The sequence below is a fragment of the Choloepus didactylus genome, chromosome 3, assembly GCF_015220235.1.
Source record: "Choloepus didactylus isolate mChoDid1 chromosome 3, mChoDid1.pri, whole genome shotgun sequence".
Taxonomy (NCBI): Eukaryota; Metazoa; Chordata; class Mammalia; order Pilosa; family Megalonychidae; genus Choloepus; species Choloepus didactylus.
In genome coordinates, this window is record NC_051309.1 from 215,916,552 (window position 1) to 215,988,640 (window position 72,089).

Here is a 72,089-nt window from a genome sequence, read left to right on the forward strand (position 1 = left end):
CAAAATACCTTAATTGTGTTACGTTTTCTTTATTAATGTTTAAAATTTGTCAATATTCAAGTTTATTAATCTTTTTCTTAGGGCTTCTGGATTTTGTATTTTGCTTAGGAAGGCCTTTTCTACTCCAATATATCTATGTGTCGGTATGTACTGAGTGTGTGTGTGTATATATATACACGTTTTCATTTCAATCTTGGACCATCCTATACTGATTGTAAGAAATATCCAATTTCCCATCTCAAATTATGCCCTGCTGCATTTTTGAATATAGTGCACCGGAAAGTGTGCAAGGAGCACAGGTTTTCAGAAAGCGTACTGGGCAGCAGCATGGAGAATGGATTGGAAGGATGCAGGCGGGACGAGAAAGGGGACAGAGAAATCCATTAAGCCTGCAGTGACCATATCGACAGAGAAGGAAAGAGAGACTGGAAACCCATTCAAGTGGTGCCCGGGCCGGGGATCAGTGGCCGTTGGATGCAAGCGCCGTGGGCCGGGGGTTTCAGAGCCCGGAATATGCCCACCACGGTGGGGTCACCATTCACGGAGACCGCGAACACCAGCGAAGAAGCACGTTTGAGGGGAAAGATAGTTTGGGAGATTGCAGTTGTGCGTGCTTGAAAGCCTTGGGAAATGGATCGAGTGAGAAAAGGATTGTTTGGGCAGGCCCAGCGGTTGCATAGACAGGCGTCCGCTGAGACCCCCGGTGGGTGGAGACGTCAGGAGGGAGGGGGCATTCAGGGCAGGGAGGTTGCATGCTGAGCACTGCTCTTCTCCCAACCTGCACCCTGCCCCTTAAACCCCACTCTCTATCTGCCTGTTATTTTCCTCTCCACTAAGAAAGTTAAAGGAAACACAGTATAAGATTAAAGTAACTGTTTGCCAGAAATCGTTTCTTGTTTTGGAGGAGAAAGTTGTAATTAGCAGGGACTACGTGAAACTGATGAAAAGCAGTCTTTTCTATAATCGCCTGAAGAGTGCTGTATACGTTACGTGTCGCTGCAATTTCTACGTTAGCCGCTGGGTGGCGGGCTCAGGTCACAGAAACAAACCGCTGGGCCACAAGTTTCTTTTTTCTAACGTAGTTAACAAAATGAGGAAACAGAGAAGCCACGATCAGCTTCTTTGTAAAGGTAAGAAGATAGAAACTTTAAAAAATTACTCTTTTATTGAATAATCAGTTTGGGCATTTTCTGCTTGACATGTGTCTTACAAAAGCTTATTGCCTGTTCTTCCCGGACAACTTGATTTGAAATTGCAATTAATAAAGATCAATTTAGCAACCAGGTGCCAAATAACCACAAGGATCAAATTCTGCTCCTTAACTAGACAAATTGCTTCTCCCTGCCAGGTCCTAGGAATCTAACATATCCTTTCATTCTGGAGTGAGAAGAGAGGCAGGGTGAGGCAGGACGGTGGGAGTGGGGAGGGTGGTGGAGGGGGGGGTGGAGGGTGGAGGGGGGTGGAGGGAGGGGGAGTTGGGGAGTGGTAGGACCTGGGCTCAAACCAGACTTTGGACCCCAGGTCAAACCAGCAGTTCCCTCGGGCAACTGATACACACTTTCTGAGTCTCAGGTTCTTCTATAAAATGAGGCTACTAATAATTAGGTTTCACTGTTGTCTGAGGATTAAAGACTGCGTGCAAAAAAAGCTATTGGCTCTCAGTAACTGTAAGCAAGGAGGAAGATGATGGTAGTGATGGTGGAGAAATAGAAGGGGAAACAGAAGAAACAGAAGGAGCCACTGTTCAGCAGTTGCTGAGAAAGCCTGTCATTTCTCTGTTTAGAAAACATACTGAAAGTTGCACCAGTATAGAAAACAGTGTATCCTAAAGTTGGGGTACTGTGTTCAAGGGCAGAACAACAAGATTTTGTTTGATTTAACATTTCAGGATTATATCAATACTAAATACTGTGGAGTTGAGGAAGCCCTAAAACAGAAGAATAGCACAATATTTTCCTCATTATTCCCAACTGCCTCCCCCCAAAAAAGAAAAAAAAAACAACAAACCCTCACAACCAATAAAACTACTACTTCTGTTGTATATACATATTAAAAATTTTATTTAGGCAATTATCAGATATCTAATTGCACAGAGCTGGAGAAAAGAGAGTAGACAATCTATGGTAAAACTTCTAGAGTCCTTCCCACCAATTCTTCCCTAACATTGCCTAAATTTCTTAACTGGGGGAAAGGCCGTTTATTCTGCAATTTGAAATAAGGCTTAAAAGTACATATCCTCAGGAAGTTAACGTATTGTTGAATCCACCATAAGATGTAGAAGTTGGATTCTTTTATATGTAAACATGTCAGAGAAATAGTGGGGGTAATAGAGAAAAGGGGAAAGGCGAGGGAGGAGGGGAACAGAAGACAAACTATTCCTCTTGTAATTAGCAAGGTCAGAACTGTTTAGTGGCCTGCAAATTTTGCTGCTGTTGTTTTTTGCTCATTTACAAAAGGGATATACTAAAACGTGAAAAGAATCCAGGCTTTGACCTTAGATGGAACAGAATTTGAGTTCCAGTTCTGGCACATATATACGCCTTTGGGCAAGGTGCTTTCTGTTCTTGTTTCTTCACCTGTGAAATAGAGTGAATGCCCACTCATGGAGATGTTAGGAGGCAAGAAAGGAGAATGTATGCAAAGCCTCCAGCCTTGTGTGGCACATAGGTTGTGCTTGGGATTATTTGGTGAGGATTTGGCATCATAGTTAAGAGTGTGGCCTTTGGGGGCAGACAAAATTGGCCATCTAAGTTACAGCTTGGCAACTCATTAGCTGGGCCATTTGGGCAACTTGCTTGACCTCTCTGATCCTTGATTTCCTTATCTGTAAGATGAAGGTCATCATATTATCTCCAGTTATTATTGTGTGGCTAAGGCAGAATGTAGCAATCTCTGTGTATAATGCTGTGTATTTAATGGAACCTCAATAATCAGTAGCTGCTTTTATCACCCTTTAAGTTCTGGATGCTGTACTTGATATGAGGGCATGAAATAGTACTTGCTCAGCCCTCTGTACTTGCTATTACAGAGTCCTGCTCTTCCTTAGACTTGATTATGCATTCATGTATTTATACATAAATATCTAACACAGGGTGCATCAGTTTTACAAAACTCGTCACTCCTTTGGAGAAACATTAAAAAAAAAAAGTCTTCACATTCCTCCAGATTTTGATACTCTGCCCCACCCCCACTGCCATTGCCTAAAGTAGAATCTCCCAGCCCTTTGCAAAGGCACTTTTGTGCCTCCAGTGGACTTTTGCAGGTGGCAGGAAAAAGATCCCCTCAGCAAAATCTTTGAGCAGCTGGATGGGGTCTGGAGCAGCTGGAGTAGCTTTCTCAGTTCTATCATTAAAATATGATCATTTTCTATGTTTGCCATGATTTGAAAGAAAAGTTGGGAGCACTGGTCTAAAGGAGAAAGTCCAAACTTCTTAGCCTAAAGGTAAAGTCCCTCACAAGGTGGATTTGATTAAAATTTCCAGCCTTGTTTCTTTCCACTCATCACAGCACACTGTTATTTTTTATCCATCCTGAACTCTGCCGTTTCATCAGTAACAGAGCCTCATTCTTTTCTACCTTCCAGTGTTTGTATTTGCTGCTCTCTCCATCCATAATCCTTTGTCTGTCTTATTTGTGAGAAGTCTCATATTCATCCTATAAATTCCTTTTCAATAATCCATTCCTAGGAAATCTTTCCTAACCATGTTGCTTGTGGTAGGTAGAATTCTAATATGACCCCTAATGAACCATGCTCTTGTGTAAACCACTGAATCTCCTTCAGCATGGGCAAACCTGTGAATATGAGGAGACACCACTCCTGTGACTATGTTACATTATATGGCAAAGGAGAAGGGATTTTGCAGATGTAATTAAAGTTCCTAATCAGGTGACTTTGAGTTCATCAAAAGGGAGATTATCCTGGTGAGCCTGACCTAATCAGGTGAGCTTTCCTGGGCTCAAAGAGATGCTTTCTTGCTAGCCTTGTAGAAACAAGCTAACATGAGTTCTACAATTGTACAGTTGTCCACTCATTCATTCCCTGATTCAATTACTCTTGTTAAGACCCACCGTGTGCCTGACAAAAGGCTAATTGAAGTGACACAATTCTTGTCCTCAAACTACTATCTAATGGGGGAGACAGACAAGTAACCAGAGCAATACGATACAATATACAATGTAGTATATCCCATGGGAGGTATACTAGGAGGCAGAGCCAAGTCAGACTGCAAGAGTTAAACAAGGCTTCCTGGAAGAGGTGACCATTGAAGCTGAATCCTGACAGATGAGTAGGAGTTAGGAGACAGGGAGAATAAAATAAACACATAAAAGGTCTGAAGCATTCTGGAAGTTGCAAACAGTTATGTGTGGCTGGATAATATACAGTATTAGCTAAAATATTGATGATGGGATGAAAAATGTTTGCATAGAAGGAGGGAGATTGATGGGCGATCAGACTGGAGGAAAGGGTGTATCTGTTTATGAAGGCTCCTGACCCCCACCTGGGAGTTTGGATTTTTCCAGGAGATGTGAGGAATTACTAAAGGACATTAAGAAACAATGTTCTATGATACAATTTTTAAAAATCTCTAAATTTTACATTTGAGAAAGATACATTTAGTAGCAATTTGGAGAACTCATTGGTGAGGTATATGCTTGGAGGCAAAGGATTGGAAGATGTTGAAATGAAAAAAAAAGTGGGGAAGGAGAGAAGAAAAATGGATTTAAGAGACAAAAAGGAGGTAGACTCCTCAGAACCTGGAGACTGATTTATGGTGGGTGGGAGCAGCTGTGAAAAGAGGGGAGTTTTGACTATCAGTCTCCAGTTTCTGTTTTAGTCAGTGGATAGTATAAAAGGAGGGAATTCCCTGGAGGGAGTAGCAGGTTTGGTGGAGAAGGGGTTTTAATTTTGGACATGTTGAGACTGAAGCATGTTTAAATGGAGAAATCAAACAGGCAGTTAGATGTATGAGTCTTGAGCTGGAAAGAAGGATCTTTGATGGAGATGTGTGTCTGGGGGGCAAAATAGCTGAATAGGAAAAAAGCTGAATAGGATAATAGCTGGATAGGAAGGTGGGTGAAATGACAAGAATGAGTGTGTAACATAAGGGAAAAGAGCCTAGGCTGGAGCATTGGGACTGACTACCTAACATTTAAGGAAAAGGGACGGGTGAAGAAGTAGCCAGAGAAGTGGAAAGAAAATCCAGAGAGAGGAATGTGCAGTGTTTTAAGGAGAGGGAAACCAACTCCGGCAAAGAAATTCCCATTTTATCACAGAGCAAACAGGTGGTCGGGACATTTCAGTGGAAGTGTGGACCAGATTGCAATGACGTAAGTAGTAAATAAAAGATGATGAGGTGATAGGGAAATGCAAGCAGGTCTTTCAAGAAGTTGCATGAGGGAAGGAGAATAAAAGTCAACAGTTAGACGGGACTTAGGACCACAGAATGGTTTCTCGTAATGGGAAACAGTCGAGAAATTCAGATGCTCCTGGGAAGCCCTAAACAGAGAGAGAAAAAGTGAAAGGAGTATACTTATGAGATGAGGTTCCCTAGGAAGTAATCTTGAGCAAAGATGGAGCAGTTTTCCCTGTACAGAACAGGCTAGTTCTGCTGTCTTGGAAAGGATGGTGTTTTGAATTAATTAGTTGGGTTTTAAGTTTGGGTCCTGGTGGAAGTCAGGTGCAACAAAAGGGGAAATCAAGGCCATAATGCATGAGAAAAGGCAGTGTGTTACTCATGGGTTCCAGAGACAGAGGGTGCCTTGATGGGTCAATGAAGCGCAGTCAGCTCGAGGGGCTCAACCAGCAGGCAGGGAGCACACAGGCAGAGCGAGGGGGACCCATGGGCTTGTACCTCCTTTGTGGTGCATGAGTGGAGGGTGGTTGATTTCCCACAGGAGTGAAGGATTGGTTAGTTTAAAGCAAACGTGTGTGAAAAGGGAAAGGGATGACGGGGATGGTGAGCTTGTCATTTGGGGCCAGCTGTGGGTTTTGGGTGAGGGGTGTGGATGATGGCCACAGATGGGGGTTTGAGCTCTGGGGGCGTTTATGCCCCATGGCAGGAAAGCTGCTTATTAACAAGGCCAAAGGTCGGTGTTGAGGCAAGTGGCTTAGCCGAAGTGAGACGTGAAAGTTATGATAGTAATAACAGATGGTCAGGCTAGGTTCAGATGCAGATGAGTTTGGGAGGGAGAGTAATTGGTCAGGTAGAGCAGGAAGTAGAAGAATTCTTATTTGATGGCCTCTGTTTTCTTTGCAAAGTAGCACCTAAAGTCATCCACTCATAATGAAATGGTGTTCAGGCAGGGTTTACAGAGAGTGGAGAAATTGTTTTTTTTTAAATAAACTTTGAAATCAAATGATAAACTTGTGGAAAAGTGTGTAAATCATGACCAACTCATCAATAAATTATTACAATATGAATCCACCCATAGAACCATCACCCAAATAAATAGAACATTACCAGCATCCCAGAAGCTCTGCTCATGCCTCCACCAACTTGCTAAAGCTCCCTAAAGTAACCACAACCCTGAATTCTAACACCATAGATTAATTTTTTTTATTGTTGGTACTTTGAACGGAATCATACAGTATTTATTATTTAATTCCTGGCTATCCATGTGTGGAGGTATAGAAATAATTCATTAATTTGCATTGCTATGTAGTATTCCATCTATGATTATACTACATTTTTTTTGTCTTTTCTTTTGTTAATCAGCATTTGGGTTGCTTCCAGTTTGACCTACCACAAATAGGGATGCTATAGAAAGACATGCTACATGTGTTTCTATAGCATCTAATGCATCGAAAGCTGCATATGTTCAGCTTTCATTAAATATTGCCTGGGAAGGAAGAACTTGGCAGCAGTTTTGCAATCTTTTTTCTTCCTCTGTTGGGGGTTGCCTGGGAAAGAAAGAAAAATGACCCAGCTAAACCTCTTCTAATCATGCAGTGGTATTTGGTAGTGGAAGAGTCCTTATTTGTAGAATGCTTTTTAGCAGGATGTACTTGAACAGATTATGTTGCTTTTTTGTAAATAATCCTGGACTGTATGTCTTTATGGGGCATGGCTCCCAAGAAAATGTCATCTGAGCTGTGTAATTATCAGGATATAAAATGTAGATGTTTTATGACTGAAATAGCTCCTTTTGTCCCATATGTACTGCTTACAGGCCTCCTAATGAAGCAAGAAAACCTGGCAAGTGGTGTTGGTGATTGTTAAACTCTCCATGCTATCCTGTGCCTCACAACTATCTGTATCCTTGTATTTATTTGTTGATATGGGGTAAGATCTCTGAATTTTCTGAGTCTGATTTGACAATATGATTCTTTGTGTTATCCTACAACCAAGCAATCTTCCACAATAGTTTATATTCCTAACAGCAGTATACAAGTTACAGTTGCTCTTATCCTTGCCAAAATTTGGCAATTACCAGTCTTTTTATTTCAGACATTGTGGAGTATATGTAGGTCCTTTGACTTTGTTTTTCTTCTTCAAAATTGCCTTGAATATTCATAGGTTTTTTCATTTCCATATTACTTTCAGAATCAGCTTGTCAATTTCCACAAAAAAACTTGCCTCAATTTTGACTGAGATAACATTAAATCTATATGCATGTGGTAGTAATGCCATCTTTACAATACTTAGTCTTTATCCACAAACATGGCATATCCCTAGATTTATTTAGGTCCTCTTTAACTTCTCAAAATACTAATTTATGGCTTTCTGTGTAGAGATCTTGCAAATCTCTGTTAAAGTATTCCTAGGTACTTTTTTTTAATGTCATTGTAATGATGCCATGTAATGGTTCTAAAATTTTATTTTCTAAATGGTTGTTGCAGTTATATAGAATATGTATATACAATATACATATGCATGTGTATATATATTGTATGTAAATTGATTTTTATTTTGACCTTGTATCTAATGGCTTTGATAAATGTATTGATTGATTATTTTTAATTTGTCGACTCTTTTGATGTTCTGTGTTCATAATCATGTCACCTTTAAATGCTGCCAGTTTTCATTTTTACTTTCTGATCTTTATAAATTTGATTTCTTCTTGCCTTATTTTTCTGGATGGAGCTAGAATGTTGAATAGAAGTGGTGGTAGAAGACATCCTTGTCTTTCTAGTCTCAGAGAGAAAGCATTTAAGATTTCACTATTAAGTGTCATTCTTGATGTAGCTTATTTTTAGATACTCTTTATCATAAAGAAGTTTTTCTCCTTTCCTAGTTATCTAAGACTTTTAAAAAATAATGAAGCAGTGTTGAATTTAAATTGATATTTTTCCTTGATCCTTTGAGATGAGTATACAATTTTTCTCTTTATTATGTTCATATGGTAAATGAGAGTGATTGATTTCTGAATGTTTACCAATGTTACATTCCAAGAATAAACCTGCCTTGACTGTGATATCCTTTATATTTATAAATTTAGCAATTTATAAATTGCTGGAATTGATTTGGTAATTAATTAAGGATTTTTGCATTTATGTTCATGAAAGAAGCTGGATTGTAATTTTTTATTTTTGTAATTTCTTTGTTAGGATTTGGTATCAAGGTTACATTACCCTCATTAAAAAAGTTAGGAAGTTTCCTGGAAGATTTTTACACAATTGTTTCAGTTCTTCTTTAAATACTTGGAAAAATCTACCAGTAAAGCCAGCTGGGCCTGGAGTTTTCCGTACAACATGAAATTTTTAATTACAGATTTAATTTCTTGGATATAGGACTTTTCAGATTTTTGTGTTAGTTTTGGTGAGTTATTTCTTTGAGTTTGTCCCATTTTATATACATTTTCATATCTAGTGGCATAAATTTGTTCACAGTATTATCCTATGACCTTTCTAACATATTTTGTTTTGCAGTGATTGTCCCCCTTTTATTTCTGTTATTAGTCATTTGTTTTCTTTTCCTTGTATTTGATCTGGCTTTCCTGAAGTTTATTAGTTTTATTAGGCTTTTCAAAGAACCAGCTTTCAGGTTTGCTGATTTTCTCGGTTGTATGTTTGCTATTACATTAATTTCTGTGCTCATGTTTACTGTTTTCTTTCTCCTGTTTTATTTGGGTTTAATGTGATGCTCCTTTACTAAAAATTTTTTGGTGCTGGATGCTTAGATAATTGACTTTCAGTCTATTTTTCCCTATATTTTCATTTAATGCTGTAAATTCTCTTCCAAGTACTTCATACTTTTTGACATATTACACCTTCATTTTCATTCAGCTAAAACTATTTTCTAATTTTTGATTATCATTTCTTCTTTGACCCATGGATATTTTGAAGTGTATTGTTTAATTTGAAAAATGTGGGTAATTTGTGCTTGTATTTCTGTTATTGAGTTCTTGTTTAATTTCATTGTGGTCACAGAACATATTCTGAATGATGTCAGTCCTTTAAAATTTATTGAAACTTGCTCTATTGTCCAACATGTGGTCAGTCTTGGTAAGTATTCCATGGAAAATAATGTGTCTTCTGCCGTTGGTAGAGTCAGTGTTCTGTATAAATTAAAATATAATTAATTGTATTGTTCAAATTTTCTTTAACTGATTTATTTTGTTGTGTTTGCTTGTTCTACCAACTATTCAGAAAGGTATGTTAACACTTCAGTATTACTGTGAATTTGTTTATTTCTTTTAAAGGTCTGTTAATATTTCCTTTATTTGTTTTTAGGTTATATTATTAGGTGTGTACACATTTAGAATTGTCATCACTTCCTGCTAAAATGGATCTTTTATCATTGTGATATGTCTTCCTTCATCTGTAATATTGCTTCTTGCCCAAAAGTCTATTTTATCTGCTATGATATAGCTACTCTCTTTTGTAAGCATTTGCATAGTACATCTTTTCCCAACCTTTACTTTAGGCCTTTCTGTGTCTTTATATTTAAGGCATGTTTCTTATAAGAAGTATAGAGTTGTGTTTATTTTATTTTTCAAATCTGATAATTTTGGAATCTTAGTTGGAGTATTTAGTCTGGCCAAATGTCATGTAATTACTTCAGTGTTTGTGTTTAAATCTAAAGTATTATTATTTGTTTTATAGTTTTCAAACCCATCCTAAGATCTTTTCTTCATCTTTTGCACTCTCTTTTATTTTTCTGTGTGTCTGCTGTTGATGAATTCTCAGTTTTTGTTTGTTTGAAACGTGTTTCTTGAATTTCCTCTTCGAAAAGGTATTTTCACTGTCTATAGATTTTTAGATTTAAGCATTTTGAAGATATTGTTCCTTCATCTTTTGGCTCCTAATATTTCTTTTGAAAAGTTAGCTGAAGTCTTATTGTTTATCTTTCAAAAGTAATCTTTTTGACTTTGGTTACTTAAAAAGTTTTGTCTTTGTCTTTGGTTTTCAGCAGTTTTACTCAGATGTATCTAGAAATGATTTTCTTTATATTTATCCTGCATGGGGTTTGTAGTGTCTTTTGAATCAGTGGATTCATGGTTTTCATTATTTTTGGAAAATTCTTAGCATCATCATTTCAAATACTGCTTCATTCCCATTCTCTTTTCTTTTTGGCCAATTACATGTCAAACATTTTAATCATATTCTTTAGGTCTCTAACACTTCTTGTTTTCCATTTGTTTCCTTTTTATAACTCATTCTGGATATTTTCTTTTGAATTATCTCATTGTTAATTCTATATTCAGCTGATTTATCAATGATTGTGGATTTCAGTTCCGGAATTACCATTAGATTTATAAAATAGTTTCAGTTCTCAAAATTTCCATCTTGTCTTTTTAAATTGAACACACCAGCCACAGTTTTTTTAAAAGTTTGTCTGATCTGGTGCTAATGTTTAATATAGGTTTTTCATTTTTTTTTATTTACAAATATACCTGCTCCCCAGAGGCAAGGATTAATTTAGTCTATATGGACTGTTGACCCCTCTTGAGATTGCAACATACTGCTAAATCTGTGTGTTTAGACTTTCAAGTATATGTCACATTTGAACATCTGATATGTTTATAAACCTCTGGAGTTCTAGCAACGTATTATGGAAAACACCTGCTATTACATAAAAACACTTCACTAGTTGTACTCACCGCCGGCTATTGCTGGCATTCTGTCACTAGAGAATTACACAACAATATCTGGTATGTTGCTAGCTTTCAAGATGGCCTGAATTTTTAAAACTTGGTCCATTAGTTGTATCTGATGGATGTAAATTGGCCTGCTAGTTCACTTTGTGTCAAGAGTTAAAACTGTGAACCTTAACTTTCTCCTATTGGTGGGTAATAACAGAAAATAAATGAAGGTTTCTTTTCATGCTCAAAAAAAAAAAAGTTTGTGTCTGATAAGTTCAATATCTGGATTTCCTGTGGGTCTGTTTCTACTGTCTGTTTTTTTCCCTGATTTTCAGACAATTCTTGTCTCTTTGGTTCCTGGCAATTTTAGATTGAATACTCTACATGGAATGTGAAAAATTACAACGAGAAGTTGAGGACCCAGGCAATGTTATCTTTCTCCTTTTGCTTCTGGAAGGCAGTTAGTTCAGGGGCTGATAACCTCAATCCTTGCAGATACTGGTAGGTTTCAAAGATTAGATTCAATCTTTGTGAGGACTGGTTTGTAATGATTGTCTCAGAAGAGTGAAGCATCTTCTTTCATGCATGGTGAAGTTCCTCTCAAGACTCAAGGGCAACTGAGGGGCAAATGCTCTTTTCTGAATCAGTCCCTTTGGCCTGAGGAACACCATGTACACAGAACCTCAGGTCTGATTTACCTTAAACAATCAGCTGTGGCAAGGGAAAGGGACAGACTGCCATGAAGAGTTTGCAACAATCAGGGCCTGTTCCAGGAAGTGGGTTTAATCCACTTCTCCAGTAACTGCAGGGCAGCTACATAATACTGAGCAGGTGGAAGCAATTCTGGGAGGGAACTACAATGTCCCCTACAAATGCTGACTGGTAATAACGTTAAACCAAGACTCAGTAAGTCTGTTCTGGGTCTGACTTCACCACTGCAGTCAATATATAGCCCTGGACAAGGCACATCCTGTCTCTAACTTAAAAGTCTCAGAAAAGTGAGGGAGTAGGATTAAATCAGTGACTTTTAGACCATGTTCCATACAGATGTGCCTCTATATTTACTGTGGACCAAATGGGACCCCATTTCACTTCAACAAAATAGCTGATCATTATTTGAGGTTCTGTGTAAGATTTCATTTGACTAAAGGATTACACTGCTAAAGAAATACCTGAACAATAGTGGACTAAATGATTTTAAACACCTTCAGTTTTACTGTTCTATTTATGGGAATTAATGATCCAAGAATATTATTCTGCTTATTTAGCTGAAGCTGTGGAACTGTAACCCATTACATCCTTTGAAATTTGCTAACTACTTGTTAAATCATTCTTTGAAAGTTATCACTGTTACGTATATATGTTAAAGTTCACAATAAAAAAATGCATTAAAAAGTAAGGACATTGGCCACAAATTTGCTTTTTTAGGGGAAAGACGTGATTGGAGACTTTGTAATGGAACAATGTAATATGTCCAGATTTGCCACAGATATGACATAAATAAAAGGAAAATTATGAGCAAAGAATTCTCTTTATGTCATACAATTATGAACTTTCAGGCTTAGCTGATTTGGGGGATGTAGTAGGCAGAATTCTAAGATAGCCCCTAAGATTTCTGGCCCCTGGTGTGTATATATTCCCCCTCAATTATTCTACCAAATATTAATCTAGGTACAGCAGTAAAGTGGCTTTGCAGATGGAATTACTTTTCCAAATCAGTTGACCTTAAAATGAGGAGGTTATCCAGGTGGGCCTCACCTAATCACACAAGCCCTTTCAATCTGGGTCTAGAGGTCAGAGTCTGAAGACGGTGGAGATTCAAAGCAGGAGAGAGGTTTGATATTTCTGGCTTGATGATGGAGGGACCCACAGGGCAAGGAACGTGGCAGCTCAGAGGAGCTGAGAGCAGCCCCTGGCTGACAGCCAGAAGGAAACAGAGACCTGTGTCTTGCAACCACAAGGAACTGAATTCCACCACAACCATGTGAGCTTGAAAGAGGCCCCAAACTCTAGATTAGAAATGTAGCCCCTGCTGACACCTTGATTTCAGCCTATGGAGACTCTGAGCAGAGAATCCAGCCATGCAGAGCCTGGACTTATAGAAACTGTTAATAAATTTGTGTTTTCTTAAACTGCTAAGTTTAAGCAATTTGTTATGTAGCCATAGAAAGTTAAGACAGGGTACCTTAGAAATTCTAGGCTAATCTCATTTTGTTCATAAAGAAAATCATGCCCAAAGAAGTACAAAGAATAAAGGGTTCCTGTCCTACTTCTAAAGGCCTCTGAAGACAGAGACCCAGTAATTTCCATCACCTTCTGTTCCAGTTTGCTAATGCTGCCAGAATGCAAAACACCAGAAATGGATTGGCTTTTATAAAGAGGGTTTATTTGGTTACAAAGTTACAGTCTCAAGGCCATAAAGTGTCCAAGGTAACACATCAGCAATTGAGAACCTTCACTGGAGGATGGCCAATGGCATCCGGAAAACCTCTGATAGCTGGGAAGGCACGTGGCTGGCATCTGCTTGCTCCCAGGTTGCATTTCAAATGGTGCTCTCCAAAATGTCTGCATCAGCTTCCAAAGGCCGTCTTCAAAATGTCTGCCTCAGCGACAGCTACTCTTTCATCTTCTGTGCATTCTTCATAGTGTCCCTCTTGGCTGTAGCAACTTGCTCCTTCTGTCTGAGCTTTTATAGGGCTCCAGTGAACTAACCAAGGCTCATGCTGAATGGGTGGGGCTGTACCTCCATGGAAATTATCCAATCAGAGTTATCACCCACAGTTGGGTGGGTCACATCTCCATGGAAACAACCTAATCCAAAGGTTCCAACTTAATCAACATTAATATGTCTGCCCCCACAAGATTGCATTAAACAATATGGCTTTTTCTAGGGGACATAATATATACAAACCGGCACACCTTCTCACTCCAGAGCTTTAACACCCAACTTCTAGGAAGTTTTTTCTTCGGGTTCACTTATATTCAGGGTCAGACAACCTCTGTTTGAATCATTTATGGTGCTTGTTAAAATGAAAATTCTTGAGCCCCACCTGGAGGGGTTCTGACTCAGTAGGTGATACTAAGGCACATTAAAGTTGCAGAAACACAATTACAGGCTTTCTGCTGCAGTGTGTGCCCTTTCCTTCTTGTTGGCTCCCTAGAGGAGAGTGGAAACATCTGTTCATCATTCTATGCATAATAGGCCACAGCATAATTTTGATTACCTCATTCCCACAGGACTCAAGTGAGATGGGTTTATCTTATCATCATTGGAAAGTGTCCAATTTAGGAACCTTCTATTCTTATCTCAGCACTTTACCTATTTTTCCTAGGGGGCCACCAACTCATCTTTTCCTTTGTTCTGCTTGCTCCAGCAAACCCATTATTACCAAAGAAGAAGGGTTATTAGAAAACCTATGTGACCTTCAGCAGTTAATACTCTCCTATTGACAATTTGGAGGTTATGTATAAAGATTTTGATTGTTTTTTGAATGCTGGTAATAACAAGGGAGTTACGTTTTAGACCACAGTCTAGGTTTTGGACTTAGTCTCTTTCTTGGATGTTGGGGTCACAAAAACACATACTTTCTGAAAAATAAGGGATAACCACCATTTTCTCCTGTCAAAGTTAGGGAGATGTTGCTCAGTTCCCAGTTTGAATGAGGAAAGTCTGTTCTCCTTTCTTTATTTGGTTCTCTGGTCATCTAGATGGAATTGCTGTTAATATTTATATTCCCAATAGATTGCCAAGGTGCTTGCTGTCTGTTTGGGCACATGGTCATGCACTGTTCATTGGTCCATTCTACATTTGATACAACATAGGAATCTTGGAGATCTAAGTACCATAATATGCTTTGGGTCCACTGGCAGCCTTCCTGTGTGCAGGAAAATTATTCTACTATGTACTATTCTCTCATGAAGTCGTACATGTTTAAAATGGAAAAGTCCTTACAAAACACATTTTAATATTGAATGGTAAGGTGGAAGACAAATTTGGGGAAACTTTAAAAAATATCTAATCTGGAAGCCAGCATTATGGATGTATCTTAGTTTATTTCAGTTTATTATGACATTTAAAAGTGGATATTCTGGACTGGCTAAAAAGTTATCAGTTCTCCTTTTTAACCCTTGGCATGGCTTTCCCAGAGTCTGTTCTCATGTGTGGCCTTTAGCGATTAGGGCTCTAAGAAGAATTGGATGGATGCAAGTGTTTGAAATTTGATAGGTGATGTTTTGCAGCCCCGGAAAATAAAAAAATATACTCCAGGTTCTTGTTTGCTCAGTGATGTGAATTTACTGGAGCCTGAACCTCTGCCAACTCACATCTGTTATCCCACAGGCAATTGAAAGAGCTTTCACCAGGGGAGACTGGCTAGCTTAGGTGGGATCCTGTCCATTGAGTATAACAAAGGGGAGAGGGCAGTCTACTCCTGAAAAGGTACTACTGTAGCACCAGTGTTGCAAGAGCTAAGAGTTTGCAAGAGAACTCACTGATGCAGTTTAATTGAGATACATATTAATTTTACCTCTTGCAAGAAGTTCAAGTGTTTGAAAACATCCTGTGTGCCAGTCAAAAGACATCTGTGGGCAGGCTTTGGATTTTTAGGTTGCCTGTGTTCAATCCAGATACCCTAGTTTCTTCATGAAGTTAAAGCTTAAGATAGTAGCCAGAAAAAAATGTCCTGGTGTGGGAGTCGTTTAATGATTACTTAGAGAGTATGTACCTAATCTCCTGAGTTCATCTATTTTTATTAACTCTATGGAATAGTCTTCAGCTGATTTGAACTAGAATGTGGTTATCAATCCACTATTCTCCCACACTCCCAAAACTGTAGATCTTTTAGTTTTTTGATCATTCCTATTCAAATGTATGCTACTGTGGTAGATGCTGTGTGTACCACCCAGTTCCCCCCTCCAGGATGGAGGCCCCCATCCCACCCCTGCAGGAGTGTTGGCTGGTCACCACTCACGGCTGCAGCTCTCTTTGGAAGTTGTGGGCTGAAGGGAAGATTTTTTACCAAAAAGTTATGCCTTCTCCTGGAGGACAGTCTGCATTCAGTGAGTGTTCAGTGCAGGGGTACAAAAGTCTGGCTCACTTCCCTCTTATTAAGCATGACCCTGAAGGTGTATCTCAGGTCCAGAGCTCCTCACAGGACTGGCTGAGCCTCCTTTTGGAAAGGTTGGTAGGTCATCATTGGTGGAAGGAGATGCTGGAACAGAACTGTGCTTCTTGATAGATAAAGGCCAGTAGCACTGCCTTAACCATCAGAAACAAGACGGGTACTATTATTGTAATGGGTAGCAAGGTTGGGATGGTATCTGGGGTGGCCTAAACTTCAGAGAGCTATGCAGGGGATTAGGGGCACACAGTGTTACTAGGGTTAAGGTAGATGGCAGCCAACAGAGTATTGTTTAATTTATACAATCAAACGAAGTTAACAATGAATGATCAGGAGGCTGAAGCCAGACAACCCAATAAAATATTCACGGTCCTTGCCAAATTTTTGGACTCAGCTACTGCTACTGCTCAGGCACAAAACCCATTGACTGTAAAAGAAGGTGTGCAAACATTAAGGATTTTTCCCAGTTCTTTCCCAAGGGACCATGACCGTTTACTCAGATAATCTGACATGGGGAAATGGGAATACCTCAACATTTTGAAGACTCTTGGACACAGAGTCCAAGCTGACATTGATATCTGGGAACTGAAAGCATTGTCATGCTTCCCAGTTAATATGGTGGTATTTGAGATCCAGATAATAAATGGGGTCCTGCTGCGTCTAGTTCACAGTGGTCATTTCCCCATGTGCCAAGTATTGTATTAGAATGGTTACCCTTTTAGGTAATTCATGAATCAAAAACAAGGAAAACTAAGAAATATTTCAAATTGAATGATAATGAAAATACAACATATCAAAATTTCATGACACAACTAAAACAATGCTTAGAGGGAACTTTATAGCTTTAAATGTTTATAATAGAAAAGAAGAAAGGTCTTATTGGAATGGATATAATTGGGAGTTGGTGGCATTCACACCTTGGCTTCTTGGTTTATGGGTCAAGAGCTGTCATAGTGGGGGAAGTCAAATGGAAACCTCTGAAACTGTCCTTCATCCTGGCCAAGATAGTCAATAAAAACGCGAAATTACAATCTGAGTTTATGACAGAGATTAGTGACCATCCCCTCCCAAGACAGGAGTGGGGGTCCCCATTATATCCCCATTTAATTCACCATTTTGTAGCATTTTGATGCTACCAAAATCAGACGGTGTTTTACAGATGATGGTAGATCACCATAAATACACCACAAATACAATCAAGTAGGAGGTAGCCTCAGTTGTGATCACTATGGCAGATAAGGTATTTTTGCTAGAGCAGATTAACACAGCCTCAAATAAATGATATGCAGCCATGATATGGTGAATGTGTTATTTTCATTTTTATCAAAAAGGAGGATAAGAATGCTAACTTTCATTCTGTCATAATATAGTCCGAAGAGATTTCATATTGATTAATTGTATTGATGACATACTTTAATTAGACTGAATGAGAAATAAATGGCAAACACATAGTGAGATAAATGTTTTCCACAGATGGAGATAAACCCTATGAGGATTCAAGGGCCTGCTACATCAGTGAAATTTTTAGGTATCAAGTGGTCTGGGATATACTGGGACATTCCCTTAAAGGAAAAAACAAATTATGGCATCTTTCATCTTCTACCACTAAGAGGGAAGCATAATTTTTGAGGAACTATTTTAAGCTCTGGAGTCATCATATTCCACATTTGGGAGTATTGTCATTGTTGGTTGACAAGGAAGAATTCCAGCTCTGAGTGGGGCCCAGAACGTGACAGAGATCTGTAACTGGTCCAGGCTGTGGTGCAAAGTACCCTTGCCGCTTGGCCATAAGAACTGACAGACCCTATGGTACTATGGTTTTGCTGAATGTGATAGAAAGATGTGGCTATTGATTGTCACTGACTGAGATAATTACAGTTTTTATTTCAAGTCTGCTTTACCAGCTCCCTTCTTCTGTTTATTTTGGAGGATTCCACTCTGACCTCAAGTTGTCCTGGTGTGAAAGTCAATTAAGGAGCCCCTTATCGAAGATAAGAAAAACTCATTTCTTAGATTCCTAGGGCTGATGCAAGAAAGTATTGCAAATTGGGAGACTTAAAGCAACAGAAATTTGTTCTCTCACAGCTCTGGAAGTCTGAAATCAAAGTGTCAGCAGGGCCATGCTCTCTCGAAGTCTCTTGGGAAGAATCCATTCCATGACTCTGTCCTGGCTTCTGGTGGTTTGCATCTGCAGCACCTCACTCACTGCCTCTGTCTTCAAATGGCCTGTCCCCATCTTATTAGGACACCAGTATTATTGTACCAGGGGCCCACTCTACTCCAGTAGGACCTCATTGTAACTAATTGCATCTGCGATAACCCTATTTCCAAATAAGGTCACTTTCTGAGGTACTGGGGCTTAGGACTTCACCATATATTTGAGGGGCACACAACTGAACCCATAGAAGCCCATGACTTTGAGTAGTCAGAGTTTCCCACCCTCTCTATCCACAGTGATTGGTCCCAGGAGTGGTATGTGATCCAAGTTGAGACAAACATAATCTTTCCAACAGATTTGCTATATAAATCTGGGAGGCAGCTGATCTCTTCAGGTTTTGAGCTGTAAAAAATGGAGGCTTGAGGTTACCAATGGCTATTTTTCATCCCAAGGAGTGAAACTGCATGCAGCAGGAGAGAAGGAAGCCAGAAAAGAAGAGGAAAGAAAAGAAGAGAGAAGAGAAACAGAAAAGTAGAACCAAAAGGAAGAATGAGAAGGCAGATGAAGAGGAGGGAGGTGGAGGGAGACTTTGAGCATTTCATGTCTGTTCTTGGCCTTTCCAATAACGTGAGTCAATAAATGCTCCTTTTGTCTTAAGCCGGATTGAGTTGTAACATGTAATCATCGATGCTCATTGACAGCCTGCACAGATGAATTCATTCTCATAGTGTTAAAATAGGGACATAGTCTTCTCTATGATGTATGTGTCATGGAGACATTACACCATTTTTGAAAGAGGCGGACTCATGTCCCCTTCTCTTCTCCCCACCCTGTTACAGAGAAGAGAAAATTAAGCATTCTCTTTATGTAGATTGCATATTTTACTATCACAGACTATGGGAAATCTCAGTAGACAAGTGGCTCTATTCTCTATTGGCAAAAATTATGATTTACAACTATCTAACTAATGATAATTATTTTAATATTACTCTGTATTTAAAAATTTATAGCTTAAAAATTGAGTAAATCAACATAATTACCTATTTTACAGGGTTTACTAGAAAGATTCATTTCTTAAAGTTAGATGCATTCTGAGTAATTTACAGAGATTTCTTACCTTTTTTGCAAGAATGAACTGTTGATAATACTTAAAAATTTTTTTTCTAGCAAAAATTATTGTGTCTGATCTGTATGGCAATAACCAGTTTGCAGTTACTATGGGAAAAAAAGGATTCTATTCATGACAGTAACAAAAAAGAGAAAATGTCTATGAATAACACTAAATTGAAATGTGGGTCTCTGGAGAAAATTACAAAGCTCCACGAAGAGAGAAAAAAGAACTTGAATAATGTAGACACATAAAATGTTCCTGAAGAGAATCATGATTAATTTGAAAATACCAATTCTTTCTAAATTTAATGTAATTACAATAAACATTCCAACAGAATTTTTTCTTTTGGAAATTCCAAAATCTTTTTTAACATTCACTTGGAAGAATAAACACATGAGATTCACTAAGAAAATGCTGAAAAAGAAATATTAGGTTGAAACAACCTTGCTGCACTCTTTTAAAAATATTTATATCATTTATTATAAAGCTATAGAAATTGTGTCAGCACTGGTAGATAAGTTGGGGTATAGATAATTCAGGGGAATAATTTAATATAAATAAGATTTAATACCTGATTAAAAGAGGTAACACAAATAAGTAAAAAAGGGTAGAATTATTTAATATTACTTTTAGAATGATTAGAAAATCATCAGTTTTGAACTCTTTCTTTTATTAATGTCTGTATAATTTCTGCCAGATGAAAACATGAAATTGTTAAAAACAACAGCAACAACAAAAACATAAAAATGATAGAGGGAAATTTAGGTGGATATTCATTGGCTCCAGAGAGAGGGAAGGATTTTATTTTTAGCCTAAAGACAATAAAAGAGAAAACTAATAGATTTGACTTCTTGCCTCAAAATAAGTTTTTTAAAAACTTTTCTCTACTTAAAGAAAATACAAAGTAAAAAACATGTAATACATTGGGAAAGTATTTGTAACAGACATCTAAAGTAATATTACCTATAGTATATAAAGAAATCATGCAAGTCAATGAAAAATATATTAGGATCCAAATTCAGTAAAAGAGGAAACGATGTGAACATCCAGAGAATGTCCTAATAAACATTAAAAAAGGTTTACTCCCAAGAACAATTAAATGAATATAAAATAAAACAATAAGATACTCATTAATCTAAATAGTTATAAAAACGCAGAAATGTCTAATGCTTGAGCACTCTTGTTTGGAGTTTAAATTCTAATTACATGTTTATATTGCATTTTTGGACTTTTTTTTATTAGAGAAGTTTAGAGGAAAATCAAGGAGAAAATGCAGAGTTCCCATATAACCCCCATTTACTAACACCTTGCAGTATGTTATATTTGTTATAATTAATGAAATAATATTATAACTATACTATTAACTGTAGTCCATGGTTTATATTAGTTTGTGTTGTATAGTCCTATTTTTAAAAAATTATTCCAGTAACATATACATACAACTTAAAAGTTCCTCTTTTAACCACATTCAAATATGTAATTCATTGATATTAATTACTTTCACAATGTTGTGCTATCATCACCACCATCCATTACCAAAACTTTACAATCAACCCAAGTAGAAACTGTCCAATTTAAGCATTAACACCCTGTTCTGGTTTGCTAAAGCTGCCTTTATGCAAAATATCAGAAAAGGATTGGCTCTTATAAAGGGATTTATTAGGTTACAAAGTTACAGTTCTAAGGCCATAAACGTGTTCAAACTAAGGCATCAACAAAAAGATACCTTCACTGAGGAGCTGCTGATGCCGTCCGGAGCACCTCTGTCAGCTTGGAAGGCACGTGACTGGTATCTGCTGATCCTTTGCTCCTGGGTTGTGTTTCAAAATGGCTTTCTCTAAAATGTCTCTGGGCTTCTGTCTTCACTACTCTTTGTCAGCTCCTGTGTGTCCTTGCTTCTTTCTCCCAGGGCATTTCTCTCTAAGCATCTGGGGAACCTCTCTTACCTTCTCCAGAGCAAACTCTGGGCTTCACCTCTTAGCTTAGCATCTCCAAACGTCCTTCTGTCTGCATCTCCAAGCATCTCCAAGCATCAGCATCTGTGTTGGCTCTTGAGCTCTCTTAAGTACTCCAGTGAACTAATCAAGACCCACCCTGAATGGGTGGGTTCCACACTTTCATGAAAATAATTCAATCAGAGTTCTCACCCACAGTTGAGTGGGTCATATCTCCATGGAAACATTCAATCAAACATTTCAACCCAACAAGATTGGGTCAAAAGCTCATGGCTCTTCTGGGGTACATAAGAGCTCCAAACTGGCACACTCCCCATTCTTCACATGTTTTCCAATACTTGAAATATTCCATGTTTTAAAATTAGTGCCGTTCTAGTGCGTGTGCAATGGTAACTCATTGTGGTTTTGATTTGCTTTTCCCTAATAGCCAATGATATTGTACATCTTTTAATGTGCCTTTTGGCTATTTGTGTATCTTCATAACAGAAATGCCTATTCAAATCTTTTGCCCATTTTTAAAATGGATTGTTTGTCTTTTTGTTATTGAGTTGTAGGTTTGGTTTTTTTAGGATATTCTGAGTATTAAATCCTTATTTGATACGTAGTTCCCAAATCTTTTGTGTAGGTGGCCCTTTTACTTTCATGATAAACTCCTTTGATGCACAGAAATTTTTGATTGTGATGAGGTCCCATTTATCTATTTATTCTTTTATTGCTCATGCTTTGGGTGTAAAGTCAAAGAAACCATTGCCTAACACAAGGACCTGTAGATGCTTCCCTATGTTTTCTTCAGGAGTTTTATAGTTCTAATTCTATTATTTAGTTCTTTGATCCATTTTGAGTTGATTTTAGCATATATTGTGACATAGGGGTCCACCTTCATTCTTTTGCATATGGACATCAAATTTTCCCAGCACCATTTGTTGAAGAGACCATTCATTCTCAGTTTAGCAGACTTGGCAACCTTCATAAAAATCAGTCATACCTGTGAGGATTGATTTCTGAACTCTCAATTCAATTCTAGTGGTCTATATGTCTGCCCTTGTGCCAGTCCCAGGCTGTTTTGATTACTGTGGCTTTGTAATACATTTAATGGTCAGGAATTGTGAGTCCTCCAAATTCATTCTTATTTTGTTTCAAGGTGGTGTTGGCTGTTTGGGTTCCCTGCCCCTTCCATATAAACTTGATGATTGGCTTTTCCATTTCTGCAAAGAAGGCTGTTGGACTTTTGAATGGGATTGCATTGAATCTGCAAATCATTTTGGGTAGAATTGACATTTAATAACATTTAGGCTTCCAATCCCTGAATACAGAATGTTCCTCCATTTATTTATGTCTTCTTTGATTTCTTTTAGCAGTGGTCCTATAGTATTCTGAGTACAAGTCCTTTACATCCATGGTTAGGTTTATTCCTAGATATTTGATTCCTTTAGTTGCTTTTCTTCATTTCTTCTTCCAATTGTTTGATACTGCAGTATTGTTGGCATATAGTTCATAGTATCCACTTATGATCCTTTCTATTTCTGTGGTGTCAGTAGTGATGCCCCCCCCTTTCATTTCCGATTTTATTCATGTCTTCTTTTCTTCTTTGTCAGTCTATATAAGTGAATTTTATTGACCTTTTCAAAAAACAAACTTCTGGTTTTGTTAATGCTGTATTTTAAAAATTCTCCATTTCATTTCTTTCTGCTCTAACCTTTGCTATGTCTTTCCTTTCTCCTGCATTGGGTTCAGTTTTCTATTCTTTTTCTAGTTCCTCCCAGTGTGCAGTTAGGTCTTTGATTTTAGCTCTTTCTTCTTTTTAAATATACATATTTAGGGTTGTAAGTTTCCCTCTTAGCACTGCCTTCACTGCATCCTATAAGCTTTGGTATTTTGTTTTCTCATTTTCATTTGTATCAAGATATTTACTGATTTCCCTTGTAATTTCTTGATTCACTGACTGTTTAAGAGATTGTTATTTAACTTCCATATATTTTTGAATTTTCCAGTTCTTTGCCTGTTATTGATTTCCTTCTTCATTCCATTATGGTCAGAGAAGATGTTTTGTATAAATTTCAGTCTTTTTAAATTTATTGAGCCTTGTTTTGTGACCAAACATGTGATCCTTCCTGGAGAATGATCCATTGGCACTTGAGAAGAATGTATATTCTGCTGTTTTGGGGTGCAGTGTTCTGTATAGATCTGTAAGTCTAGTTCATTTATCATGTTATTCAAATTCTCTTTCCTTGATCTTCCATTCACATTGTTCTATTTATAAGAGTAGTGTATTGAGGTATCCAACTATTATTGTAAAGATATTATTTCTTCCTTCAGTTTTGCCTGTATTTACCTCATGTACTTTGGGGCACTGTGGTTAGGTGCATAAATATTTATGGTTGTTATTTTTTTTGGTGGATTGCCCCTTTTATTAATATTCAGTGCCCTTCTTTGTCTTTTGACTTAAAATATTTTTTGCCTGATATTAATATAGCTACCCCAATTCTTTAGTTGTTGTTTGCATGAAATATCTTTTTCTATCCCTTTACTTATTTGTGCCTTTGAGTCTAAGGTAAGTTTCTTGTAAACAACATATGGTTGGATAGTGCTGTTTGTATCCATTCTGTCAATCTGTGTCTTTTGATTGGGGGGTTTAAGCCATTAAAATTCAATGTTGTTTCTGTAAAGGCAGCACTTACTTCAGCCATTTTGTCCTTTGGTTTTTATATGTCATACTCTGTTTTTGGTCTATCTTTTTCTTTTATTGCAACATCCTATTATGTATAATTGAGTTTTGTGATGTATCAGACTAATTCCTTTCTCATTTCTGTTGTTTCTGTATATTTTTCAAATAGTTTCTTTGTGGCTTCCCTGGGGTCTGTATTATGTAACCTACATCTATAACCTACTAATTTAGCTTCAGTAGCATACACTTCTCTCATATCCCTCTGTTTCCTCTCTTTATATTTTTGTCCTGTGTTGCGTCTTTATATTTTGCATGTCTGTTATCAGGAAACATGCTGTTTTCTTATTCAATTGTCTTCTGACTCTTACAGGAATTAAATAGTGGAGTTGTATATTGAGGATATAGTGCTATTGGATTTTGAATTTACCCTTTCAGACACCTTCACTTCATTTCTTCATACAACCCAAGCCACTCTCTCCTGTATTTTCCTTTCAACCTGAAGAACTCCGTTTAGTAATTCTTATAGGGAAGGTCTTCTGGTGATGAACTCTCTCAATTTCTCTTTATCTGTGACTGTTTTAAACTTTCCCTCATTTTTGAAGGATATTTTTGCCAGATGAAGAATTTTTGGCTGGCAGTTTTTCTCTTTCAGTACCTTAAGTAAATCATACCACTCATTATCTTTCTTGCCTCCATGGTTTCTGATGGGAAATTGGCGCTCATTCTTATTGAGGATCCCTTGTATAATGCATCACTTTTCTATTGCTGCTTTCAGAATTCTCTTTTTATCTTTGGCATTTGACATTCTTATTAGTATGTGTCTTGGACAAAGTCTATTAGGGTTTATTCTGTTTGCAGTACATTGCACTTCTTCGGCATGTATTTTTGTGTCTTTCATAAGAGTTGGGGAATTTTTAGCCCCATTATTTCCTCAAATATTCTTTCTGCCCCCTTTCCCTTCTCTTCCTCTTTGGGATACACATGATGTGTATGTGTTCTTCATGCTGTTTCTGAAATCCCTGAGGCACTGTTCAGTTTTTTTTTTCCTATTCTTTTCTCTCTGTTCCTCTGATACTATGATATTGGTTGTCCTGTCTTATAATTCACTGATTCTTTCTTGTGCACATTCAAATCTGCTGTTGTATCCCTCTAGTGTATTTTTTATCTCCATTATTGTGTATTTCATCCACATAATTTTTGTTATATTTCTTTTTCAACTTTCTAATTTTTCTTTATGCTCACACATTGTCTTCTTAATGTGCTTTAGCTCTATATCCATATTGTCCTTCATCTCCTTAACTGATTTAAGAGATTTGTTTGAACTTCTTTGATTAGTTGTTCCAAATTCTTTGACTTCTCTGAAGTTTCAATATTTTTCCCTTGACTGAACCATATCTTGTTGTTTGTTATTATGGATTGTAATTTTTTTTTGCTGGTTTCTGGGTATCTGATTATTTTGATGTGTTAATTCTGAAGGTCAGTTTATTCCTCTTGTCCCAGGGTTTTATTGTTGATTGGCTTTGTGTTAAGGCTCTTCTTTGATGCTTGGTTCAGCTTATTCTGGATCTTTAGAGTAGCCTGTGTTTAACTGTTCTGATTTTCTCAGCTCTTCTTCATCTGATTCTTGCCCTGTTTATGTGGTACAATTTTTAAAATTGTACTTCTTGTGTGTATTTATTTCACATCCAGGAGAAAGCTTCCTTTTCTCTGTTCCTTCTCTCAGAATCTTAATCTATTCTGTTTGCTTTTGTGCACAGTTTTCTCCCCAACTCCTGGATTTGTTTTAACTCTGTCCCTCACTCAGTGCCCCCTTTTCTTTACACTTTTCAGTTCTGGGACCCATCCTGTCTTACAACTATTCAGTCCCCTGCTCCCCCTTTTTTTGTGAGGCTTTTCTGCCTGTGGTTTCTTTCCTTTTTAGGGAAACTCACCCTGGTGAACCAGATGGGGTCAATCCAGAGAGGTGGGTTAATTCAGAAAGATCTGTTTTGTGTAGGTTGTACAGCAAAGAGAGACTGGATTGAGTATGTGTACCTCTTGCCAAGAGATTTGCCATGTTCTCTCTCTCTCCTTTCACCTGTGGGCCCTTTTTTATGTGGAATTCCTCAGCCACTTTTACTGTGCCCTTGGTCTCTGGGTACTTAGGTTTCTTTACCTTGATATGCCTGGGGATCTAACTTGATGTCCTGAGTGGCTCTGTAGTTTGCATCCATTGCAGGAGGGACCCAGGCTTTGCTGCCTCTGTGCCACTCCCAAGCTGTGCAGGAACTGAGTGGGAGGGGTCCTGAGTGGTAGGTCTGGAGATTATTTTTCATTTTCTTTGATTCAGCATTTGTGGAGTTCTTCTCCAGTCCCTGTCATCCTCCAGAGTTCCAAGCAACTGAGGTTTGCCCTTTAATTCATCCATTCTGAGGGGAGACTTTTCCAAGGGATATCTTAGATCCTTGTGTTGATGAAATCACTTCTAGATGTTCTATCCGTTTTTGAAAGTTGTGTATTGAAATCTCCCACTTTAATGCAGAACCATCTATTTCTCCCTTCAATTATGTCAGTATTTGCTTCATATATTTTGGGGCTCTGCTGTTATGTGCATATATGTTTATAATTGTCATTTCTTCTTTTGACTTGTTCCCTTTATCAGTATATAATGGCCATCTTTGTCCCTCATAACAGTTTTTTATTTAAAAGTCTATTTTATCTGATACTGGAATACCTCAGAGATATTTTTGGTTCCTTTCCAGACCACAACAATAAAACAAACATCTCATATGAATTTTTTGGTTTCCCAATGCATATAGATTTTACATTGACACTATACTGTGGTCTATGAAGTATGCAATAGCCTTAGTCTAAAAATACAATGTGCATACCTTAATTTTAAAACAATTTATTGCTAATTGCTAACCATCATCTGAGCCTTTGATAAGTCAATCTTTTTGCTGTGGAAGGACTTTCCTTGTTGTTGATAGCTGCTGACTGATCAGGATGGTGGTTGCTGAAGGTTGGGGTGATTGTGGCCTTAAAATAAGACGACAATGAAGTTTGCTGCATCAGTTGACTCTTCCTTCATGAAAGATTCCTCTCTAGCATATGATGCTGTTTGATAGCACCTTATCCACAGTAGAACTTCTTTCAAAATTGGAGTCAATCCTCTCAAACCCTGCCACTGTGAGAATTACTGATATGTAACATGGAGACGTGAAGTGAGCACATGCTGTTGGAAAAGTGGCACCAGTAGACTTGCTTGACACAGTGTTGCCAAAAACTTCACCTTCTAAAAAAAAAAAAACCACATTATCTGCAAAGCATAACAAAGCAAAGTACAATAAAACAAGATATGCCTGTATTAGTATAGCAACCCCAACTCACTTGTGGTTACTATTTGCAAGGAATATTTTTCCATCACTTTCCTTATTTAAAAAGATGAGTCTCTTGTATACAGTGTATGGTTGGGTCATGCTTTCTTATCCATTCTGTCAATCACTGTCTTTAACTGGAGAGTTTAATCAATTTACACTGAAAGTAACTACTGATAATGCAGAATTTCTTCTGCCATTTTGCTATTATGTCTTTGTAAGACTTATACCCTTTTTGACCTTCAATTCTTCCATTAATGCCTATTTCTATATTTACTTGTTTTTTTGTACTGTACCATTTTGAGTCCTTTCTCATTTCTTTCTGAATATATTTTTCATGTGTTTTCTTTGTTGTTAGCATCTTGTTAAAATTTACCATCCTAAATCTATAATAATCACATTTGATTTGATATCCTGTAGCTAATGGAAATGATGCCTGTTGGTAATAAAGGCTTGCCTCTATTTTCTGTTCTTATAATCATTGCAAATTTTTGCATGGTCTCTAGGATGGATCATGGCTTTGGTAGGATGGGCTCCTTGAGGGAGAAGACTGACAGGCAGTGGGGAAGGAGGAGGGATTTAACTTTATTAACCTGTAGAGAGGTAGGACCACTTAAGTAGGGAAATAAGAAGTCTCACTGCAAAATCCATTTTATTTTATTACTAAAAATAATTTATTATTTAAACACACAAAATTATAAATAAGCAAAACAAAAGACCAATAATTCCTGTTGAAAGGAAAAAAATATCCTCCCTTTCCACCCTATCCTGTTTCTCTCCTCTAATGGTTACCTCTTAACCTTTTTTCTGTACTCTGTGAGAAAAAATAGCTATGCATATACCAGCATGTATTCATCCGTTTGTTCAAAGAGTATTTACTGAATAGCTTGTATGTGCTAGGCATTGATCTAGAATGGATGCTATTGATAGAGCAGTGAACAAAATAATCACATGGAGCTTACATTCTGGGGGTTGGGGTGGGACAGAGAGACAGACAACAGCATTAGAGGGTGATAAGTGCTAGGAATAAAAAACCAGCAAGTGTGTTTGTGTGTGCATGTGTGTGTATCCACTTGCTGATGGGGGATGCTGTTTGCTCTACTGTATATATTGGCAGAGGAGACATCACTGATAATGCAAGATCTGAACAGACATTTGAAAGTTTCTTTAAAGTTAGCTCCATGAATATCTGGGGTAAGAGCATTTCAGGTAGAGGAACAGCAGGTGCAAAGACTCTCAGGCAGGATATACCTGATGTGCCCGAGAAATGCAAGAAGGCCACGCTATAGGGGAGTAGGCAAGCAGGGGAGTGTGGTAGAAGATGGTGGTCAGGGCAAGCTTCGACTTTGCAGGGCATCATTGGGACTTTGGCTTTTACTGTGAATAAGATGGGGAGTCACTGAAGGGTTTTAAGTAGGTGAGTGACATGATCTATCTGACTTACATGTTACTCTGACTACTCTGCTGAGAATATACTATTTGGAGTTAAGGATAGAAACAAGGAGACCAGTGAGGAGGCTTTTAACTTAGTTCAGGGGAGAGATGGTGAAGGCTTGGAACAGGATGGTAGTGGTGGAAGTAAGGAGAAGTGGATATATTTTGAAGGTAGAGCCATCAAAATTTGCCAATACATTTGTTATGGGGTATGAGAGAAAGAGAGGAGTCCAGATTGATTTGAAGATATTTGGCCTGGGAAACTAGAAAGATGGAGCTGTCATTTACTCTGAATTAATAATTTCAGGAAGATGATGGGAGGAGCAGGTTGGAGGAAGTGTGCTGGAATTGGAGGTTTGTCTTTAGTTGTGTTAAGAGAAATTTATTAGACAACAAGTAGAGATATGGAGTAGGCAGTGGTATATAATCATGAGGTCAGGGCTTTAGAAATGGATGTGTGAGTTACCAGCACAGAGATGGTATTAAAAGCCATGAAACTGGGTGAGAGCACCTGGGGAGTGAGAGTGGATAAAGAATATATATGTATATGTGTATGTGTATGTATATATATGTATATGTATTTGTATACTCTGTGTATACAAAACACCTTTTAGAAATTTATGCTTGATATGTGGATGGAATTAGTGTAATTTCTCAAGGCAGGGAGAAAAACATTTCATCAAGTATTACAGAAAAGTTTGCAAGCTTCAATACTCTATTAAAAGGCTAAAATGGAGAAAGAAGTGGGAACCCATGGAAATAGTTACCATGGAGACTTCAAGATTCCAGGAATGATGATGACTAGAATTCATTGTGACCAGAGAGCCCTGTAGAAGTGATAAGCCAGCAACCAAACCAACTTTCTCCCTAGGACTTGGGGTAGGGCAGCTTCTCCCCAAGGGAAGGAGTCAGGTGACTTCTCAGAGAAGAACCACCAAGTTCAAAATATACTCAGCTTTCCTTTGTCTAGTCTGTTATTTATCTGAGTCTGATGTCCAGGACATTGTAGACAAAAAATGGTTAATAGGTGATCAAGACAGCTGGATGAGGGAAGAATGGAGTCGGGTCATCAAATACACGGGCCCGAAGGAGAATATGCAGGTGTGTGGGAAGTTGGGAAAAGAATTCAATAGAAGAAGAGGTACCTTTGGTATAAGGAGATGATTAAAAAGAAGGATAAGACTGCTCTTAAATGATGGATTGAAGACATTAATTTATCTTTATGCCCTTCCCAATTCCCACTAAATTGATGGTAAAATAATAAAACAAATAAAACCAAAGGAGTTTAGAGAATGGGAGAAGAGGCAACAATGGACACGTGATGTCAAAGCATGTTTGGAAGAACAAAAGCAGAACAGAGGAAGATACAAACGAAGTGCTGCTGAGGAGAACTTGGACTTGTTCAAAATTTGGCAGCAGTAAGTATCACAGAGGATGTGGTTGCAGTGTGGGGCTACAAACAGAGGGGTTACCTTAAAGTTTCTATCTTATACAGTCTGACCCCATCCAGGTCCTCATCTTGAGAAGCCAGACCATGACCGCTGCCCCCTTAAAAGTCTGAAGGCTTTTCTCTAAACTCCAAAGAACTTAAAATGGAGAGTGTCTAATGTAAGGGATATAGATTTTCTGATGCATTTGACCACATAGAAAACAGTTTTGAGAAGCATTTACATCTGTGTGGGAGACTTTGGGAGGAATTTCCAATTACAGCAAATGGAACAAGGCAATATTAATTTCAGGAAAAAAACAAAAAATGGTGCAAGAAATGTTACCTTGTTTTACGCACTCTGAATGATGTAAACACTAAATCCTTATTTAACTAAAAGCTGTATTCTAACTATGTTGAGAGGGTGGTGAGGGAGGTGTGAAATTAAGGAGGGAGTTGTTGTTGGGGATGGAATCGTGCCCCCCCATAAGACATGTTCAAGTACTAAGCCCTGGACCTGTGAGTGTGACCTCACTTGTAAATGGGATCCTCCAGGATCCTATTCAGAGAAAGCCAAATGGCATCAGGGTTGGCCTTCATCCAATATGACTGGAGTCCTTCTAAGCAAAGGGAATTTTTAAAATGCAATTTTATTGAGATAGACTCACACACCATATAATCCATCCAAAGTATACAATCAGTGTCTCACAATAACATCATATAGCCATGCATTCATCACCACAATCATACTTGCAAATTGATTTTCAAATATTTTGGAGTATTTTGAAAATTACTCCAAAATAAAGAAAAAAATAAAAAAAGAATGAAAAAATAAAAAATAAAAAAATGAAAAATGAAAAATAGAAAAAAATAAAAAAGAACAACCAAACCATCCGATACCCCTTATCCTCCCCTATTATTTATATATTTTTGTCATTATTTTATTACTCATCTGCCTATACACTGGTTAAAGGGAGTGTCAGTCAGCAGGTTTTCACTATCACTTGGTCCCATGATGAAAGCTATATGGTTATACACTTGTCTTCAAGAATCAAGGTTACTGGAAAAGGCTACTGCATTTTAACAGTTTCCAGTATTTCCTTCTAGCTATTCTAATAAACTAAAAGCTAAAAAGGGATATCTACATAATACATAAGAATAACCTCTAGAATGACCTGTTGACTCTATTTGAAATCTCTCAGCCCCTGTAACTTTATTATGTTTTGTTTCTCTTCCTCCTTTTGGTCAAGAAGGCTTTCTCAATCCCATTATGCCAGCACCAGGCTCATCCCTCAGAATCCTGTTCCTCATACCCAGGTAGATTTATACCCCACATGGGGTGGAGGGCAGTGAGTTTATTTGCAGAGTTGGCTGGGGGCCACATCTGAGCAACGAAAGAGGTTCTCTGGGGGTGACTCTTAGGCATAATTATAAGTAGGCATAGTTTCTCCTTTGCAGGAATAGGTTTCATATGGGCAAGCCCCGAAATCAAGGGCTTGAAATTAAATTGGGATTCCCTAATGATAAGCAAAGGGAATTTGGTCATGGAAACAGAAGCCACAAGAGGAGAACAAAAAGGACACATTGCCATGTGATGGAGGCAGAGACTGATTGGCAGCAAGCACTACCAGAATGGTATGGATTTTAGAGAAGGCATGGCCTGCCAGAACTTTAAGTTGGGACTTCTAACCTCCAAAATTGTGAGCCAATAAATTCCTGTTGTTTGTGCCAACCAGTCTGTGGTATTTTGTAATAGAAACTTGGTAAACCAAGACAGTTGTCAGCAGCAAATTGCTATAGATATGTCAAATTAGAAGTTTCCTTGAAGTTTCATCTCCTCCATATAGATATTGATACTGTCCCCATTACTGCCTGTAGACTGTTCATCCCACCCCAGCCCAATCCCGGGTGCCACACCATGCACTGACACGGCACCTTGAGCCTCCCGCTTTTATAGCCCTTATCACACTGAACTTAAGAATTTGGTTTGTTTCTCTGCCATCCCTACCCAACTCGAAGCTTTTTGAGGAAATGGACTGTCTTTTACTTATACATAGCTAGGTTATACACAGGTGATTCTTCTGTATAAACACTTTTGCACTCTGCGTTTTTCCTTACTATTTTTCTGTTAAAAAGTAACAGCTCTCATTTTGAAATGAAAGAATTATAGAAATACAGAATACAGAAAGTAAAAATTTCTCTATATTCCTGCTAACTGCATATAACTGGTTGAACATTTATCCTGATTTTTTTTCAGTTAGTGTTAGGTATTTTAATGTTCACATTATTAACCTTTTTCATAAATATATTTAAAAATTTTTTATTGTGGTAACACATATACAATGGGAAATTTTCCCATTTTGACTACCTTCATGTGTACAGTTCAATGATATTAACTACATTTACCATGTTGTGCTACCATCACCATCATGCATTACCAAAACTTTCTCATCAACCCAAACAGAAGAAATTAAGCAATAATTCACCATTCCACCCACTCCCCTTAGCCCCTGATAACCTGTAATCTATTTTCTGTCTCTATGCATTTGCATATTCTAGTTATTTCATGTGAATGAAATACAGTATCTGTCCTTTTGTGTCTGGCTTACAAATAATTTGACAAGATGTCTTCAGAGTTCATCCATGTTGTAGCATGTATTGGAACTTCATTCCTTTTTATGGCTGAATAATAATTCATTACATATATATATATATATACACACACATCAGATTTTGTTCAATAGCATTCATCTGTTGATGGACACTTGGGTTGTTCCACTTCTTGGCTACTGTGAGTAATGCTGCCATGAACATGGATATACAAATATCTGTTTGAATCCCTGTTTTCAATTCTTTTGGTGTATACCTAAAAGTGGTATTGCTGGATGGTATGGTTAAGTCCACATGTCAGTTTATTTATGTTATGGTGTCCAGTTGTTTGGTCAGGCATATTCTGGCCTGATTGTTAGCTCTCATGGTATTTCACAGATGGATTTGCATGTAGTCAGTTGATTGCATCAACAGCTGATTGCATCTATAATCAACAAAGGAGACTGCTCTTAGCAATTGGGGAATCTTCTCAGTTGGAGGTCTTAAAGCTAGAACTGAGGAGCTCGGAAGTCAGAAAAATTTGTATCTCTACTTCAAACAGTCAGCTTCCCCAGTGGAATTCATCATCTCCACTGGAGTTTCCACCTTGTGGCCTGCCCTGTGGAATTCAGGTTTACCCGTCTCTATGTTTGTGTGAGCCAATTCCTATGATACATTTCTTCATACACATCCACATATGCATATGCATGCACATACATGTACACATGCACATATACATGTATCCTATTTGTTCTGTTTCTCTGGAGAATCCTGAGTAACACAGATTTTGGTACCAAGAGTGATTCTTGTGAAACAGAATCTTAAGGATGAGACTTCTGAGTTGTTTCTGGGGTTTTGGGACTTTGTTCTCTAATCTGATTAGATTTAAAGGCACTAATGACTCCAGTTCCAGTGATCAAGATGGCATTGATAGTCCATGGTAAAATTTTGCAATAGAGATAAGCAAAATATCACTACTGAATACACCTACTCAAATGCTTATAAGAGGTAAGGCTCTGGGTGATAGTGTATTTCATACCTTATCAGATTTTTGTGATGTTAAAAAGTACAACGATGTTGGCTAGTTGTTCCTAAATATACTGAACACTGTTGTTAAAGAAAAGGATGAGCTCAGGGCTTCAAATTCTCAGCTCAAGCACCACATGAATGACATGAAAGTTTCTACATGTGTTCTGAAAGGGATTCTTATTTTTTGTAGCCACAGATTTGAGATTTGAAAACCAAATACAGTCTCATCATTTGAGTAGCTAAATTACAATGCAAATTGGATCCCCAACCTTGCAGGGTGTCTGCTGTTACAGAGAGGACATTGATAGGTAAGGAATGAGATCCTGAAAATTGGAACAGGGACATGTGGGCCGATCATGTTGATGGTGGGGACATTGATATCCTATATTTTGCTCAGTCTTCCTTGCCAGATAGACCTGTAAGGGCCTGTCCTGAGGAATCAACCCTTACACCTCAATCTGAAGAGATTAACCCCATTTCACCAGATGAAACTAACAGAATCCTCTGTTGTGGTAGTTGGCTTGTAGGACACTACAAATTCCCTCATGACCCACCCCACCACCCCTCTTTTCTTCCATACCTAGTATTAGACCAAAGGCCCAATAGGCCCCAAAAGTTGAGGTACAAAGTGTGACCCATGAGGAAGTGTACTACTACGCTCCCAAAGAACTGCATAGTATTTCCAGTTTATGCAGTCAGAATTGGGAATATGCATGGGAATAGTTATTAAGGGTGTAGAATATTGGTGGAAGGGACATAAAGTTGGACCAGCTGAATTTACAGATATGGACCCATTAAGCAGAGATTCAACATAATTCAAGGGGTTAGAAAGGGCTCTAATAGTTTGTCTGGTTGGTTGGCTAAAACAAGGACCAAAGGTGGCTTATGCTAAATGTAGTTGAAATGCCAGAACTGCCCCTGTATAATGTAGATGAAGGTATTCAAAGGTTTAGGGAGATTGGAATGTTAGAGTGGATTTATCATGAAAGACCTGCTCATCCACTGGGAGTGTCCAGAGGACACACAACTGTTAGAAATGAATTTGTGAGAGCAGCTCCAACATCCCTGAAGCCCTCTGTGGTTGCTTTGGATTTCAGGTTCGTAGGAGCCAAGGGCAGCACTTAATTGTCAAAGACAAGGTGGACATGGGTACCATAATGGACAACAGAGTCTAAGGATAATCAGAATAGTCTGACTCACAGAAATCTATGGTGTTGGCTAATTGGTCATGCTGTACCTAAAAGTGAACTAGGTGTGCAGGCTACTAAATTCTTCCTTGATCTATATAAACAGAAGAGTTCTAGGTCAAGTGAAAAAAAGGCTAATTTGAGTCACTGGGACAGAGAGCCATAGCCCCTCAATTCCTGGAAATGGGGCAGTTTTCAGACTCAGAACCTCTTGAATGAAGGAAAGTCCAGATCCCCTTGGGGAAGGACCCTGATATACCACCAAAAATATATACTGTTAATCTTCCTCCCAGCTTTCCCCAAAGTTATATATGGTCTTTTGTTAGGGTGACAATACATTGGGGAAAAGGAAATCAGATATTTTGGGAATTATTAGACACTGACTCTGAACTGACATTAATTCCAGGAGACACAAAACATCACTGTGGTCCACCAGTCAAAATAGGGATTTATGGAGTTCAGGTGACCCATGGAGTTTTAGCCTATGTTTGGCTTACAGTGGGTCCGGTGGATTCCCAAACCTGTTATGTGATTAATTTCCCATTTCCAGAGTGCATAATTGGAATAAACATATTTAGCAACTAGCAGATCCTCACATTGCCTCCCTGACTTGTGGAGTGAGGGCTATTATGGTAGAAAAGGCCAAGTGGAAACCACTAGAATTGCCCCTACCTAGCAAATAGTAAACCAAAAGCAATACTGCATTCCTTAAGTATTGCAGAGATTAGTGTCACCAATAAGGACTTGAAGGATGCAGGGATGGTGATTCCCACCACATCCTTATTCAGTTCTTCTATTTGGCCTGTGCAGAAAACAGATGGATCCTTGAGGTTGATGGTGGATTACTGAAAACTTAAATAAGTGGTGACTTCAATTGCAGCATCTGTTCCAGATGTGAGATTGTGGCTTGAGCAAATTAGTGTATCCCCTGGTACCTGGAATGCAGCTATTGAACTGACAAGTGCTTTTTCTTGACACCTGTTAGTAAAGATGACTAGAAACAGTTTGCTTTCAGCTGGCATGTTTAGCAATACACCTTCACTGTCTTATTTCAGGGGTGTGTCAACTCCCCTGCCCTATGTCGTAATGTAGTCTGCAGGGACCTTGATCACCTTCCCTTCCATAAGACATAAGACTAGTTCAATACATTGTTGACATGGTGATGATTTTACTAGTGATAAAGAAGAAGTGACTACTCCAGACTTATTTGTGTGGCATTTTTGTATATCAGGGATGGGGGGTGGGTGGTGAGAAAGGGCCTTCCATCTCAGTGAAATTTCTAGGCATACAGTGGTGTGGGGCATGTTGACATATTCCTTCTAAGTTGCAGATTATCTGTTGCTTCTGGCTCTCCAACAATCCCCAAAGAAGAAAAAGGGCACAGTGCTTAGTTGACCTTTTTGGATTTTGCAGACAACATTTCTCATTCAGGTGTGCAACTCCAGCCCATTTAGAAAATGACCTGAAAAGCTGTTAGTTTTGAATGGAGACAAGAATAAGAGGAGGCTCTGCAACAGGTCCAGACTGCTGTGCAAGCTGCTCTTCTACTTGGGCCATATGGTCCAGCAGATCTCTTAGTGCTGGAAATGTTAAGTGGCAAATAGAGATGCTGTTTGGAGCCTTTGGCTGGCCCTATGGAAGAATCACAGAGCAGTCCCTTGGGGTTTTGGAGCAAAGCCCTGCCATCTCCTTTTGAGAAATAGCTTTTGGCCAGCTACTAGGCCTTAAGAGAGGCTGAATGGTTAACCACGGGCCACAAGTTCCCAGGAGACCTGTGCTACTCATCGTGAACTGGGTGTTGTCTGACAAACCATAAAGTTGGATGTGCACTGTAGACACTCCATCATCAAATGGAAGTGGTATATTCAAGAGAAGCCCTGAAGGGCCCATGGTCAATGAGGGCAGTCTCCTCGTTTAATGAGTTGGAGGTCTTAAAATTAGAAATGATGAAAGAAGAATTTCTATCTTTATAGAAGAGAGAAAGAATTTCTCTTTCTACTTTAGCCAGCTAGCTTTTCCTGGGGATTTCAATGTCATCTTCATTGGAATTTCCACTTGCCCTATAGATTTCAGACTTGGCCAATCCCCAAGGTTGCATGAACCAATTCCTATAATGAATCTGTCAATAGTTACATGTATCTATCCTGTTGCCTGTTAGATTTGTTTTTCTGGAGAACCTTGATTAATAAACCAGGTCAATGCGGTTATGTGTTTAGCTTGCTGAGGAACCACCAAACTGTTTTCCACGTTGGCTGCACTATTTTACATTCCACCAGCAAAGCACGAGAGTTCCTATTTCTCTGCATCCTTGCCAACACTTGTTATTTATCTATTTATTTATTTAAAATAGTGATAGTGAAAGGATATCTTCTTCATGAATATTTTAATGGTTGTATGCATATATATAATTGCTTGATTACCTAAAATTCACTTTTATTGGATATTTAGGTATATCCATTTCTTGCCAGTATAAATAAAGCTGGATAAATATTTTATACTTTTAGGCTTGTTCAATTTCTGGATTCTTTACTCTAGGTTCCTGGGAATGAAATTACTTGGTCAAAATGTGTACTTCTAAGACTTTTAATTGATATTTCCAAATTGCTTTCCAGAATGATGAAACCAATTTTGTACCCATGAGCAACCAAAAAAGCAACCTTTCATTTTTAAAACATTGAACATTATGAATAATATATTCAACTAATATTGTAAGTTTAATATTATCTTCTTGTTATTTGTATTTTCTTGAGTATTGAGGAGATTGAATGTTTTTCATATCTTTCTTATACTTTTAATTCTGTTTTGTAGATTTTTCCTTCATGTCTTAATATAGGCTGTAATTTTCTCATTGTTATTCATAAATCTAATACCATAAATGTGGAAATTTCTCTCCTAATTTATTGTTTGCCCTTTAATTTTATTTTTTCCATACCATATTTAAACTTTTTAATAAATCAATTTCATTGAGATATAAGTTATGTGCAATAAAATGCAGCCATTTACAAAGCCGTTTTGGTGGATTTTGACAGATGTATTCACTTGTATCTATTCCACCATAACTAAGACAGGGAATGTTTCCATCTCTCCAGTAAGCAACCTGCTAACCCTTTGTAGCAATAATCCCCCCACTCCTGACCACAGGAAACCCTGATCTGCTTTCTGTTTTTAAGTTCTTATACAATTAGTCATTTGGTAAGTGTTTTAGTTTCCCTTCTGCTAAAAATTAATCCCATACAATGGGTTGACTTAAACAACAGGAATTTATTGGCTCAGGGTGTTGAGGCTGGGAGAAGTCCAAGGTGATGATTTCTCCCTGATGACTGTGGCATCCAGGGTGGCTGATGGCAACCTTTAGTCCTTGGTTTTTCCATCACATGGCAATGCACATGGTGATGAGTTCTCCTTTCGCCTCTGGTTCCAATGATTTCTGGTTTCTTTCTCTTTCCATGGTTTCCCTTTCCTTGCCTAATTTTCTTTGCTTATAAGGACTTGGGTCATATTGGAAGAATGCCCACCTGAATTCACTTTCAGCACACCTTAACTAGTGATATCTTCAAGGGTCCTAAGTACAAATGGGTTCACACCCACAGGAGTTAGGATCTGCACATGCCTTTTTTGGGGGACATGATTCACTCCCCAACAGTAAGTGTATGTTTATCTTTGTAAGAAACTACCAAACACTTTTCCAAGTGACTGTGCCATTTTGCATTCCTACCAGCAGCTTACAATAGTTCTGGTTACCTCATATCCTCACTAACATTTGGTTATCAAGTGTCTTCATTTCTATTGGATGTGTAGTGGTATCTTATTATGGTTTTAGTTTGAATTAATGCCATAAGTTTCCCTCTAGGCACTGCTTTACCTTTCATCCCACAAATTTTGATATATTCTGTCTTTATTATTCAATGAATAATTTTAATTTAATTTTCTAATTAAAAATATATATTCTGGAGTTATTCAGGGTAGTATCAATTAGGTTAAAGTGGTTGATAATGGTTTTCAGATCTTTTATATCTTTACTGACATTTGACTAGTTATTTAATCATTTACTAAGAAAAAAAGTGCTAAAATCTCCAATATGGTTTTGTAATATCTATTTCTCCCATTATTTACTTTTTTATTTCATGTATATTGAAGCTCTTTTATTAGGGGTGTGCATAGTTGCAATTTCTATAATATCCTGATATAGCGACTCTTTAATTGTTATAAAATTCCCTTTTTGGTTCTTGTAATACTCCTTGACTTGAAGTCTGTTTAGTCTGGAATTAATAGCCATTCTATCATTCTTTTGATTAGTCTTTGCATGGTATTCCATTTTTTTTCTTCCAGCCTATTTATGCCTTTGTACTTAAAGTGAGTCTCTCGCAGACAGGTATACAGTTGAAGTGTCCCTTTTTGTTTATCTAATCTGACAACTCTGCCTTTAAAGGTACCTAGTTCATTTACATTTAATGTAATTATTGATATAGTTATATTTAGTTCTGCCATTTTGGTAATTTTTATTCCATTTGAATCATCTGTTTTTTGTCCTTTTGTTTTGATCAATTTTTAAAATTATTCTATTTTAATTTCTCTATTGACATTTTAGCATATATATGTATATATGTATATATTCTTCATACTATTATCCTATATATTCTCTATACTATTATCCTATATATTCTCTCTGTATATACACAAACACACCCGCACACAAACATACACAATTATATGTATCACTAGATATACATAGATAGAGAAATGGGCTTGATATATATCTCTATATCATCTCTGTATCTATATAAAACATTTTTAATGGTTGCTCTGGGGATTATGATACTCATCTTTAACTTCTCACAATCCGCCATGAGTTAAAATTGAATTACTTCATGTAAAACTAAAACCTTGCAACAGTATAGTTTAACCCATTTTCCTTTGAGCTATTATTATCTATGTATAGGCCCAAGAATTCAGTATTGATAACTTTTGCTTTAAATTGTTTTATATGTTTTAAATAAATTATATATGACAAGAAAAGGAAAAAATATCATATTTTATATTTATCATACCTGGAACTGTTGATCCATTCTTATAGATCAAAGTTACAATCTTGTGTTATTTCCCTTTGTTATGATACACTCTCTGTAGTATTTCTTATAATGAAGGACGAATGGCCACTCTTTCTATTTTATTTGAAATGTATTTTGCCTTCATTTTAAAGAATAGTTGTGCTACATGTAGAATTCTTAGTTGATAGTTTATTTTCTTTCAGCACATTGAATGTATCTTTAAAATAGATAGATTCTGATGAGAAGAATCAGTAGTTAGTTGTACCATTGTTCCCTTCTATGTAATGTGTCATTTTTGTTATTGTTGCTGTTCCAGTTTGCTAATGCTGCTGCTATGCAAAATACCAGAAATGGTTTGGCTTTTTTTTTTTTTTTCATTTTTATTGAGATTGTTCAGATACCATACACTTATCCAAAGATCCAAAGTGTAAAATCACTTGCCCCTGGGTACCCTCATACAGCTGTGCATCCATCACACTTAATTTTTGTTCAATTTTTAGAAACTTTTCATTACTCCAGACAAGAAATAAAGTGAAAGATGAAAAAAGAAAAAAAGAAAAGGAGACTCTAATCCTCCCCTATCCCCTATCCTCAATTGTTGACTCGTAGTATTGATATAGTACATTTGTTACTGTTTATGAAAAAATGTTGAAATACTACTAACTGTAGTATATAGTTTGTAATAGGTATATAGTTCTTCCCTATATGCCCCTCTATTATTAACTTCTAATTGTATTGTCATACATTTGTTTTGGTTCATGGAAGTGATTTCTAGTATTTGTACAGTTAATCATGGACATTGCCCACCATAGGATTCAGTTTTATACATTCCCATCTTTTGACCTCCAACTTTCCTTCTGGTGACATATATGACTCTGAGGTTCCCCTTTCCACCTCATTCACACACCATTCAGCGCTGTTAGTTATTCTCACATCTTGCTACCGACACCCCTGTTCATTTCCAAACATTTAAGTTGATCTTAATTGAACATTCTGCTCATACTAAGCAACCACTCCCCATTCTTAAGCCTTGTCCTATATCTTGGTACCTTATATTTCATGTCTATGAGTTTACATATTATAATTAGTTGCTATCAGTGAGACCCTGCAATAATTGTCCTTATGTGTCTGGCTTATTTCACTCAGTATATTGCCCTCAAGGTTTTGTTTTATATGGTTTTGTTCACTCAACATACATTCCATCCCAAGTAGATAATTGATGGTTTTCTGCATGGTCATACATTTATGTGTTCACCACCTTCACCACTATCTATATAAGAGCATTTACAGTTCTTCCACAAGGCAGGAGGGAGAGTCAAAGAAGGTAGAGAGGCAAAAGAAAGAGGAAACAAAAAAATGACAGCTAGGAAGCAGCAAAAGGAAAAATAACCTTAAATCAAAGTAGAATAAAGAATCAGACAATACCACCAATGTCAAGTGTCTAACATGCCTCCCCTATCCCCTCCTATTAACTGCATTCACCTTGGTATATCACCTTTGTTACATTAAAGGAAGCATAATACAATGATTCTATTAGTTACAGTCTCTAGTTTATGCTGATTGCATCCCTCCCCCAATGCCTCCCCATTTTCAACACCTTGCAAAGTTGACATTTGCTTGTTCTCCCTTGTAAAAGAACATATTTGTACATTTTATCACAATTGTTGAATACTCTAGATTTCACCAAGTTACACAGTCCCAGTCTTTATCTTTCCTCCTTTCTTGTGGTGTCTCACATGCTCCCCACCTTCCTCTCTCAACCGTATTCATAGTTACCTTTGTTCAGTGTACTTACATTGTTGTGCTACCATCTCCCCAAATTGTGTTCCACACCACACACTCCTGTCTTCTGTCACCCTGTAGTGCTCCCTTTAGTATTTCCTGTAGGACAGGTGTCTTGTTCACAAAGTCTCTCATTGTCTGTTTGTCAGAAAATATTTTGAGCTCTCCCTCATATTTGAAGGACAGCTTTGCTGGATACAGGATTCTTGGTTGGCAGTTTTTCTCTTTCAGTATCTTAAATATATCACATCACTTCCTTCTTGCCTCCATGGTTTCTGCTGAGAGATCCGCACATAGTCTTATTAAGCTTCCTTTGTATGTAATGGATTGCTTTTCTCTTGCTGCTTTCAGAATTCTCTCTTTGTCTTTGACATTTGATAATCTGAGTATTAAGTGTCTTGGCGTAGGCCTATTCATATCTCTTCTGTTTGGAGTACGCTGCGCTTCTTGGATCTGTAATTTTATGTCTTTCATAAGAGATGGGAAATTTTCATTAATTATTTCCTCTATTTTTGCTTCTGCCCCCTTTCTCTTCTCTTCTCCTTCTGGGACACCAATGATACGTACATTATTGTACTTTGTTTCATCCTTGAGTTCCCGGAGATGTTGCTCATATTTTTTCATTCTTTTCTCCATCTGCTCCTTTGTGTGTAGGCTTTCAGGTGTTTTGTTTTCCAGTTCCTGAGTGTTTTCTTCTGCCTCTTGAGATCTGCTGTTGTATGTTTCCATTGTGTCTTTTATCTCTTGTGTTGTGCCTTTCATTTCCATAGATTCTAGTAGTTGTTTTTTTGAACTTTTGATTTCTGCCATCTACATGCCCAGTGCTTCCTTTACAACCTCTATCTCTTTTGCAATATCTTGTCTAAACTTTTTGAATTGGTTTAGCATTAGTTGTTTAAATTCCTGTATCTCAGTTGAAGTGTACGTTTGTTCCTTTGACTGGGCCATAACTTTGTTTTTCTTAGTGTAGGTTGTAATTTTCTGTTGTCTAGGCATGGTTTCCTTGGTTATCCAAATCAGGTTTTCCCAGACCAGAACAGGCTCAGGTCCCAGAGGGAAGAACTATTCAGTATCTGGTTTCCCTGTGGGTGTGTCTTAGAAAATTGCTCCACCCTTTGATGCCTCAGATCACTCTGCTTTTCTGCCCTGCTGGTGACGCCTGTTAGCCTATAATTCTTGACTGGTGTGAGGAGGTGTGGCCGTGTTCCCCCAGGCTCTGGGGTCTGGTTCTGAATGGAAAGGGCCCCACCCCTTTCCTCCTTGAGAAGACAGACTCCCCAGGTGGAGGTCATTAGCATTTCAATGGTCTCTCTCGCTGCTTGTGTTGTCTCCACCCTTCCCGGAGTCACAGCCCTGGAAACTGAAAATGACTGGGGCTTTCTCCACTGAGCCAAAAAACAAACAGATAGTCCCCTTCATACCCAGTCCAAGGCGACCCTCTGGCTCTCCCAGGTCAGTCATCACCCAAAGCCTCTGTCTGTTTTTTGGGGATGCGTACCTGTAGTGAGCAGTTCACACTTGCTACTTAAAACCCCAGTTGGAGCTCAGCTGAGCTGTATTCGCTTGCTGGGAGAGAGCTTCTCTCTGGCACCACGAGGCTTTGCAGCTCGGGCTATGGGGGAGGGGGTCTCACGACTTGGTTCCGCAGGTTTTACTTACAGATTTTATGCCGTGTTCTCGGGCATTCCTCCCAATTCAGGTTGGTGTATGATGAGTGGATGGTCTCGTTTGTCCCTCCGCAGTTATTCTGGATTATTTACTAGTTTTTTCTGTTTTTTTGTAGTTGTTCCGGGGGACTGCTTAGCTTCCACTCCTCTCTATGCTGCCATCTTGCCCGAGTCCTGGATTGGCTTTTATAAAGAGGGTTGTGCCAGTTTGTATATTTATGTTCCCCAGAAAAACCATATTCTTCAATGCATTATTGTGGGGGCAGACATATTAGTGTGGATTGGGTTGGAACTTATTGCTTCAGTGTTGCTGTGATCCACCCAACTGCAGATGATACCTCTGATTGGATAATTTCCATGGAGGTGTGGCCCCACCCATTCAGCATGGGCCTTGTTTAGTTTACTGGAGCACTATATAAGCTCAGACAGAAGGAACTCATAGCAAGCTGGAGCGAGCTGGAGCTGAGACAGACATTTTGAAGATGGCTGTTGGAAGCTGATGCGGACATTCTGGAGAACACCATTTTGAAACACAACCTAGGAGTAAGCAGAAGCCAGCCATGTGCTTTACCAACTAACAGAAGTTTTTCAGATGCCAATGGCCTTTCTCCAGTGAAGTTACCCTTTGTTCATGGACACTTTATGGCCTTAAGACTGTAACTGTGTAACCAAATAAACCCCCTTTCATAAAAGCCAATTGATTTCTGGTGTTTTGCCTTCTGGCAGCTTTAGCAAACTAGAACAGGGGTTTATTTGGTTACAAAGTTATTGTCCTAAGGTGATAAAAGTGTCCAAACAAAGGCATCAACAATAGGATACCTTCATTGAAGAACACCGATGGCATCTGGAACACCTCTGTCATCTGGGAAGGCACAGATACATGGCTGGCATCTGCTCCAGGGTTCTGGTTTCAAAATGGCTTTCTCCCAGGATGTTTCTCTCTAGGCATCTGGGGGGTATTCTGTTAGTTTCCCCCAGGTGGCAAACTCTGGACTAGTATCTCCAAAGCATCAGCAAAAGTCAGCTTTCAACGGCCATCTCCAAAATGTCTCTCTAAGCTGCAGCTGCTCTGAGGTCCTTTTGCTTGTGAGCTTTTACAGGGCTTTAGTAAACTAATCAAGACCCACTCTGTATGGGCAGGGCCACACCTCCATGGAAATAATCTAATCAAAGTTATTACCCACAGTTGTGTGGGTCACATCTCCATGAAAACAGCCTAATCCAAGGATTCCAACCTAATCAACACTAATACGTTGGCCCCCACAAGATTGCATTAAATAACATGGTGTTTTGGGGGGACATAACACATCCAAACCAGCAGAGTTACTTTCAGATTTTCTCTTTAACTTCGACTTTCAGTGGTTTGGTTATAATGTGGTTTGTTGTGATTCTCTTTGTATTTATTTTGCTTTGGGTTTGTTGAGTTTGTTGCATCTAAATTAATGTTTTTCACCAAATTTGGGATGTTTTTGGCCATCAAATATTTTTTAAAGTTTTTTTTTTTTTTCCTCTATTTTCCATTCCTTCCCTTCTGGGACTCCAATTACACAGATGCTGGGCATGATAATGTCTCATGGGTATCTGGGGCTCTGTTCATTTTTCTCAAACCTTTTTGTCTCTTTGCTCTTTGGGCTGGATAATTTCTATTGAGCTATCATCAAGTTCACCAATTCTTTCTACTGCCATCTTTAACTCTTTTGTTGCATGTCCCAGAATGTACACTACTACAACTAGATTTATTCTTGCCCTTATACCCCTCCTGTACTTCTCTCTGCCTTGACATGAATATGGAGTATAGCTAGTAGAACTTTGAGAAGCTCACATTCATCTCTCACTATCACTATATAGCATATAGCCATACACTATTTCATGGGTCTAGAATCATCATTTCCTTAGCCTTATTTACTTTCTTTCCTCCCTCTTCTGCTGCTAGCATTAGCAGGTGGTTTTCTTTGGGGTACCGCTTTTTTTTTTTTAATATTCATTTTATTGAGATATATTCATATACCATGCAGTCATACAAAACAAATTGTACATTCGATTGTTCACCGTACCATTACATAGTTGTGCATTCATCACCAAAATCAATCCCTGACACCTTCATTTCCACACACACAAAAATAACAAGAATAATAAAGTGAAAAAGAGCAATTAAAGTAAAAAAGAACACTGGGTGCCTTTGTTTGACTGTTTGTTTCCTTCCCCCATTTTTCTACTCATGCATCCATAAACTAGACAAAGTGGAGTGTGGTCCTTATGGCTTTCCCAATCCCATTGTCACCCCTCATAAGCTACATTTTTATACAACTGTCTTCGAGATTCATGGGTTCTGGGTTGTAGTTTGATAGTTTCAGGTATCCACCACCAGCTACCCCAATTCTTTAGAACCTAAAAAGGGTTGTCTAAAGTGTGCGTAAGAGTGCCCACCAGAGTGATATCTTGGCTCGTTTTGGAATCTCTCTGCCACTGAAGCTTATTTCATTTCCTTTCACATCCCTCTTTTGGTCAAGAAGGTGTTCTCCGTCCCACGATGCCGGGTCTACATTCCTCCCTGGGAGTCATATTCCATGTTGCCAGGGAGATTCACTCCCCTGGGTGTCTGATCGCACGTAGCGGGGAGGGCAGTGATTTCACCTTTCAAGTTGGCTTAGCCAGAAAGAGAGGGCCACATCTGAGCAACAAAGAGGCATTCAGGAGGAGACTCTCAGGCACAATTATAGGGAGGCCTAGCCTGTCCTTTGTAGCAACAGTCTTCCCAAGGGCAAATCCCGTGGTAGAGGCCTCAGCCCATCAAACCACCAGTCCCCTATGTCTGTGAGCACATTAGCAGCCATCGAGGTGGGGCAGGCTAATACCCCTGCATTCTCCATCAGCTCCTCAAGGGGGCTCCGCCTATTTTTTTCCTTGTTTTTTTTTAATTAACTTTTTTTTAAATCAACTGTATAAAAAGTAAAAAACTTAAAAAAATTTAAAAAAACATACAATAAAAGAACATTTCAAACAGACCATAACAAGGGAGTAAGAAAAAGACAACTAACCTAAGATAATTACTTTACTTCCAACACGTTCCTACTCTACCCCAAGAAAGTAACCTAATATAGCAACATTTCTGTGAACTTGTTCCTACTATAAGGGGGCACCATTTTTATAATCATTTTATGAGTGCTACTTCTAGAAGGTGAACAGAGAGCTTGTGCTGGTTTGAATGTATTGTGTCCCCCAAATGCCATTATCTTTGTGGTCTTGTGGGACAGACGTTTTGGTGCTGGTTAGATTTGCTTGGAATGTGCCCCACCCAGCTGTGGGTGGTGACTTTGGTGGGATACTCCCATGGAGGTGTGACCCCACCCATTCAGGGTGGGCCTTGATCAGTGGAGCCATATAAAACATGCTGACTCAAAGAGACTGAAGGGAGGGCAGCTGTGAGTGACGTTTTGAAGAGGAGCAAGCTTGCTAGAGAGGAATGTCCTGGGAGAAAGCCATTTTGAAACCAGAACTTTGGAGCAGACACCAGCCATGTGCCTTCCCAGCTAACAGAGGTTTTCCGGACGCCATTCACCATCCTCCAGTGAAGGTACCCAATTACTGATATGTTACCTTGGACACTTTATGGCCTTAAGACTGTAACTGTTCAGCCAAATAAACCCCCTTTTTATAAAAGCCAATCCATCTCTGGTGTTTTGCATTCCACAGCATTAGCAAATTAGGACAGAGCTATAAAACTATTTTGAGATGTGGAGCTGGGCTGTCAGCCGTGTTCCCTCATTACTTAAATGAATCATTTCAGTTCACTAACTTTACATAGCGTGCAATTCCAATTTGTGTTTCACTAAAATTTTTAATTTGAGAACAACAAGAGTCTGCTGTTTTGAAGCTAAAATATTAATTAGGTTATTCCTTAAATTTAAACATAAATTCTAATTTATGTTGGTATTTTCTCAATGGAATCCAAAGATCAGTAAGGCATAAAAGAGACAGGTATTTTGAAATATAGGGCACAAAGGAAGACTATATTCTCAGTAGATCTGGAAATTTCAACTGTCATTTCTCTCATAATGTGGTTTACTTATGGTAAATTTTGTTTCTTTGAATCTGTCTTCCATCCCTTAGTTATATCAAAGAATCAGTAGCCATATTTTCTCTTCTTTATTTTAGTCTGTCCTCAGAGGTGACTTGATTCACGTGGTCTCCTATCTTTAGACACACTTTATAAGATAGTAACACAGCCAGGCCTAGAATCAGCTATGAAACAAATGACCTGTCTTCAGTGTCCTCAGATTCTCCTTCTATATCTTCCATTGTTCACAACCCCTTTCTTTCTCTTCCCTAATTATTTCAGTAAGCACAATTTATTATTGTTATGAGATCTTATGAGTATTGAGCCATTTTGATAGTAGAGTTTTGTCCTCTATTGCAGAAGCAGCACAGGAACCACCTGCTAATGGAACTGAAGGCAATTGGCAGAGCTGATACTTTATCCTTTCTTCCTGCTGGCTCAGTCCAACCTGTAGGTCTCCAGATCACCAGCTTGCAGTTCCTTATTTGAGTAAAAATGGTAAACCTGATCTGAGCATCTCTACTTTTTTTTTTTTAATGGAGAAGTTGAATGCTTTATTGTTATTAGAGGGTTTCTTATTTTGCTGCAAGGCTATTGCTTCATTGTATGAAAATATCACCAGCCAATGTGGTATATTGCAAAATTAAGATAGTACTGTGTCTCACCTGACACTATACAACTAATAAAAACTTATATCCACTTCCATTTATTTCCAGTGATAATATCATTATGTATTCTGACCCAAATCCAGGGATTAAAGTAAGCAAGTTATACTATTATGTAAGGCTTAAGATAACACTCTTTCCCATGAATTGCATAAATTTACAAGTAGTTTTTACTTCCTATAATTTCATGGATTTTGAATATAATAACTAGATCCTGGTCTAAATAACTGGGTGATATGAAAAAGATGCAAACTGTGTTTATCTGCTATCATTAGAAAGTTAAGGGGTATTTTCTTTCAATAGCATAGTTGGAACAAGTAGTTTCTGTTTTCCTATGGTATTGCTAAAAGTTGCTGTTATAAATTTCTAGCCATCAGTAATTTAAAATGTTGCTGGATTAAGTTGTTTCAGACTGTTTATTTATTCACTCTTCAATAGATTTTATGTATTTCTCATATGCCTCCTCAATCAACAGTTTATCAAGTTCTAAAGGATTACTCAGTGTCATCTTCATCAGCCAACCATCTTCATAACAAGATTTGTTGACAAGTCCTGGATTTTCTGCAAGAGCTTCATTAAGTTGTTACTTCTCCTGATAGAGGAGAATAAAGTTCACCGGCAGCTCTCACACTTTCCAAAGCGCCAAACTCCTCGTTTGTTCAATTTTGTCCCCACCTCAGGAAGACTATGTTAAAGACATCTCCCAAAGCTTCCTGTGCAGAATTGCTGATTCCCCTTGTTCCAGTACTATCTTCTGTTGTTATCCATTCATGTTGGTGAATTTCTGCACCAAGAGCCGAGCGAGGCCTGTGCGCAGCGGCGGAACACCGCTCGCCGGAAGCCCCCAGGGCCTTGGCGGGCAGGACGTGGTGGGCCGGGGGCCGTGCGCAGGCTGCAGACGTCGGTCCGCACGCTCCTGCCGCGCGCGGCGCCATGTTCGCAGGGCTGTGGGGTAGCAGTGCCGCAAGCGGACATCCGGCCGCCGGGGACGGGGCGGGGACCATCTCTACTTTTTAACTTAACGACATACTTCTTCTTAAAAGAAGCTTCCAAAGAAGTAAGTACACTAAGATTTCCAATTCACTGTGCCTTCAACCAGTGGCCGCAAATTTTTTTCTGTAAGGGTCAGATAGTAAATATTTTAGGCTGTGCATGCCCTAAGATGTCTTAGTTTGACAGGGCTTCTATGACAAATACTATACAATGGGTTGGTTGAAAAAACAAGAGTTTATCGGCTTGTGGTTTTTAGAGGCCTGAAGTCCCAATTCAAGGTGTGGACAAGGCCGTGCTTTATCCTGCCATCAGTTGCGTCCTGGTGAGGGCAGTCCTCCATCCCAGGTTGAGCTCTCTTTTCTTGTGTCTGCTCTTCCGGTTTCCCCTGAACTCACGCTTCTCCTGACTTCCGGCTTCTTTCTGTAGCTTCTCTGACCCACTGCTTCTGAATTTCCTCTCCTTATACGTCTCCCAGTTATATATAAGATCCACCCTGTTTCCATTGGGCCACACTTTAACTAATAATAAAAACTTCAAAATGTCTTATTTACAAATGGACTTACCTACAGGAACATGGATTAACATTCAAATCATGCCTTTTGTTGAGATACATGATTTCACCCACCACATACTGGGTCTGTTGCAGCTACTCAACTCTGCTGTGCAAGTGTGAAAGGAGTCAATTTATACACAAATGGGTGTGGCTATGTTCCAATAAAACTTTATTTACAAAAGGCAGGTGGTAGGCGAATTAGCCCACAGGCAGCCACCTCCTGTCCTAAACCCAAGATTTCCTATTCTTATGGGTCATTCTATTTTCATCTTTCCCATCTGCTCTAGTTCCTTTAAAGTGAAACACTGTAAAATAAAACGTGATGCATATCCCACAATGTAGGGATGTAACAAAATACAACTCTGAGATTTTAGTTCTCTTAGGAAGTTATTTTCCTGCTACTGCTTCTAAATCTTAATTTTGGAAGTAAAGTTATTTTGAGGGCCATGTTTCTAGTCACTGAATATGACTTCTGGAACTAGAGAAGGGACATTCTCAAGGAGGGCAAATGTTTTAAAATTTTACTTACCATCTGGTCAAACAGTGTGAGTAGCAGTTGTCTTTGAGGACAAGGTGTGAACACCTGTTCTTTCTTGCAGACTAAGAATTTACTATTTCAGGGATATGAAGGTGTATTTGCCCAGAGCTATAGCAGTTAAGCCTATTTTTAAAGCTTGAGCAAACACATCTTCAAGTTGGGCCATGGTTGGTTGATTTATGACTCAAGAATGTTAAATTCCCACGTTGTACTCTGACCAAGTTACATTGTTCTGTATACCGCCTGCTGCATCCTACATAGATAATTACCAGAGGCTAATTTACAGATGCTAGCAGGAACGGAAATGGAGTGAATGGCTGCCCACAGAGCTAAAATTGGATTTTATTAGGAATCATGGAGAAGCAAGTTTGTTCTCAGAAAAAAGAGGTCCAATAAAGTAACTAGTTAAGAAATATGCATCTGAGCATTCCCGTATCATCAAGATTACCCTCAATATCTTATCTGTTCTTATTAGATTATCATTCTGTTATCCATAGCTCAAGAATGACTATGGTTCATTAATTTTCCTGGGGTATGGTAGGAGCAGATAGGAAGCAATGTAATTATTTTAGGATATTTGTTTTTCTTATTCCTTTTTTTTTTTTTTCTTTTTATTCCACACATTCTTTTTTTAATCATATTTTTTACTGTAGAATATAACATATATACATAGAAGTGATAACTTTCCAAGTGCAATTTAACAAGTAGAGAGCAAAGAATATTTCAGAGAATATTGTGGGTTATAGTTCCACAGTTTCAGTTATTTCCTTATTGTGAAATATAACATATATGCAAAAAGGTAGTATCTTTGAAAGTCTGATTTAACAACTAGTTATACAGGAAATTTCCAAAGTTGTTTATGAGTTACAATACCATAGTTTCAATTATTTCCTTATTGTGAAATATAACACATATACAAAAAGGTGATAGCTTTCAAATTACAATTTAACAAGTAGGTTTAGAATGCTATGGATTACATTTCCATCACTTCAATTCTTTTCTTCTATCTATTCTTTTTTTTTTTTTTTTTTTTGCTTCCTTCCACCTCTGTGCTGACACCCAACTACCACCACCACCACCACCACCTTAAGAGTCATGCTTTCTTTTCTTTTTTTTTTTTAATCTTCATTTTATTGAGATATATTCACATACCACGCAGTCATACAAAACAAATCGTACTTTCGATTGTTTACAGTACCATTACATAGTTGTACATTCATCACCTAAATCAATCCCTGACACCTTCATTAGCACACACACAAAAATAACAAGAATAATAATTAGAGTGAAAAAGAGCAATTGAAGTAAAAAAGAACACTGGGTACCTTTGTCTGTTTGTTTCCTTCCCCTATTTTTCTACTCATCCATCCCTAAACTAGACAAAGTGGAGTGTGGTCCTTATGGCTTTCCCAATCCCATTGTCACCCCTCATAAGCTACATTTTTATACAACTGTCTTCGAGATTCATGGGTTCTGGGTTGTAGTTTGATAGTTTCAGGTATCCACCACCAGCTACCCCAATTCTTTGGAACCTAAAAAGGGTTGTCTAAAGTGTGCATAAGAGTGCCCACCAGAGTGACCTCTCGGCTCCTTTTGGAATCTCTCTGCCACTGAAGCTTATTTCATTTCCTTTCACAACCCCTTTTGGTCAAGAAGATGTTCTCCGTCCCACGATGCCGGGTCTACATTCCTCCCTGGGAGTCATATTCCACATTGCCAGGGAGATTCACTCCCCTGGGTGTCTGATCCCATGTAGGGGGAGGGCAGTGATTTCACCTTTCAAGTTGGCTTAGCCAGAGAGAGAGGGCCACATCTGAGCAACAAAGAGGCATTTGGGAGGAGGCTCTTAGGCACAACCATAGGGAGGCCTAGCCTCTCCTTTGCAGCAACTGTCTTCCCAAGGGTAAAACTTATGGTAGAGGGCTCAATCCATCACACCACCAGTCCCCTATGTCTGTGGTCATGTTAGCAACCATCGAGGTGGGGTAGGCCAATACACCTGCATTCTCCACAGGCTCCTCAAGGGGGGCACTACATCTTTTTTTTTTTCCTTCTTTTTCTTTTCTTTTTTTTTTTAACTTTCCCTTCTTTTTTAAATCAACTGTATGAAAAAAAAGTTAAAAAGAAAAAAAACATACAATAAAAGAACATTTCAAAGAGACCATAACAAGGGAGTAAGAAAAAGACAACTAACCTAAGATAACTGCTTAACTTCCAACATGTTCCTACTTTACCCCAAGAAAGTTACCTAATATAGCAACATTTCTGTGAACTTGTTCCTACTATATCCATCAGAAATTAACAGACCATAGTCATTCCTGGGCATCCCCAGAACGTTAAATAGCTTATCTGTTCTTCTTGGATTATTGTTCCCCCTTCCTTAATTGCTCTCTATTGCTAGTTCCCCTACATTCTACATTATAAACCATTTGTTTTACATTTTTCAAAGTTCACATTAGTGGTAGCATATAATATTTCTCTTTTTGTGCCTGGCTTGTTTCGCTCAGCATTATGTCTTCAAGGTTCATCCATGTTGTCATATGTTTCACGAGATCGTTCCTTCTTACTGCCGCGTAGTATTCCATCGTGTGTATATACCACATTTTATTTATCCACTCATCTGTTGAAGGACATTTGGGTTGCTTCCATCTCTTGGCAATTGTGAATAATGCTGCTATGAACATTGGCGTGCAGATATCTGTTCGTGTCACTGCTTTCCGACCTTCCGGGTTTATACCGAGAAGTGCAATCGCTGGATCGAATGGTAACTCTATATATAGTTTTCTAAGGAACTGCCAGACTGACTTCCAGAGTGGCTGAACCATTATACAGTCCCACCAACAATGAATAAGAGTTCCAATTTCTCCACATCCCCTCCAGCATTTGTAGTTTCCTGTTTGTTTAATGGCAGCCATTCTAACCGGTGTTAGATGGTATCTCATTGTGGTCTTAATTTGCATCTCTCTAATAGCTAGTGAAGCTGAACATTTTTTCATGTGTTTCTTGGCCATTTGTATTTCCTCTTCAGAGAACTGTCTTTTCATATCTTTTGCCCATTTTATAATTGGGCCGACTGTACTATTGTCATTGAGTTGTAGGATTTCTTTGTATATGCAAGATATCAGTCTTTCGTCAGATACATGGTTTCCAAAAATTTTTTCCCATTGAGTTGGCTGCCTCTTTACCTTTTTGAGAAATTCCTTTGAGGTGCAGAAACTTCTAAGCTTGAGGAGTTCCCATTTATCTATTTTCTCTTTTGTTGCTTGTGCTTTGGGTGTAAAGTCTAGGAAGTGGCCGCCTAATACAAGGTCTTGAAGATGTTTTCCTACATTATCTTTTAGGAGTTTTATGGTACTTTCTTTTATATTGAGATCTTTGGTCCATTTTGAGTTAATTTTTGTGTAGGGGGTGAGGTAGGGGTCCTCTTTCATTCTTTTGGATATGGATATCCAACTCTCCCAGCCCCATTTCTTGAAAAGACCATTATGACTCAGTTCAGTGACTTTGGGGGCCTTATTAAAGATCAGTCGGCCATAGATCTGTGGGTCTATCTCTGAATTCTCAATTCGATTCCATTGATCTATATGTCTATCTTTGTGCCAGTACCATGCTGTTTTGGCAACTGTGGCTTTATAATAAGCTTCAAAGTCAGGGAGTGTAAGTCCTCCCACTTCGTTTTTCTTTTTTAGAGTGTCTTTAGCAATTCGAGGCATCTTCCCTTTCCAAATAAATTTGATAACTAGCTTTTCCAAGTCTGCAAAGTAGGTTGTTGGAATTTTGATTGGGATTGCATTGAATCTGTAGATGAGTTTGGGTAGAATTGACATCTTCATGACATTTAGCCTTCCTATCCATGAACATGGAATATTTTTCCATCTTTTAAGGTCCCCTTCTATTTCTTTTAGTAGAGTTATGTAGTTTTCTTTGTATAGGTCTTTTACATCTTTGGTTAAGTTTATCCCTAGGTACTTGATTTTTTTAGTTGCTATTGAAAATGGTATCTTTTTCTTGAGTGTCTCTTCAGTTTGTTCATTTCTAGCATATAGAAACATTACTGACTTATGTGCATTTATCTTGTATCCCGCTACTTTGCTAAATTTGTTTATTAGCTCTAGTAGCTGTATCGTCGATTTCTCAGGGTTTTCTAGATATAAGATCATATCATCTGCAAACAATGACAGTTTTACTTCTTCTTTTCCAATTTGGATGCCTTTTATTTCTTTGTCTTGCTGGATTACCCTGGCTAGCACTTCCAGCACAATGTTGAATAACAGTGGTGACAGCGGGCATCCTTGTCTTGTTCCTGATCTTAGAGGGAAGGCTTTCAGTCTCTCACCATTGAGTACTATGCTGGCTGTGGGTTTTTCATATATGCTCTTTATCATGTTGAGGAAGTTTCCTTCAATTCCGACCTTTTGAAGTGTTTTTAACAAAAACGGATGTTGGATTTGTCAAATGCTTTTTCAGCATCTATTGAGATGATCAATTGATTTTTCCCTTTTGACTTGTTAATGTGTTGTAATACATTGATTGATTTTCTTATGTTGAACCATCCTTGCATGCCTGGAATGAACCCCACTTGGTCATGGTGTATGATTTTTTTAATGTGTGTTTGGATTCGATTTGCAGGTATTTTGTTGAGGATTTTTGCATCTATATTCATTAGGGAGATTGGCCGGTAGTTTTCCTTTTTTGTAGCATCTTTGCCTGGTTTTGGTATTAGGTTGATGTTAGCTTCATAAAATGAGTTAGGTAGTGTTCCATTTTCTTCAATATTTTGAAAGAGTTTGAGTAAGATTGGTGTCAGTTCTTTCTGGAAAGTTTGGTAGAATTCCCCTGTGAAGCCATCTGGCCCTGGGCATTTATTTGTGGGAAGATTTTTGATGACTGGATCTCTTTGCTTGTGATGGGTTGGTTGAGGTCTTCTATTTCTTCTCTGGTCAGTCTAGGTTGTTCATATGTTTCCAGGAAATTGTCCATTTCTTCTACATTGTCCAGTTTGTTGCCATACAATTGTTCATAATATCCTCTTATAATTTTTTTAATTTCTTCAGGATCTGCAGTTATGTCACCTTTTTCATTCATTATTTTGTTTATATGGGTCTTCTCTCTTTTTGATTTTGTCAGTCTAGCTAGGAGCTTGTCAATCTTGTTGATCTTCTCGAAGAACCAACTTTTGGTGATATTTATCCTGTCTATTGTTTTTTTGTTCTCTATGTCATTTATTTCTGCTTTAATCCTTGTTATTTCTTTTCTTCTACTTGGTTTAGGATTGGTTTGCTGTTCATTTTCTAGCTTCTTCAGTTGATCCATTAGTTCTTTGATTTTGGCTTTTTCTTCCTTTTTAATATATGCGTTTAGTGCTATAAATTTCCCCCTCAGCACTGCTTTTGCTGCATCCCATAGGTTTTGGTATGTTGTGTTCTCATTTTCATTTGTCTCTATATATTTAGCAATTTCTCTTGCTATTTCTTCGTTAACCCACTGATTGTTTAGGAGTGTGTTGTTTAACCTCCAGGTATTTGTGAATTTTCTAAGTCTCTGATGGTTATTGACTTCTAATTGTATTCCATTGTGGTCAGAGAATGTGCTTTGAATAATTTCAATCTTTTTAAATTTATTGAGGCTTGTTTTATGTCCCAGCATATGATCTATTCTGGAGAAAGTTCCGTGAGCACTAGAAAAGTATGTGTATCCTGGTGATTTGGGATGTAATGTCCTGTATATGTCTTTTAAATCTAATTCATTTATCAGATTGTTTAGGTTTTCAATTTCCTTATTGGTCTTCTGTCTGGTTGATCTATCTATAGGAGAGAGTGATGTGTTGAAGTCTCCTACAATTATTGTGGAAACATCAATTGCTTCCTTTAAGTTTTGCCAGTGTTTCTCTCATGTATTTTGTGGCACCTTGATTGGTGCATTGACATTTATGATTGTTATTTCTTCTTGTTGAATTGCCCCTTTTATTAGTATGTAGTGGCCTTCTTTGTCTCTCAAAACACCCCTGCATTTGAAGTCTATTTTATCTGAGATTAATATTGCTACATCTGCTTTCTTTTGGCTGTAGCTTGCATGAAATATTTTTTTCCATCCTTTCACTTTCAGTTTCTTTGTGCCCCTGTGTCTAAGATGAGTCTCTTGTATGCAACATATTGATGGTTCATTTTTTTTGACCCATTCTGCGAATCTATATCTTTTAATTGGGGAGTTTAATCCATTTACATTCAACGTTATAACCGTGAAGGCATTTCTTGAATCAGCCATCTTATCCTTTGGTTTATGTTTGTCATATTTTTCCCCTCTGTCTATTAATATCCTTTATGGTACCCATACCGAATCTCTTTAGTACTGAACCTTTCTCCAAGTCTCTCTGTCCTTTCTTTGTTTCTCTGTCTGTAGGGCTCCCTTTAGTATCTCCAGTAGGGCAGGTCTCTTGTTAGCAAATTCTCTCAGCATTTGTTTGTCTGTGAAAAATTTAAGCTCTCCCTCAAATTTGAAGGAGAGCTTTGCTGGATAAAGTATTCTTGGCTGGAAATTTTTCTCACTCAGAATTTTCAATGTATCGTGCCACTGCCTTCTTGCCTCCATGGTGGCTGCTGAGTAGTCACTACTTAGTGTTATGCTGTTTCCTTTGTATGTGGTGAATTGCTTTTCTCTTGCTGCTTTCAGAACTTGCTCCTTCTCTTCTGTGTTTGACAGTGTGATCAGTATATGTCTCGGAGTGGGTTTATTTGGATTTATTCTATTTGGGGTTCGCTGAGCATTTATGATTTGTGTATTTATGTTGTTTAGAAGATTTGGGAAGTTTTCCCCAACAATTTCTTTGAATACTCTTCCTAGACCTTTACCCTTTTCTTCCCCTTCTGGGACACCAGTGAGTCTTATATTTGGACGTTTCATATTATCTATCATATCCCTGAGGTCCATTTCGATTTTTTCAATTTTTTTCCCCATTCTTTCTTTTATGCTTTCATTTTCCATTCCGTCATCTTCGAGGTCACTGATTCGTTGTTCAACTTCCTCTAGTCTTGTACTATGAGTGTCCAGGATCTTTTTAATTTGGTCAACAGTTTCTTTAATTTCCATAAGATCATCCATTTTTTTATTTAGTCTTGCAATGTCTTCTTTATGGTCTTCTAGGGTCTTCTTAATTTCCTTTGTATCCCGTACTATGGTCTCATTGTTCATCTTTAGTTCTTTGAGTAGCTGCTCTAGGTGCTGTGTGTCTTCTGATCTTTTGATTTGGGTGCTTGGGCTTGGGTTATCCATATCGTCTGGTTTTTTCATATGCTTTATAATTTTCTGTTGTTTTTGGCCTTGTGGCATTTGCTGAACTTGATAGGGTTCTTTTAGGGTTTGTAGACCAATTGAAGTCCTTATCTCTACTTTATCAGATCTGCAGCTTCGTGGAGTACACTTTCTCTAACTAACCAGCAGGTGGCGTCCACGAGCCACCTGTTCTCCAGAAGCCAGTTCTCCCCTGCTTAGCCTTTTTGGTGAGTTGGGGAGTGAGTCTTGTGGGGTCCAATTGGTGTACCAAGCTTGCGTGTGTAGTTGGTGTTGCCTGCCCTGTATATGGGGCGTGTTTCTGGGCAGTCAGGGAGTGGGGGTGGCCCTAAGAATCAAATCTCCCTGGTGATCTTGGAGTTTTAAAGCTGCTGCAATAGTCTAATCCTTCAGTTCAGTCCTGCCACAGTTTGTCTCTGCCACTGACCCACAAGTCCTTGGTATTGGCGTATGGCTCCTGAGACTTGCAAGTGGGCCCCTCTTCCAGGCTGTGCACCCCGGGTCCTCTGTTGAGGGATGACTGTGCTATGTCACAGGTGAGTGTCGTCCCCCCAGGGCAGTTCTGGGCTGCTGGGCTGTGTAGGGAGGCTCCCAGTCTGCTCAAATGATGGCTGAATGGGGCTTTGTTAATTCACACTGCTCCACCTTCCCAACTCTGGGACAATCAGCTGAGGTTGCAGGGAAGGCTAATGTCCATGCCCAGTTTTGCGGTGTGTGCCTGTTATTTGAAGCACTTCTGTCACACTGCGTTGTGTGGGGCAGCTCTGGGCTATGGGGCTGGCGATGGGCAGGAGTGTTTCTTGTCCACCAGGATGATGGCTGTGAGTGGACGCCCCCCTTTTCTTGGGAAGTTGTGGTGTTTAGTGAATTTTCTCAGCCACTGGATTATTGCCTTTTGTTTCAGAGCTCTCTTAGTTCTGCTCTTGACTTGACCTGCCCAAATTGCAAGTCTTTGAAGCTTTCTGTACTGGGCTTCTTAGAGTAATTGTTTTAGAAAAAGAAAAAGGGATTAAAAAAAAAAAAAAAAGGGCCCTCCTCAGAGATCTAATGGGTTATTGAAATGCTAAGAGACAAAGCAACCAGGGCCATTAAGGAAAGGTCCACAGGGCAGAGAGATCAGCTTTTCTTCGGGATTTGCATATGCGCCTCAGGGCCTGAGCTCTGCCCTTCCCCTTTCTATGTTCACCAGAATTCCAAAAATCCTCCGCTTTTATTTTGGAGTTTTTCGTGTTTTTTTTTTCTATGCCTGTCTCCTCTCTGCTGGGCTGGCTGCTCTCAGATTCTCTGGTGTCTGGTCTCAGTCTATCTATGGTTGGAGTCTGGATCAGTAGAATGTGTTTCCGATAAGGGCTGCCACTGCAGTTCTCCCTTCTCCTTCCGGGAGCTGACAGCCCCTCCTCCCACGGGACTGAGCCTGGCAGGGAGGGGCGCGGGTCCCCTGGCCGCAAAAACTTACAGGTTTCGCTGATCTCAGCAGTTCCACGTTTTCATGAGTGTTGTATGAAGTATGCCCAAAGTCAGATTGCTCTGTGGTGTCCAGTCCACGCAGTTCCTGGCTTTCTACCTCCCTTTGTTTTGTTTTGTTTGAATGAGTTTTTAAAATTTTTTGATAAGTAAAGTTTAAAAAAAAATGACACCAAAGTGAGTTATCAAAAGAACAGTGCAGTATTTAAAAGCACTGGCTTTAGAGTTAGACATTCTGGGTTTGAATCCCTATTGCTGTACTGATTAGGTAGAAGCCTTGGATGAGTTATTCAAGTTTCCTAAGTCTCAGGTGTCTCAGCTGCAACTTCAACAAAATAGAATCTTTCTCAAAGTTTTGGTGATTAAATGCATGTGGAGCGTTTGGCTTAGTATCTGGAGCACAGTAAATAATCAATAAATATTAGCTATTATTATTATATTTTAATTATGTCTTCAATCTAATGCTTACCTTAAATTTTCTTCTCTATTCAATACTTGTGAATAAGTATTTTTACTTTCCTCATTTGCTCAAGCTTACTTGAGATTTCTAGAGTGTTATTTGATTAATTACCCTATAAAACAGGAAAACTATGGTGCACAAATTTAACTGAATTGCCTAGGATTAGTCATTGATACAATCAGAGTTAAAACCTAGCCAAATGATCCTCTTATTAATACAGAATTTACCAAATTTGAGCCTCTCTAGAAAGCTACAGTGATTCTCTTTGGCACAATATAGTTCTCATGTTGTTCCACCAATCTTTTTTTTTTTTTTTATTCAGTTTTATTGAGATATATTCACATACCATGTAGTCGTACAAAGGATACATTCAGTTGTTCACAGTACCATTATATAGTTGTGCGTTCATCACCAAAATTAATTTTTGAACATTTTCATTACCATACACACAAAAATAATAAGAATAAAAATTAAAGTGAAAAAGAACAATTAAAGTAAAAAAGAACACTGGGTGCCTTTTTTTTTTTTTGCTCCCATTTTTCTACTCATCCATCCATACACTGGACAAAGGAAAGTGTGGTCCATATGGCTTTCCCAATCACATTGTCACTCCTCGTAAGCTACATTTTATACAATCGTCTTCAAGATTCAAGGGTTCTGGGTTGTAGTTTGATAGTTTCAGGTATTTACTACTAGCTATTCCAACTCATTAGAACCTAAAAAGAGTTGTCTGTATTGTGCGTAAGAGTGCCCACCAGATTGACTTCTTGGCTCCTTTTGGAATCTCTCTGCCACTGAAGCTTATTTCATTTCCTTTCACATCCCCCTTTTGGTCAAGAAGTCATTCTCTATCCCACAATGCTGGGTCTCGATTCCTCCCTGGGAGTCATATTCCACGTTGCCAGGGAGATTCACTCCCCTCGGTGTCAGATCCCACGTGGGTGGGAGGGGGGAGAGCAGTGATTTCATCTGCCAAGTTGGCTTAGCTAGAGAGAGGGGGCCACATCTGAGGAAAAAACAAGCATTCAGGAGGAGACTCTTAGGCACAATTATAGGGAGGCCTAGCCTCTCCTTTGTAGCGACAGTCTTCCCAAGGGCAAATCCTGTGGTAGAGGGCTCAGCCCATCAAACCACCAGTCCCCTATGTCTGTGAGCACATTAGCAGCCATCGAGGTGGGGCAGGCTAATACCCCTGCATTCTCCACCAGCTCCTCAGGGGGGCTCTGCATATTTTTTTCATTGTTTTTTTTTTTTTTAATTAACTATTAACTATATTAAAAAAATAAAAAAATAAAAAAATACAATAAAAAAACACTTCAAACAAACCATAAAAAGGGAGTAGGAAAAAGACAACTAAGCTATGCTAACTACTTTACTTCCAACATGTTCCTACTCTACCCCAAGAAAGTAACCTAATATAGCAACATTTCTGTGAACTTGTTCCTATCATACCCACCAGAAATTAACAAACCATAGTCATTCCTGGGCATTCCCAGAACGTTCAGTTTACCCACGATAGCTTGGCTGTTCTTATTGGGTTATCGTTCCCCCTTCATAAATTGCTCTCTATCGCCATTTCCCCTACATTCTACATTATAAACCATTTATTTCACATTTTTCAGTGTTCACATTAGTGTTCCACCAATCTTAATAGCAAAGTCTAAGTCAGAAATGGGATGATCTTTGCCAAATTACATCGCCCGATCTCAGTTTTTCATTTATAAAAACGAGAAGGTTGGTATATAGAGATGAACCGTATGGTTTCCTCCAATTCTGAAATTCTGAATCTCAAGGTTTTGTAGAAAAGTGTCTCAGACCTAAAGGAGGACCTAGAAGTAGTTAAGGTCATGTTAGCTAATGCCATCATTTTCATAAGACAACAGTAAATGGAATTAAAGGTGCACTCAGGACAACAACTATCCCTAAGACTGGGCTTCCTGGGGCTGCAAGTCCTTGCTGTTTTATTTGATGACCATCCCAGACTACCCCTGGAATTTGCATCTCTTCTCTTAGGCACAAAAGAAGGACCAGCTATTTTAGAATTTAAGGAAAGCTTAACTATATAATGGCAAGTAGCCAGGTATGTAAATAAGTACTTTTCCTAAATGGTTGCTTAACTTTTGGAGAAATACACATAGCTCCCTCCTTACAGCAGCCTTCACAAAGGGAGGGGAAGAGGGGCTGCAGGTTGTTTTTGCCCACTCTGTACTCTTTGATGGTCAGAAGCGTGGAGAGCAGTGAGAAGTGATTGCCATAAGCATGTAGGTGTGGCGAGCCCTTTGAATACATTGATCAGGGCTTCTCAAGTTTACATCTTGGGAAAATAAAATGAGATCCTTTTTATTTGGGTGTAGAATTCACATACTGGCATTGGTGAATATTTCATAACTTCATTTGCCAACCTCTTCAGTGTCTCTCAATCTCAGCTTAATCTCAGGAGGGACATGTATTAGAAAATTAATTCTAGTGGACATTTTCTTCTTGGAATTTAAGTCATAGAGGGAGTCTTAAAGAGTTTCAACTGGAGGAAAAACTATTATTATTGTGAACTGTTAATTAAAAGTAGAATATATTTTTGTCCATTTATATAAAGAAATATTTTCACCCCCAAATTTTTGTACTTTAAGAATTTGAATCCAGGAATTAATATTATTTTAGCTCAATTAACTAGCTCACATACTATGATGGGGATAAATTATTCTTTTTATTTTTATAGATGAGTTAAAGTAAACTTGTAGTCCTTTGGAGTTCATTTAAATATACATCATTTCATTATCCTGGGGAGGAATTCTCTTTGATGGTAGATGAGAACATCTCTCATTCACTTTCAGAATTGAAAAACATATAGATAAAATAAAGCATGATAAGGAGAAATTATTTTGAGTTAAAACAGATGTGATACTTGTTCACAGTTAATACATATAATTCAAATGAGTTAATATGTGTAATAATTTTAGAATAGTCCTTGGCACATAGTATATGCTCAATCTATGCCAATTGATGCTATTATTATTCTGTAAGAGGATGATGCAATTGCAGACTGAGAATGCAATTGTAGATTAAGATAAGAGTGGGTTTTCCCATTTAGTGGACAACATAACTTTCCTTTGAAATTTAGTCTTTGCTAACACTTAGCAGCAGATGCCAGTAGAATAAAAAAAAAATCTAGGGGCCTACTTTGTTGTTAAGAATACAATAACTGGCATACTGTATTAGTTAGGGTTCTCTAGGGAAACAGAATCAATGAGAGGTGTCTATGACTATAAAATTTATAAAAATGACTCACGCAGTTGTGGGTATGCATGAGTCCAAATTCTGTAGAGCAGCCAGCAAACTGTCAACTGCAAGGAAGATGTCCAATGAACTCCTCAGGAAACGAATGGGCAACTTCGACGAACTCCTCAGGAAACGCTTCGCTGAGCAGCCAAAGAAGAAGTGAAGGTCCTCTATCTGTCTCGCTTACAAGTCTTCAACTGATTAATTGGATTAAATCCAGCCAATTGCATTGCCTCATTGTGGAAGACACCCCCTTTGGGGAGTCATCAGTCACAGCTGCAGTCAATTGACTGATGATTTAATAAACCAGCCTGTTGGTTTACTAACCAGCCTCAAACATCCTCACAGCAATTGTTAGGCCAGTGTTTGCTTGACCAGACAGCTGGGTACTATCACCTGGCCAAGTTGACACATGAACCTAACCATCACAGTCCACCTCTTGCCAACTTGGCAGTTATACACATCACCTAAAACCATACTTTATCTCATAACAATAATAGACGTATATTTTGCCTAACAATACTCCGCTGCACAGCATACAACTGAAAATGCACTAAATCTCTCCAGAATAGGGTGCAAGTCCTTGGGTGACATTAGCTCTTCAATTGATTTCCTTTAGCTTAAATACAGCAAAATGAAGAGTATGGGTTATGCCATATGAGAAGGGGATAAGACAGAGAAGAAAGCAAAGATATTTGCTTTACAGACAAATACAAACATAATCATGACAAAACAAGGAGGAAATATTCATGCCATCATAGTCCTTGTTTCTGTAACTGGTCACGTGGCTGTAGTTCATATTTATCACTACTTTCTTCCACTACCCATTCCACGTTCCCTTTACCCTCAGCTGGCACTTCAGCTGGCCGTGGTTCTTTGCCTGGTGGGGTGACCCAAACCTTCATTCCTGAAGTTTCTTGGCCATTGGTAGTCTTGCCTGGATTGGGTTGTTGCAGTTTTCCATTGACTTTAATCACAGGGCATGGTAGTACTAAGAGACGCCCTAGGGGATCTCCTGTATTCCAGGAAAACTCTTCTTTACTTCCATTGTGTAGTTGCAGTGCTATTTCCCCTTGATAGTCAGGATCAGTCACCCCAGCCAGTACAGTAGTCCCCTTCCTTGCTTGTTGATTCAGAGGCATAAGAAGCCCAAAGTGGCCAGGTGGCAGTCTTAACTTCCAGTTCAATGGGATTATTGTTGTGTTTCCTGGTGGAAGCACTCCTCCTTTTGGAACCAAGACATGTAGACCAGCAGAGCTTAAGCTTGCAGGGACAGGAAGCAAAAATTTACCTAGTGGGTCACCAGGAGTGATAGTGAGTGGTGCCACTCCTGTTTCCACCCCTTGATTCCTGGACCCATGAATCCTGGCTATGGGAGAAACAGCACCATAGAATGGACACTGATTCAGAGCATACACAGCCTCCTGGAGAACACTGCCCCAACCCTGCAAGGTATTGCCACCTAGTTGGCACCATAATTGAGTCTTCAACAGGCCATTCCACCGTTCTGTCAAGCCAGCTGCCTCTGGATGATGGGAAACATAGTAAGACCACAGAATTCCATGAGCATGTGCCCATTCCCTCACTTCATTTGCTATGAAGTGGGTTCCTTGGTCTGAAGCAATGCTGTGTGGAATACCATGACGGTGGATAAGGCATTCTGTAAGTCCATGGATGGTAGTTTTGGCAGAAGCATGTCGTGCAGGGAAGGCAAACCCATATCCGGAGTATGTGTCTATTCCAGTAAGAACAAATCGCTGCCCCTTCCATGATGGAAGTGGTCCAATGTAATCAACCTGCCACCAGGTAGCAGGCTGATCACCTCGGGGAATGGTGCCATATCGGAGACTGAGTGTGGGTCTCTGCTGCTGGCAGATTGGACACTCAGCAGTGGCTCTGGCCAGGTCAGCTTTTGTGAGTGGAAGTCCATGTTGCTGAGCCCATGCATAACCTCCATCCCTACTGCCATGACCACTTTGTTCATGAGCCCATTGGGCAATGACAGGAGTTGCTGGGGAAAGAGGCTGATTGTTATCCACCAAATGGGTCATTTTATCCACTTGGGTATTAAAATCTTCTGCTGAAGTCACCCTCTGGTGAGCATTCACATGGGACACAAATATCTTCATGTTGTTTGCCCACTCAGAAAAGTCTATCCACATATCCCTTCCCCAGACTTCTCTGTCACCAATCTTCCAGTCAAATCATGTTCCTTCCAAGTCCCTGACCATCCAGCCAAACCATTAGCAACAGCCCAGGAATCAGTATACAAACACACCTCTGGCCAGTTCTCCTTCCAAGCAAAGTGAACAACCAGGTGCACTGTCAAAGTTCTGCCCACTGGGAGGATTTCCCCTCACTGCTGTCCTTCAGGGACATCCCAGAAAGGGGCTGCAGTGCTGCAGCTGTCCACTTTCGGGTGGTGCCTGCATATCATGCAGAACCATCTATAAACCAGGCCTGACTTTTCTCTTCCTCAGTCAACTGATTATAAGGAACTCCCCCAAATGCCATAGTTGTGGGCTGGGAAAGAGAAGGTAAGGTGGAAGGAGTGGGGGCCATGGGCATTTGGGCCACTTCCTCATGTAATTTACTTGTACCTTCAGGACCTGCTCGAGTTCTTATCTCATATATACCATTTCCATTTTATGATGGAGTGCTGCTGTGCATGCCCAACTTTATGGCTTGGTGGGTCACACAATACCCAGCTCATGATAGGTAACTCAGGTCTCATGGTAACTTGGTGGCCCATGGTTAAGCATTCTGTCTCTACTAAGGCCCAGTAGCAGGCCAGCAGCTGTTTCTCAAATGAAGAGTAGTTATCTGCAGAGGATGGTAAAGCTTTACTCCAAAATCCTAAGGGCCTGCGTTGTGATTCTCCTATAGGAGCATGCCAAAGGCTCCAAACATTATCTCTATTTGCCACTGACACTTCCAGCACCATTGGTCAGCTGGATCATATGGTCAAGTGGCAGAGCAGCTTACACAGCAGCCTGGACCTGTCACAGAGCCTCATCTTGTTCCGGTCCCCACTCAAAACTAGAAGCTTTTCTGGTCACTCGGTAAATGGGCTGGAGTAGCACACCTAAATGAGGAGTATGTTGTCTCCAAAATCCAAAGAGGCCAAGTAAGTGTTGTGACTCTTTTTTGGTCATAGGAGGGGCCAGATGCAACAGCTTATCCTTTACCTTAGAAGGAATATCTCGACAGGCCCCACACCACTGGACACCTAGAAATTTTACTGAGGTGGAAAGCCCCTGTATTTTTGTTGGATTTATCTCCCATCCTCTGCCGCACAAATACCTTACCAACAAATCTAGAGTAGTTGCTACTTCCTGCTCACTAGATCTGATCAACATGATATCATCAATATAATGGACCAGTGTGATGTCTTGTGGGAGGGAGAATATTGTCCCTGTGGACAATATTATGACATAGGGCTGGAGAGGTGATATAACCCTGAGGTAGCACAGTGAATGTAAACTGCTGGCTTGCCAGCTGAATGCAGACTGTTTCTGGTGGTCCTTAGTGACAGAATTGAGAAAAAAGCATTTGCCAGATCAATAGCTGCATACTAGGTACCAGGGGATGTGTTGATTTGCTCAAGCAATGATACCACATCTGGAACAGCAGCTGCAATTGGAGTCACCCACTGGTTAAGCTTACGATAATTCACTGTCATCCTCCAAGACCCATCTGTTTTCTGCACAGGCCAAATAGGAGAGTTGAATGGGGATGTAGTGGGAATCACCACCCCTGCATCCTTCAAGTCCTTAAGAGTGGCATTAATCTCTGCAATCCCTCCAGGAATCCAGTATTGCTTCTGGTTCACTATTTTGCTGCGCAGGGGCAGTTCTTGTGGGTACCACTTGGCCTTTACCACCATAATAGTCTTCACTTCATGAGTCAGGGAACCAATGTGAGGATTCTGCCAGTTGCTGAGTATGTCTATTCCAATTATGGATTCTGGCACTGGGGAAGTAACCACAGAATGGGTCCGGGGACCCACTGGATCCACTGTGAGATGGACCTGAGCTAAAACTCCATCAGTAACCTGACATCCATAAGCCCCAACTCTGACTGGTGAACCAGAGTGACGTTTTGGGTCTCCTGGAATTAATGTCACTTCTGAACCAATGTCTAATAATCCACAAAATATCTGATCATTTCCTTTTCCCCAATGCACAGTTACCCTGGTAAAAGGCCATAGGTCCCCCTGGGGAAGGCTGGGAGGAAGATTAACAGTATAAATTTTTGGCATTGTAACAGGGTCCTTCCCCAAGGGTACTTGGCCTTCCCTTCATTCAAGGGGCTCTGGATCTGTAAACTGTCTCAAGTCTGAAAATTGATTAAGTGGCCGTGACTTTCTGTTTTTGTAATTCAAGGGAGACTTTTGTTCACGTGACCTAGAATTCTTCTTCCTATATAGTTCAAACAAGAATTTAGTTGATTGCCCATCTATTTTACTACTTGGTACTCCATGATCCACTAGCCAACGCCATAAGTCTCTGCGAGTCATTATTTTGATTGCTGCTTTGAGCCTGTTTTCCATTATGATTGCCACGCCCACCTTGTCTGTGGTGATTAACTGTAGCCACTTGGCTTCTGTGGACTCAGGACCCGATTATCCCCATTGTGTTTAAGGATTCCAGCTCAGTGACAGCAGTTCCTATGGTAATATCTGACCTACAGAGAAGGGCGGCTACAGAGCTCTTCAAGGATGATGGAGCTAGTCTCACAAATTTATTCCTCACAGTCCTGGTAAAACGTGTGTCCTCTGGACATTCCAGGGGTGTGTGAGCAGGTCTTCCATGATAAATCCACTCTAACATTCCAGTCTCTCTAAGCCTTTGAATCCCCTCCTCCACATTGTACCAAGGCAGTTCTGGCATTTCAACCTCTGGTAATGCTGGCCACCTTTTGATCCATGTTTCAGCCAACCACCCAAACAAACTGTTAACACCCTTTGTAACCCCTTGAGCTACAACATTGAATGCAGAATCTCTGCTTAGTGGGCCCATATCAGTAAATTCAGCCTGATCCAACCTTATATTCCTTCCACCATTATCCCACACCCTGAATATCCATTCCCACACATATTCCCCTGGTTTCTGTCTGTATAAGTTGGAAAACTCATACAGTTCTTTTGGAGTATAGTGTACTTCTTCATGGGTCACACTTTGTATCTCACCCTTCAGGGCCTGTTGGGACTTTAGTCTAGTTATAGGTCGTGAAGCAAAGACTGGTGGTGGGGGTGGGTCATGAAAAGAGTTAGAATTATTCCTCAAGCCATTTACCTCAGGACATTCTGTTGCATTTTCATCTCTTAAAACAGAGGAGTGAGGGCTGTTTTCTCGGGGGAGGTGATTACAGGATTAGCAGGCACTGAAGGGTTAATCTCTTTAGGTGGGGGTTGGATGGCAGGCTCCTTAGGGCAGACTGGAGGTGGGGAAGCTGTTTCCTCAGGACAGCCCTCTACAGGTAAATCTAATAATGACTCAGCAGAATCCAGGGTTCCAGTGTCCTCACTGCCATTATTATCAATCCATATGTCCCCATCCCAAGTTTCTCCCATTCTTTTCTCATCAATGCCTTTACTTTAACAGCAGACACCCTGAGAGGTTGAGATTTCAGCTTATGTTGTAAATCTGCTACTCGCACAATGAGAATCTGCGTCTGGTTTTCAGAAACTTCCAGTCTGCAGGCACAGGAAATAAGATTTTCTTTCAGGGCACACATAGAAACCTTTACATGTGTCATATGGCATTAAGTTTTGAATTTGTAGCCTTTTGCTCATCCCTTTCTCTTACAACTGTATACAAAGTATCTAAGAGCAGCCAGCCCACATCATTATACCTCTTAATTCTGCAAAACTCTGTGAAGGTGTAGAAAACACTGTCACCCAGAGCCTTGCTTTGTACTAGAGTATGATTAGGAGAATCAAACGGTGCTATTTTGCATAACTCCTTTGCCAACTCATGCCATGGACTGTCAGTGCCCTCTTGATTATTGGAAATAGAGTCATTAGTGCCTTTGAATCTAATCAGAGTAGAAAACAAATTGTAAAGGCCCATTTTAAGATTCTGTTTCTCAAGAACCACTCCCGGTACCAAGTTGTATTAGTTAGGGTTCTCTAGAGAAACAGAATCAATGAGAAGTGTCTATGGATATAAAATTTATAAAAGTGACTCATGCAATTGTGGGTATGCACAAGTCCAAGTTCTGTAGAGCAGTCAGCAAACTGTCAACTCCAAGGAAGATGTCCGATGATCTCCTCAGGAAACGAACCGGCATCTTCGACTAACTCCTCAGGAAATGCTTCGCTGGGCAGCTGAAGAAGAAGTGAAGGTCCTCTATCTGTCTCAAAGTCTTCAACTGATTAATTGGACTAAATCCAGCCAATTGCATTGACTCATTGTGGAAGACACACCCTTTGGTGAGTCATCAGTCACAGCTGCTGTCAATTGACTGATGATTTAATAAACCAGCCTGTTGGTTTATTAACCAGCCACAAACATCCTCACAGCAATTGTCAGGCCAGTGTTTGCTTGACCAGACAGCTGGGTACTATCACCTGGCCAAGTTTACACATGAACCTAACCATCACACATACTTATGGGGTTCAATAGTTTTTTCCATTGTTTAAGGAAATGAGTATGTTCCTTTTATTTTTCAGGGAATTAACAGCTCAAAGGAATGCAAAAAGACAACAAGCATATTCTGTTCACCAGGATGATAGGTTATTTCGTTCAATTATTAAGTGTAATTGCAGTTGACAAATGTTTTGAATCCATACACTACAAATTTTCTCCATGTTGAAGCATTTTGACTATCATTGTTTCTCTTTGGTATGTGGTCAATATAAAAGTCTCTTTCTCTAACATGACTTTATGCTTGTCATTTAATATTCAGGGTGGCAACAAAGCTTGTAGTAGTGATTATTAATATTTATTGAGTGCTTTAGAATTTACAAAGTGCTGTCGCATCTGTTACCCCATTTCCACATGAGTTAGGCTGTATGACTCTCATTTTAGCTGTGATTCAGAGAAGTCACTCACACAGCTCCCTCCAGTGGGAAAACCCTGGATCACTGTCCTTTCAGCCACCTCACAGCTTCTTGAAAGCCACAGAGCTTGTGTGTTTAGACGCATCATAGCAATACCTAAAAGTAAGTAAGTAACAGCTTTTAACAGTTTCATGTCATTCAATGTATTTAGTTAAATTGTACTTTTTTCTCTGCTTTCTTCCCTCTTGAAAGCACAGGGAAGATACTTGAATTTACCTTTTCATCTAGTTGTAGTATCTCAGGATAGAAAGATGAAGCCTTAGTGGCTGTTTAAGTTTCCTGGTTGCTAAAGAAAATACTATGCAATGGGCTGGTTTAAATAATGTGAATTTATCAGCTCATGGATTTGAGGCTATAAGTCCAGAATCAAGGCACCATTAATGCAATGCTTTGTCCCAGAAGACTGTGGCATTCTGGGGCTGGCTGCAGGTGATCCTTGGATCTTGGCTTTTCTGTCACATGTCAGTGCACATGGGGGGCATTGCTTCCATTGACTTTCAGCTCTGGCTGCCCTCACTGTGGCTTTCTCCCCATCTGTGTGAATTTCATTCTGCTTATGAAGGGTTCCAGTAATAGTATTAAGACCCATCCTGATTGAGGCAGACCATACTTTTAACTGGTGTAACCTCATCAAAAGGTCCTACTTAATGGATGTCATCGACATGGCAATGTAAGACATCTCCTAGAAAAATCTCCTCTCAGAATCAGCTAATAAAAGGATAAATCCCACTTGCTTGGATCTCTGGAAGATGATAGAGACCAGAGAATGCCTCCACAAATGTTGACTCAGAGAAAAAGGAAAATAATCTCCCAATTCAGGTAGATTTCCTTCCCAGACATACCAGTCTGGACCCCTTCCCATCATTTGCTCCCTTCAGCTTGGGAGTCTCACAGAGGCAGCATGGCCTGGGTCCCTCCTGCCATGGGTGCAGACCACAGAGCCACTCACAGCAGTGAGTTAGAACCCCATGTGTATCCAGGCACAGGGACCCAAGTCTGCAGCAACCCAGGGAGAAATAAGCAGCAGAGGAATGCTGCATACAAAAGTGCCTCCAGGGACAAAAAGAGAGACTACAGCAGAACTGTTGGCAAAAGAAAGCACAGTCAATCCAGTCTCTGTTGGCTGGACCACCTAAATACAAAAGGTTGGGATTGACTCACCTTTTTGGATTGACCCCCATCTGGGTTTCTGGGGTGGGATACCCTAATGGGAAACAAACTGAGGTATAAAAGATCTACAGAAAAAAAATGTGGGGAAATCTGAACTTCTGTAAGCCTGGATGGGACCCAGAATGAAAAGTATAAGGAAAAGTGGGTCCTGAGTGAGGGAGAGAATTTAAACAAATCATAGGAGCTGGGGAGAAAATTTGCACAAAACAAAGAGACCTGGAGAAGGAACTGAGGAAAGCAAGCTTTCTCCTGGAGGTGAAACAATTGCACAAAACATGCAATCTTGAAAGTGGTACTGTGTATCCAGGGCAAAAATCATATAAAGAAGCTGAGAAAGTCTGCACAGTTACAAAGGGATATTCTAAAGGTCCAGAATAATTTGGGCCAAGCATCAAAGAAGAGATTTAATATAAAGCCAAACAACAATAAAACCCTAGACCTTCAGAGTTAACACATGAAAATAATCAGATACCCAGTCATCAGCAAAAATTTACAAGCCATAATAATGAACAGGAAGATATGGCTCAGTCAAGGGAAGAAATCAAAATGTCAGAGGAGACACAATTTGGAACAACTAATCAAAGAGTTACAAACAAATATCCTAAATCAAGGTTATGAAGGAAAATATAGGTATAGATCTAAAGCACATTAGGAAGACAATGTGTGAGTGTAAAGAAAAATTAGAAAATATAAAAAGCATAACAATAATTATGTAGATGATATGCACAATAATGAAGATAAAAATACACTAAAGGACACTAAAGGAATACAACAACAGATTTGAACACGCAGAAGAAAGAATCAGCGAATTAGAAGACAGGGCAATCAATATCATATAGTCAGAAGAACAGATAGAGAAAAGATAGAAAAAATTGAGCAGGGTCTCAGGGATTTGAGTCACAGCATAAAATGTACAAACATATGCATCATGGGTGTCCCAGAGGGAGAGGAGAAGGGATAAGGGGCAGAAAGAATAACTGAGGAAATAATGGCCCAAAATTTCCCAAC

At 39.0% G+C, this 72,089-nt stretch overlaps 1 long non-coding RNA gene across 1 annotated transcript; it reads left to right on the top strand.

The window, feature by feature from the left end:
* Nucleotides 1–1,099: 1,099 nt before the first annotated feature.
* Nucleotides 1,100–49,186, top strand: LOC119528988. Its single transcript, XR_005215798.1, has 5 exons — nt 1,100–1,130; nt 7,171–7,254; nt 9,590–9,593; nt 47,970–48,107; nt 48,750–49,186. It is a non-coding gene; the product is annotated as an uncharacterized LOC119528988 (long non-coding RNA).
* Nucleotides 49,187–72,089: the final 22,903 nt, after the last annotated feature.